Source organism: Eriocheir sinensis, chromosome 29 (genome assembly GCF_024679095.1).
Source record: "Eriocheir sinensis breed Jianghai 21 chromosome 29, ASM2467909v1, whole genome shotgun sequence".
In the NCBI taxonomy this organism is placed as follows: domain Eukaryota; kingdom Metazoa; phylum Arthropoda; class Malacostraca; order Decapoda; family Varunidae; genus Eriocheir; species Eriocheir sinensis.
Genome location: NC_066537.1, coordinates 939,606 through 995,233, shown reverse-complemented (window position 1 = coordinate 995,233; position 55,628 = coordinate 939,606). Strand labels below are relative to the sequence as shown.

General features: G+C 45.3%; 2 protein-coding genes and 1 long non-coding RNA gene across 11 annotated transcripts; 1 reads left to right on the top strand and 2 right to left on the bottom strand.

Annotated features, from left to right (window-relative positions):
* Positions 1-11,773: 11,773 nt before the first annotated feature.
* On the bottom strand, positions 11,774-20,807 carry LOC127004761 (NADH dehydrogenase [ubiquinone] 1 alpha subcomplex subunit 12-like). Its single transcript, XM_050872870.1, has 4 exons — positions 20,643-20,807; positions 16,769-16,851; positions 15,597-15,712; positions 11,774-12,929 (listed from the first exon to the last, which is right to left on the bottom strand). The coding sequence occupies exons 1-4, from the start codon at positions 20,735-20,737 to the stop codon at positions 12,801-12,803; spliced, it is 423 nt and encodes a 140-aa protein (XP_050728827.1). The 5' UTR covers positions 20,738-20,807; the 3' UTR covers positions 11,774-12,800.
* On the top strand, positions 20,234-53,435 carry LOC127004760 (major facilitator superfamily domain-containing protein 10-like). 4 transcript variants are annotated; one of them, XR_007757973.1, is made up of 13 exons: positions 20,814-21,292; positions 26,047-26,161; positions 27,001-27,208; positions 32,843-32,946; positions 33,788-33,946; positions 34,745-34,918; positions 35,398-35,503; positions 35,899-36,119; positions 36,867-36,957; positions 37,669-37,794; positions 49,874-50,082; positions 51,482-51,680; positions 51,821-53,435. XR_007757973.1 is itself a non-coding variant. In XM_050872869.1 (11 exons), the coding sequence occupies exons 2-11, from the start codon at positions 26,051-26,053 to the stop codon at positions 49,957-49,959; spliced, it is 1,386 nt and encodes a 461-aa protein (XP_050728826.1). In that variant the 5' UTR covers positions 20,814-21,292; positions 26,047-26,050; the 3' UTR covers positions 49,960-50,610. The 4 variants fall into 4 exon arrangements, 1 of the variants encoding a protein (XP_050728826.1); XR_007757972.1 differs by lacking the exon at positions 20,814-21,292 and adding an exon at positions 20,234-20,582 and having other exon boundaries at positions 51,482-53,435; XR_007757970.1 differs by having other exon boundaries at positions 51,482-53,435.
* Positions 50,389-51,488, bottom strand: LOC127004762 (uncharacterized). 6 transcript variants are annotated; one of them, XR_007757979.1, is made up of 3 exons: positions 50,795-51,488; positions 50,614-50,712; positions 50,389-50,531 (listed from the first exon to the last, which is right to left on the bottom strand). It is a non-coding gene; the product is annotated as an uncharacterized LOC127004762 (long non-coding RNA). The 6 variants fall into 6 exon arrangements; XR_007757978.1 differs by having other exon boundaries at positions 50,696-50,712; XR_007757977.1 differs by having other exon boundaries at positions 50,614-50,630.
* Positions 53,436-55,628: the final 2,193 nt, after the last annotated feature.

Here is a 55,628-nt window from a genome sequence, read left to right as displayed (position 1 = left end):
TAAAATCTGCGGCTAATCTTTTTTTACTGTATTAGGCTATACCTTTTTTTTGATTCATATAATGCAACCTACAGACGTGTTAAATCAATGAACTCTATACTATGGAACGGACACTTGCCCCAGCCTTGTCATTAAGCCGCGAATTTTGGAAAATCAACCGCTTTGGTGCGAATCGCCATAACTCCCTTATGTTTTTGGTATCAATCGACGGCAAAATGAAAGGGCTATATTTTTTAATTAACGACCGGGCTCGAAAACCGACTCGAAAGGGTAAAGAATCCAATAAATTCGCAAAAAACGACTCAGGAACCTATTTTTTTAGTTCCCAACCATGAAATCCGCTCATTTATTTTTAGAATTTCAAAAAACGTATTATCAAATGATTTAGCCCTGCCAATGTGCTTTCCAATATGGTGCATAACATTTCCCTACTCCCAAGTAGTCTCGTCGATAGAGCTCAAAACGTAAATCCTGTCGAGAGTGATTTTGACGAACTCCAGACACTTTGCCGTTTTCGTCTAGTGTGGCCTTGCTATTGCCTCTAGAAGGCTGTAATTTGGCATGTAGCCCCTCTTGGCAATGTAGTTTGACTAAATAACTCGAAGAATTTTTTGATAGCTCGATTCCAAGTTCGTCGTCGAGCCGTCACAAAATAGCCTGTTTTACGGCCTTTTCGGACTAAGGGCCGCTTTCACAGTCACTTCGTTTGTTTTGATCAAGGAGACTATAGCGTATATAGTCTCTTTGGTTTTGATCGTTACCAATGGCGGTGATCGCCGCTTAGTATTTCACGTGAAACTGGCCGATGGGGTAGTGGCGGCGATAACCCCGCAGCCGCCACTACCCGATCAGCCAGTTTCACGTGGAAATACTAGAGCGGCGATCGCCGCTATTGGTAATGATCAAAACAAACAAAATGACTGTGAATTACTGTTGGACTCTGTGGAGTGACATCCCTACCACTGAGCGTTCTAGGAGTTCAAAGAAACTTAAGTTCATGCCCTGAATTTTGAACAATAATAACCTAATATCTAATTTACATGTAGCAATGTCTACTATTCAATATACACTTTCAATTTTTGTAACATTTAATTAATGGTTCGTGTTAGAAAATGATTTTTTTTCTATCACTACGTGATAATGGTGGTGGTGGTGGTGATGGTACGTGATAGTGGTGGTGGTGATGGTGGTACGTGATAGTGGTGGTGGTGGTGGTGATGGTGGTGATGGTACGTGATAGTGGTGGTGGTGGTGGTGATGGTACGTGATAGTGGTGGTGATGGTACGTGATAGTGGTGGTGGTGGTCTAGGTGATGGTGGTTTTCAGTTTTCATAAACAGAGAGAGAGAGAGAGAGAGAGAGAGAGAGAGAGAGAGAATGTATAAAACGTACCTGAGTTATGACACGTCACGTCCGTCCGTCTTTCTCTCTCTCTCTCTCTCTCTCGACCTCTGCTCATTCACACCCGACCTCTGCTTCCCCTTCATTCACACCCGACCTCTGCTGAGAGAAGGACGTGACCTCACCCCGCTGCGCTCCACAACATCGCTTGCCCTGTGTTTTCGTCGTGCTCTTGGGATTGCGTTTGTGTGTTCTCGCTTGTGGACCTTGTGTGTTGCCTGTGATTTCCCGACACGTGTTTGGTGTGTGTTCGCTTGTGGTTTCTGCCTGTGGTTGCCTCTGTGATTTGTGTTTCCGGTGTTTTTGCTTGTGATCTGGCTGTTTCCGGGTGTTCTGCGTGTGTTTCAGAGTGATTCAAGTGTGTTGTGTTTCCGGTGTTTTTGCGTGTGATTTGGCTGCTTCTAAGTGTACTGCGTGGGTTTCAGAGTGTTTTGAGTGTGCTGTTTTGTTTCCTGGGAGAATGGGAGGTTACCTGCAGGAGAGCGGAGAAGGAAGACGACAAATACAACTACGCCAGGGTAGGGCCGCTGGCTGAAGACACCACGATGGAAGAAATCCAGGCCGGATTCAAGACCCTAGATGGAGGTGAGTGTCTGGAACTCGCCTGGATTCCACCGCACCTTCTCCCAAGGACCACCACAGGGAAATGGCTACGCCTCAAGGTGAGAGGGATAATCTATAAGAGGGTCGCCATTTCTGGTCTCACGTTCTGGCCGAGGCCCTTCCTCCTCCCACTCTTACGCTGTCCGGTGTGCCTAAAGATCGGACACAGCGCCATTACCTGCCGGCTACCAGTGCGCTGTGCTAGGTGCAGCGGACCCCACCCCTCCAAGCAGGGGGACTCCACCTGCTCCCGGCCTTACCACTGTTTCCAGTGTGGGGGCCCACATGGACCCAGGTCCATTAAATGCCCCTTTACCTCAGAGGCCCAGCAGCTCTACACCAGACTGATGGACGAAGGAAAGTCGCTCCATGAGGCCAACAACCAACTCCGGGACCTTAGGCCGGTCTGGCCCCGGCCTACCCCTAGGCCAACAACGCAGCCCACACGACTCCCAGCGAGACCAGTCCAGGAGGGGGTCTCCTTCGCCTGCATCACCGGCAACAGGTATGCCTCCCTGGAGACCTTGGAGGACGAGCACCTGGAGGGCCCCTGGCCCAGCGTCCACAACCCAGCACCATTCACCCCACTGCGCCCCAACCAACGACGGCACCAACATCGACACCCCACAGTCACCCCACGCCACCACACCGGAATCACCCACACCACCGCCGAAGTAGAAGTTCACCACCCTCCTCCCACCCCCCACCACCACACGGAGCCTCCACACTCATCGCCTGAGGCTTCGGCAGACGCCAGTGCTCACACTCTGAGCCCACAAGCAATCACAAGCCCCCCTCACAATACAACCCATCCACCCTCACACTCTGCCAGACCCCCCAGGCCTGTACACCCACTGCAGGATCCGCCTCAACCTACCTACTACTCCTCCTCCCCTCCCAACAGGGACGATTTTATCCCAGGTTTATTTACCCTCCTCACGAGGGGCTACCATCTTTTCCAGCAGGGCCTGTCTTTCATAGGGTGTCAGGTCAGGACGGCCCCAGACCACGACGGCCCCCCCTGACGGCCTCAAACCATGACGGCCCCATTTTGATCTCCATTTTCCACGGTTCACACTTGGCAATTTTTTGGCCTTAGCTCCAATTGCATTTATGTGCTAATTACCGTCAACTACCGTCAACTGCCGTCAACTACCATCAACTAGCTACTGTCACCTCCCTCATGATTTAACAATTCAACACTTGTCACCAACTGTCGTCAATAGTGAGGATATCAATCTTCATTGATAACTAGAAATACATGTAAAAATCCCTACTTGTTATACATCCACCAATATTTTAATGAAACTTGTTTCAGTGTGTGTGTGTGTGTGTGTGTGTGTGTGTGTGTCATGGGGGGAGTTGGAGTAAAGGAAAGAGGGAGAGAGCCGGGAGTAGGGAAGGACTGGGAGGGAGAGTCTGGGAGGAAGGGAGGGAGGAGGGATGGGATGGGAGATAAGGCGACAAGCATGTGTGCATGTGTGTCTGGGTGTGGGTGTGTGTAATAACAATAACAATAATAATAATAATAGTAATATTATTGTTATAATAATAATAATATTATTATTATTATTATTATTATTATTATTATTATCACACAAAAAAAAAAGATAATAATAAGCAGTGAAGGGCTGAAATAGGAAGGGAGGGTTGACACCAGTTGACGGCAGTTGACGGTAGGGAGGGAGGGGATAGGGATGGTTGGAGGGAGGAGGTAGAAGATAAGGAGGGTGTGTACACGTGTGTGTGTGTGTGTGTATTTACCTAGTTGTATATTACAGGGTTCGAGCGGGGCTCATAGTGACCTGTCTCCATATCTATATTTGTCCAATTTTTCCTTGAATTTGTGCACATTTTCTGCTGTAACAGTCACGCTTACCATACATAAGTATGATAAACGACTAGGAATACCACCCACAGTGTTTCCGAACACACTGAATCTGCTTCACACCTAATTGAAAGTGTTGCCAGTAGTATGATAAACACAAGGCTTCCAGGTATAAATTGACAGGAGTTGAATCCATCTAATCAGATCGATCCACTACTGCTCAGACAGCATTGATCAGCATGCCTCCAGTAAGACCTTCACAAAGTAAGGACACCCCTGCCTACTGTGTCTGCTGTGACAGAGTGGTTACAAACCGACAGCATGCCTTGTGTTGTGATAACTGCTCCCAGTGGCAACACAGATTGTGTAACAGTGGAGTTAGTTATGCTCAATACCAACTGATGAAGAAGGGTGACCTCAACATACAGTGGCATTGTTGCAAGTGTAAGTGTCCTGCAGATTCTTTGGCTCAGCTGGAAGACTTTACCTTGCCAGTTGGTGAAAGCACACACATCGACCTTCACAAGCGAAAACAGCCTGATAACTCAAGACGACACAAGTGACCATCAGCTGCCCGACCTGCAACCTGCACAGAACACTGCCATGGAGTCTGCTTCACATGCTGCCATTCATCTAAGCAACACCAGCAACAGTGATGACGGCACTTTCCACATAACACACAGTTTTCAAATTCCTCAAGATATTGTAGAGGATGCATTACCAGATCTTCCTATTGCAGACATCTCGGCCAGCGATGAGCCACACGTCACAACTTACCAGATCATACCAGCCGGCACACTCAAAGGAAAACCTCTCTTGGTTGACAGCAATGGTTATTCGTACAACATCAAAGCTAACAAGAATGGACATCCTGGCAAAACTACTTGGCGTTGCAGCATCCGGAATCGCACCTTTACGTGCAAGGCCACTGTCTTACAAAAGGGCAACACTTTTACTCCAGGGCTCCATGACCACGCTCATCAGGCAGAACCAGGGAAGCAGAAGAACTACGAGATTGTGGCTGATGTCAAGCGTAAGGCGTCTGAAGATGTGTTCCGTTCTGCCAGTGCCATTGTTGAAGAAGTGATGACCAGCCAGTTACAACCTACTGATCCAGAGCCAAGTCGTCCTGCACCGGGCCTCCTTATGAGACGGGCCAACAGACTACGCCAAGCATTGCGGCCTACAGATCCACAAGATCTGCACTTCGAAGTAGCTGTTAACTTCATACCACAAGATTATCTCCGCAATGATATCGCAATGGATGGGGCAAGACATTTGATTTTTGCAACACAAGCACAACTTGACATCCTGGAACGTGCCAAGACGTGGTATGTTGATGCCACCTTCAAGATCGTCGCCGCCCCATTCCACCAGCTATTCTCCATTCATGCTTTCATCAAAGGAGATGACAGTGACATGAAGCAAGTCCCACTTATATTTGTGCTGATGTCACGCCGTAGGAAAAGGGATTACAAGGCTGTCTTGGAATCTATCCTTAACATGGTTCCAAACAATCACGTCAAGAAGGTTGTTGCTGATTTCGAGCAAGCCATTTGGAGAGCCTTCCGTTACATCTTGCCAAACACCACCATCCAGGGATGCCTATTTCATTGGGCACAGTGTATCTTTAGGAAGGTTCAAGACCTTGGTTTGGCGGTTGCATACCGTGAAAACGGTCCAATGCAGAAGTTTGTCAGGAAACTCTTCGCTCTCCCATGTCTTCCTGTTGAACACATTCGTGCAGCCTTCAACCAGCTCAGCAATGAACCATCGACACCAGCCGTAGCTCCACTTCTAGACTACATCCGAGACACGTGGATTGAAGGAGACCTGTGGCCGCCAACTTCATGGTGCATCTTCAACCAATCAACAAGAACAAATAATGATGCAGAGGGTTACCACCGTCGCATCAATGAGAAAACCGCAATCAAGCTTCCACCAGCTCTACAAACTGATCCCCTCCTTCATGCAGAGAGCTGCCTTGTTCCTCTTCAGGTCCAGCTTGTGAAGGAGAAGAAACTGAAAAAGTATCACCGCAAACGTGCTCAGACCACCCAAGGACGAATTTTCAGCTACTGGAGGCAGTACGAAGAGGGAACCCTGACAACATCATCCTTACTCAAGAAGTGTTCCAGGTTAACTGCTCCCAGTTTGTGATTAGGCCTATGTATGAAATTGAGAGAATTATATAAATCATATGTGAGCCTACTTTTGATGTAAAAAGAATATTTTAGTTTTAGGCTACTGCTTTCATTGGATATTTAAATTTAACTTTTTTAAATCCTATGTTTATACAAATAAATGGAACCTTGCATCGACTGTTTAATACCCTGTTTTGGAGTATCGAAGGCGAAAAAGGAATAAGAAACGCGTATGGACTTTTTACTTATTTCACTACTTAGAAACCACTACCTTAGAAAGCTCCCCATTGTTTGTCTAACAAAGGGCCGTCCTGGGAGGCCGTCGTAGAGGGCCGTCCTGACTAGAATTTGGGGCCGTCCTGGGGGGCCGTCGCGGAGGGCCGTCGTGGTTTTGGGCCGTCCTGACTAGAATTCCTTTCATAGACATACTCAAGTCTCTGTGGCCCACTGTCTCCATGTTAATGTCTACCCTCCTCCAGTGATGGCTCTTTCCTTCATGCTCTGGAATGCCCGGTCTCTCCTTCGGAAATCACAGGAGCTCCACATCTTCCTCAAGGACACACTGCCCTCGGTAGCTGGGTTATGTGAGACCTGGCTCCCCCCCCATCTCAATCTCACCTTACCCGGGTACACCATCATCAGGAAAGATCGCCAGCAGGGACGAGGCGGTGGAATCCTCCTTGCTCTCCGGGAGGAACTGGTGCACTCAGAGCTCAGGCTTCCTAGGTGGCCGGATGGTTGCCTGGAGATAGCTGCCGCCAGGATAGGGCTCCATGGGGGCTGGCTCACAGTGGCAGTGTGCTACAATCCAGGTGGAGCAGCAACTTATCAAGAGCTAGCTCACTACCTTTCTACCCTCCCACTCCCATTGCTAGTCATGGGGGACTTTAATGCCCACCACCACTGCTGGGACCCTAACCTGCCTCCACACCACAGGCACACCCCAGGCAACAACTTATTCCGGGTCCTCCAGGGTTCGCCGCACCTGAGCCTCCTCAGCCCTCCAGGATTGGCAACTAGGTACCACCCCCACACCGGGGCAGCATCAATGTTGGACCTGTTCCTCGGTGACCCGGCGCTCAACACTTTAGAGTTTTCCACGGGCCCTTACATGGGGAGCGACCACTTTCCCATCTTAGCCTCTCTCCCCAGGCCTCACCCGGGATGCCTGCCACGGTGGAAAATAACAGCGACTGGGTGGCCAAAATTCCAGCAGGCCCTACACTGCTCCCCTGAACTCTCCACCCGCCCACTGGGGGAGGCAACAAGTGGCCTAAACCAAACACTGGAGGGAGCTGGGCGAGCGGCGTTCCACCTCATTACCCGCCGCACCCCCCGCCATCCGGGGAAGGCATGGTGGGATGACATAATTATGTCAGCAGGCAGTAAGAGCCCGTCGCCGGGCCTGGAACCAGTGGCGCAAGACACCGACCGTTCTGGCAGGCCAGGAATACCGACGACTCGACACCATCTGTGGGAGGACCATCCTCCAGGCCAAGAGGAAGGCATGGGGAACCCACTGCTCCTCCCTCTCATTCTCCACTTCCACTAAAAGGACATGGGACTTCCTGCATGCCATGGAAGGCAGGAAGGTGCGCCAGTCCTCTCCCATCACCAATTACACCCATGCCCAGCTAGACGACCAACAGAAGGCAGAAGTCCTGGCCAACTTTTACCACACAAGGATAGGCGCCACACCCACCATCCATCCGTCCCAGAACACTCACAACACCATAGTCAACGCTGTCAACTCCCTGGGCATCCCAGAGCTCATCCAGCCCTTCACCCCAACTGAAGCAACCCAAGCAATGGCCTCCCTAAGGCCGGGGAAAGCTGCGGGCCATGATATCATCCCGTATGACTTCCTCACTCACCTCACCCCCGACATCCATGACCACCTCCTGCAGATCCTCAACATCAGCTGGCAGACAGGAGAGTTCCCTTCTTGCTGGAAGATGTCCACCATCATTCCCATACTCAAACCAGGCAAGGACCCATCGCTGCCATCAGCTTATAGGGCAATTGCCCTCCTCTCATGCATTGGAAAGCTGTTGGAGCGCCTGGTGGCGACCTGCTTATCCTGGTGGGTGGAGGAGAAGCAACTGCTGAGGAGGGAGCAGTGCGGCTTCCGACCACACCGGAGCACCCTGGATGTCTTGGCGCAGATGGACTTCCACATCTGCGACACTTACCGCCAGCGACAAGTCATGTCGGCCCTCTTTGTGGACCTGGAGGGGGCCTTCGACACATCGCCACACGAGGGAGTCGTGTACAAGCTGGCCAGCATGGGGATCATTGGCACCACCCTTGCCTGGGTTAGAGACTTCCTCTCCGGCCGCTCCTTCCAGGTGGCGGTGGGAGCCTCCAAGTCATCACCACACCCCATCCGAAGAGGGGTGCCACAGGGTTCTGCCCTCAGCCCCTTGCTATTCAACATACTCATGTCTGACCTCCAGGTACCTCCCCACTCACACCTCCTCATGTTTGCAGATGACATAACCATCCTAAGCAGGGCACCGACACTGGTGGAGTCACAACAACACCTCCAGGAGGCTGCCACAGCCATCGCAGCCTGGGTGACCACCTGGGGCCTCACCATCAGTCCACACAAAAGCGCCCTTATGTGTTTCACCCTCAAAAGACTGCCAACACCACCTACAGTGTCCCTAAATGGAACACCCATCCCCTATGTCAGGACACACAACCTCCTGGGGCTGTGGCTGGATGGGCCTCGCCTCACCTGGGCCAGCCACATTGAATACCTACACACCTCCTGCAACAAGCACCTGGACATCATGAAGAGGCTTGCAGGTGTCCGCTGGGGGGCAGGCCGAGACATGCTCCTTCAATACTACTGCACCACCATCAGAGCGCGCCTATCATATGGCAGCAGCATCTATGGGGCAGCGGCCCCCTCCAGCCTAGCCAAGCTAGACACCACCCAAAACGCTGCCCTGAGGATCGCAATGGGGGCCATGAGGTCCTCCCCAGTTGTCTCCCTCCATGCAGAAAGCGGCATCGCCCCGCTCGCCACCCACAGAAGAGAAGTGCTGTGCCACCACTACCACCGCATCTTGAGCCTGCCACCTTCCCACCCACTCTGAGCTCTACAGCACCTCAGGAGTCGACCAGCACGCTCCAGTCTGGCTCCCCGCGGCCCACCAACCCCTGATTGTGAGGGCATTACTGGTCCACCTACTACTCCATCTCACTCCACCACCACCACAACCCATCAGCCCACACTCCCCTATCCCACCCTGGCTAGACATCTCCCACACGATGTCCCTGTACATCCACGACCTCCCACACAAACCAACCTCCAGCATCGTGGCGGCCACACACTTCCTCAAGATGGACAGGTCCCTCTACCACCACCACTTGAAAATCTTCACCGATGGCTCCCACTCACCGTCTCCACCCTCCACTGCCTCAGCCACATATGACCCCAGCACCAGCACCTGCAGGACGTGGAGACTACCCGCAGAGACAGACGTCCTGACGGCTGAGCTCTACGCCCTGCACTAGGCCATCGCATACCTTCACACTACCCATACCAAGGGCAAGGCTGTCATTTACACTGACTCCCTCTCCTCACTCCACCTCTTCCGCTCCCGCCACCCAACATCATCGACGGCCCTAGCCCACACCATCCAGCGAGCCCTCCTCCTCCTGACATCCGAGGGGTGGGAGGTCACCCTGCAGTGGGTGCCCTCGCACTCCGGCATACGAGGCAACAGTATAGCAGACGCCGCCGCCAAGATGGCCCTTGCGGAGGTAAACATCACGCCGCTCCCCCTACCACTCTCCACGGCCAAATGCCTTATCTCCCGCACCTGCCGCGCCTCCTGGGATGACACGCTCGCCAACACCCTCCGCACTACATCCATGGGCCAATACCGCACCAACTCCTCCCCACAGCCGTGGGTGAGAAAAAAGTCCCGTGTCCTAGACGTGGCCTTAACGCGCCTCCGCCTGGGCCACACACGTCTCGGCGCTCACCTCCACCGCCTGCGCCTCGTCCCCGACCCTCACTGCCCCTGGTGCCGGACCGTCGAGGACACCATTGAGCACCTGCTGCTGCACTGCCCCCGCCACCACTCCCAGCGAGTGTTGCTCCGACACCAACTCCGTGCCCTGGACGTGCCCACCTTTGACCTGCCCACGCTGCTGGCGGCGGCAGGCGTCCACCCATCACGACAGGAAGCTGTCACCCGCCTCACCTGCGCCTTCCTTAGGAAGACGGGGCAGCTGATGCGCCTGTGAAGCCCTCACAGGCTGAAAAGTGATGGGGCAAGGGTGCAGCCCTCCCTCACAGGGAAGAAGCGTGGCACCCCCACACACACCTCACAGCTCTTTCTCCCAGAATACAGGCCAGGCAATAGATCAACAGTCCTCGCAGAATCCTGCAGAGTTACAGGACATCCCAGAGTGCCTTGCGATGAAGAGTCAAATGCCATTTTGAGATTGACATAGGCTGCAAGCATTCCCTGTCGAAACTCACGTCAGCTTTTCATCAGCATGTAAAGCGCTAGGATATGGTCATTTGTCGACTAACCAGGTGTGGACTCAGACTGCTCAGGTCTCTGCAGTTTCAGCAGCTGGCTGCAAATCTGTATGAGGAATAGGTGGGCAAGCATTGTGCCTGGCACACTGAGCAGTGTAACGAAAAGTTGGAAAGTTTTGTTTAGTCAGCGCAACATCTGTGGTCATATGCCGGAGAGAGACAGGAGGGGGAAGGAGTTATAGGAGAAGGGAACAGATCCCAGGAGACGGGACACAGCCCCCGATTAATACCTGGTACCCATTCACTGCTGGGTGGACAGGAACGTTGGGTATCGGAAAAGCCGCCCAAATTTTTCCACTCCGCCCGGGAATCGAACCCGGGCTCTCTCGGTTGTGAGCTGAGTGTGCTAACCACTGCACCACGTAGCCCCCGAGCAGTGTAATACCATGGTAGTTGTTGTAATCCTGGCAGTCCCCTTTCCTTTTCCAGATAGGGACAACCACCCCCTCTTCCAGTCAGGAGGAATAGTACCAGAATGTCATACGGCAGTCAAGACTGCATGCAACCCATGAATCATGGCCAATGTCACTACACAGCCACACACACACACATATGCATACACAAACAGGCTTTAAGTCATCCTCATCATCATTTCGTTTAATGTCTGTTTTCACTCTTCCTGAGTGGTTGGATGCTTTATGGCTCTCCTCCATTCTACTGTCTTCTGCCCAATGCTCATCCAATCCCGTCGATGCCAAGTCTTCCTGTATACACCTCAACGTTTTCCTAAGTCTACCAACTGGTCACCTTCCTTCTACCTCCAATCTCTCTACAACTCCCAGCACTGTATCCTCCCCTGCTCTCTTTAAATGATCAAACCATCAGAGTCCTTTCCTTCTCGGCACTCTTTCCAGGTCCTCTATTCCACACTGTTAGCTACATCTGCACTGGACATCCTGTCTTGCCACCTGATCCCTGCAATATACCTCAACATTCTGCAATCACTTGCTCTCAATACTTCCATCAATTTTCTAGTTAGAGCCAATGTTTCTGCTCCTTACAACATCACTGATCTAATGCACGCTTGGTACACCCCTACTCTGCTCTTTAGAGAGATGCTACGATTCACAAGTAAACTAGCCACCTCCCTCCACTTTAACCACGCTGCCGCCACTCTCACTCTCACTGTCCTTTCCACTGCCACCCCACAGTCCAGAACATCTCCCAAATAACAGAAATATTCTACCTCATCCAGCTTTCCTCCATTCAAACAGGCTTTAAGTGATAACACAATTGTACTTTCAATGTACATATTTACATTTATTTTCCTCTTGTGATAACCTGGCTTCCTTCAGACCCCAGTGCATCAGAAGCTATCAATACAAAAAGTGAAACATAAACCATGGAAAAATAAATAACAAGCCACAGTCACCTTTCCCTTCCTTGCTGGAGTGAAAAAGAGAGGGGAGGTGGGCACATTACTGCAGGGAAGGGACTCCCACACACCAGGGATTGCTTGGCTCATCATTGTCTTCTTAGTAACCTTGAACACAATAAACACTCATACAGGTCATATTTCTGCATGGCTGCTGGACGACACATTGTTTTCTGAGGCATTAACTTCAACACCCACACCCACACACAAACAAGTATGGTAATTTTATAGGAGTCAGATGGTTCACCAGTCCTTTTCTCTGCACCTTCAAAACCTTAAAGTGTAACACAAGTGATGTGCCTGCATGGTATTTGTGCACCACCTCACCAGGATCTGAGCTGTTAACTTCTTCCTGAACTCAAAACAGTTGGCTGCTCTTCAGCAACAAGGTTCAACTCCATTCTCTCATTTTATGGGAATAGCTCTCCATCATGGTCTCTCTTCCTGCTGCTGTTAGGCCGGGCATCCACTTGTCCGTGACCTGTGACACATGTCCACACCTGCCTCCACAGCTGTGTCTGCGGCACAGTGTTGGCCGTGTGCCACACAAGTTTTATGATCCATTTGCTGAACTATCAGGCACACTATTTAGTGTTCATTAAGCAAGTTTAAGCTCAGCTTATTGAACTTTTGAGGAAGGATGATTTCAAAGGGAAGACAAGTGTTGATATTCCTGCCACAGCCAGAGCTGTGTAGGTTCAATGGATGCTTTTTAGCCTTCCTCCACACACCCTACTTTTGGCTGACGGTCGTGGATCATGGACCAGTGGATGGCCAGCCTCATGCACTGGGGCAAGGAGGAAGCCTGGAGGATTCACCTCAGAGGGATACAGAAAACCAGCCCTAGCCACTATGTCTACGGGGAGGGAGAGATGGAGAGAGGTCTCACGCCCTCCTGGGCGGGGTCCATGCCTCCACCTTGGGCCTGGTGGTGCTGTAGGGGGTGAAGGCGTCTGCGGTCCCCGTCACGTTCTCCTGGTGGCCACTCTGCCAGGTGTAGGCCGTTGGGGGCACCTGCAATGCAAACAACAACAATATTATTATCATTATTAACCATTACTATCCAGTGAAGGGCATCAAGGGAACAAAAAATCTGGTATAAACCTAAGCAGAGTCCCCTCGATGAACAGACATGGATATGAAAAATAAGACAGGGACAGGCACATATCTTACAGTAAGCAGAATGGGAAGAAAAGGAGGGGGACAAAAACAACATCTAATGAACATCAACTATCTACCACCATCAAGGAGATAGGAGGAGGGCCAGACACTCAGAAAAGCTGCAGAGGTAGAGGCAGAAGGAAGGAGACCAGCTGGGCGGCCAAAGAAACCTGGAAACAGTGTGAACATGGGAAGGACAAACATAGGGAGGGGAGGAGACCAAATGTGATCGTCAAGGGTGGGAGTTATGAGTTACAAAATATTAGTAATGTCGCAAATAGCTGTTTTGTTAATTTACAATATCGCTGACTATGATTATTAAACAGCCTTGAAGCTGTCCACCCCTGAGAAAATTAGCAGGCTTTATATTAATAAAACAGCTATTTACAACATTACTAATATTTTTTTAAACTCATAATCGACTATAACTGACGGTATTTGTTATTGCTGCCTGGACATTGTTGACACTGACGACTGTTTATCAAGTGAGTAGGTTTTACAACATCACCAATCCAGACAGCGCTTGACAGCAGGTTGCCAGCCCAGCACAATCAGACTTGGGTGAACCAACTATAGTGGATGTTTGCAACTTTCACAGATGGAGTGGACAGAGTGTGAAGAATAGGCGCACCTCACGTCACCGTAGCCGATCCAGGATTCAGTATGTTTCCTAAGTAGTAGGCGGTAATGTTATAATTGTATTTCGTAAAGAATCCTTATAACAAAAAACTAACTAAAATTGAGTAGTCTTCTTCTTGAACAAAACAATGAATAAACAACAGAACTATAATATGAAAATACGTTCATATTTTCTTCGATAACTGTGGCCCAAGGCAGCAGCGCACGCCATTTTGTGGGTATCAGATTCCTTTGATAAGCATATTTTTTTCTGCGCAAAGCAGGTGATGTCACTTAGTAAGACTTTGTGAGCTTTCATATTCACCTATTTGTGTATATTTCATGGAGGCATAACTTACATTACTGCTTTCAATTTTACAAGTGACACGAATTTGTGACTTTATCACAATAGCATTTCACTCAATTAAGTGAATCAGACACTACAGAAATATTACCAGTGTGTGTATGAATGAATACAAAGATAAGCATATACTCTGATTTAACTCTAGGATGTCTCATGGATCATTTATAAATAAAAACAAAAAATCTGGACAGGCTACCCTTTAGCCCACTACTGTCACTCAAAGCACAAAACCAGTCCCTCCACCAAGTTTGTACCCCACATTTGGTGATGTTTGGGGTGCCTATTGACTGCCTGGTGCCAACATGTGTCCTTGTGTGTATTCCAATTCTTTCTTTTCCTTAACTAACTATAAAGAGGATCACCCTTGTGTTATTCCCTGCATCATTAATTCTCTTTTCTTCCTCTTCTTCCTTAACTCACCTCACCTAACCAGTCTCCTTATGTGTTCTTATGTGTATTTCAATTCCTCCTTCCTCTTCCCTACTTAGTAAAGATGATCCTTCTTGTATTATTCCCTCCATCAGCAATTCTTTTTTCTTCCTCTTCTTCACAAACTCACCTAACCTAACCTAACCAGTCTCCTTATGTTCTTATTTATTCCAGTTCTTTCTTCCTCTTCCTCTCTATCCTCTACTCCTCCCCTTCCCATCTCCTCCTTCTCCCTCATCTTCCTTCTCTGACTTCATATTATTCCTCTCATCATCAATTCTTTCTTTCCTTTCCTTCCTCTTCCCTATTTCACTCCAGATAATCCCACTTTTTTATTCCCCCCATCATCAGTTCTTTTTTCTATCTCTTGTATTCATCATTCTTTATTCTTTTTGTCTTTTTCTGTTTCCTAGTATCATCCATATATACTTTTTACCCCTGGTTTGCTACTTCAAAATTATCTTTTATATGCTTGGTCTTCCTTCATTCCCTTAACCCGGTAGCAGCGACGGGCCAAATTTTTGCCATGATATAAACCCCCAAAATAGATGATGCATAAACTGACAACAAATGCATTGATATATATTATGAAATGGTTTATGTGAGTGATGATTTTTCCTCATTTTTCTCGCTTAGAGGGGTCTTTAAGGAACATGATCCCTGCAGCTACCGGGTTAACCTCTTGGCTGTGGATTTCCTACCAGAAGACATCACCAAGCTACAGGAGTGGGGCAAAAAGTGGCCGCAACAATTCAGTGAAGAAAAATGTAAAATCCTGCACCTTGGGAGGGGATATCCAGCATACCAATACCACATGGGAAACACTCCACTATCCACCACAGAGGCAGAGAAAGATAGGGGACTATATGTTACCACGCTACCAGTGAAGGCCAAATCCGTGCCAATTCTGTACTCTCTCTCTCTCTCTCTCTCTCTCTCTCTCTCTCTCTCCCTCTCTCCACTACTGGCACTTTTCCCTTTCAATTCTTTCTTTCTTTCCTTTTCCCTCCCCTGCTCTGCCCCCCCCCCTCTCTCTCTAAGCTTAATGTAGTACATGACATATGAATATTTATTTTAATGAAGTGGACTCTCTCTCTCTCTCTCCGTACCACAGTTGGCGGCTGGTCAGTCTTGTGGTGCAGCCAACCGAACCACTCCGCCGGCACCATGGAGGCGTCGTAGTCGGTGCCAACACTCGGGTTGTAGATGACCCAGCGGTTACGGCCTGCGGGGGAGAGTGGTGGTAATGGTGGTGGTGGTGGTTTGTTCTTTGGCAACATGATGCTCTCCAAGGCATTCCATCACCATGAGGTTATAATATTCTCCACAAGTGTATCAAGGCAATATAAAAAAAATTAATATTAGTAGGCGCAATAATAAGTCAACAATTACAGCTTTTACTATAGCTGGTCATAGCTCCTTTAAGCTTACAGATCTTGCCTATACTACTACTTGTGAAAACTGTTATTGTTATTACTAATACTATTATTACTATTACTATTATTATCATTAAGGTCCATGAAAGGGCATCAATGGAAAATAAAATGCTGGTGTAGACCCAAGCAGTCCCCTTAACCCCTTCACTTTGGTGACGCCGACGTCGGCATCACCGGTAGTCCTCTTCTAAACAAAAAATGGAAGAGGATTAAGAGGTATAAAAGAGGATTAATCCTCTTCCATTTCCTCTTGACCCTTTCCATACTGTGACGCTGACGTCTGCGTCATGGATGGAAAGGGTTAACCTGGTAGCAGCGATGGGCCAAATTTTTGCCATGATATAAACCCCCTAAAATAGATGATGCATAAACTGATCACAAATGTGTTGATATATATTATGAAATGGTTTGCGTGAGTGATGATTTTTTCTAATTTTTCTCGCTTAGAGGGGCCTTTAAGAAACATGATCCAAGCAGCTACCGGGATATTGAGCAGAAATGGATATGAAAAATTAGAGTGATGGTTGGGAAAGGAAAAAAAAAAAAAAAGGGGGGGGGGCAAAAACAACACCTAATGAGTTCACGGCTGGGTGTTGACTTATGCTGTAAACTCATCAAAGTCAACAGGATAGACACTCATCTCAAGTACACATTCCAGATGAGGATAAATGAACGGGACTCTTGGCTAGTAGTGCAAAAAATTGGTTGAGGACGCACTCACTGAACTGTAAACTGTGGCACGTACTGTCAATAGGCTGAAACTGAGCAAAAATAAAGTAAGAAAATATAATAAAACAATTATTTAAAAACATGAACATAATTATTGTTTAGTTAAGCCAACTCACCGAGGGTCAGCTGCTTGTTCTCATAGTACTTGTTGCCGAGAGCGTCCTCGCCCACCAACGTGCCGTCCTTGAGGTCGTCCACCCTGCAGGGAGGCAAGGATGGGCAACAATGAGCTGGGTTCCATGATAATAGTGATAACAATGGTAATGTTAAAAATAATAATAGTAGTAGTAATAATAATAATAATAATAATAAAATCAACAAATTAAGTACTATCTCAGCCACAGTAAGTTCTTCCCAAGTTGTTAGTTCAGCATTCCCTCATATCTTCCCGGTGAGGTGGCCTCCTCCCCTCCCAGCAGCCCCTCACCTTCCTGGCCTCCAGCCCCCCTTGCCTCCAGGAGACCAGTGAGATGTTTTCTCACTAAAACAAACACACGTGCCTCACCTCACCCCACCCAGGGAGGTGACAGGCTGGGGCTTGGCCTCCAGCCACTCCCCATTTTCACATTTCCACAGGAAATATCTACAAGGATGAATAGAACAATAAAATTATCAGAAAAGAATGGTGTCAACCTCTGGAGTGTGACGGGTGTTTTAGTGTAAGCACCCTCATCGCTGCTGAAACCGTAACCTAGCTTCACTTTCTTACAAATTTTATGAACAATATTTATTAAGTTTTACACCTGTTGCACTGATTTTGACACCAATTTTCTGAAATCTTGTTGAACTTGTCATCTTTCTGAGTGGGGTGTTAGGGGTGGGCAACCAGTAAATTTTTACATTGTTCCCTGTCTCACAATTCACGAAGAGAATATTTTCTTCTGGTAGATTTAGGTGAGTTTTGAACGAATTTGCTAACCATTTTTGTCACCAATCAGTAGTTTTCCCAATAAATAACTAATAAAATGAGACTTTTCAATGCCTGTTGTGCACCCATCGCCACAGCTGCAAAATATCTGGCAGAGAGGTTCAACTTGTTTACTGTTTCTATATTTCACTCACTGCTCACAGAGATCACAAGTGGACAAAATAGAACAAAACCAGGCAAATTAATGTTTTTCCTGCTGTGTATTTCCCCAGCGCGCACGCGTGGTGGACAGCACAGTGACTTATTTCTGCGAGGAGATATTTCTTGCAACACTGGCCTGCGCTGCCGTCATGTCCTGTACTCCGCTGCATATTTCTGGTGCCCTGCACTGCGTGTCAAATAAATTTAAACTACCCCAACTTAACTTGACATAACCTAGGTAACGGAGAGGCTTTGCCCCCCCTGGGTGTTACGCTCTCCCTCCCAGCCCCCCATTGCACTCCAAGTTGGCCGCAAGAAACCCACTAAATTTTCAAAAATCACTAGCGGCGTTTCTAGCAGCTTGCGACGCACATATATGGGGTTCAAAATGCATACACTAATGAGATCTAACCGATGCGAAGTGTGAGAAGTACCGCTGTGAGACTGGGAACAATGTAAAATAATACTGGCAACCCCCCACCCCCCTAAGCTGCTACTGGTTTAAGAGTCACGGTATTATTCTAGTGTTTGCCCATACTCACCCTTCGCAACCAAAATTGACTAGGGGGCCATTGAGACTGCGGGGAATGCGGTGGTATGCATGAAATGCGTCACAAATGCATAGTTTTTGAGTTATTGGGGGTTGAAAAATACCCTAGATGTAGGGAAATTCCTTACAATTACTTAGATGTAGGGAAATTTCGTACATTCCGGGATTTTTTTACAACGTACGGGAAACCACACAATTTCACTCACTCTCCATACCAAAGAGGGGTCCGAGGTGGGCGAAGCCCCGGGTCACAGTATTAAGGTCATAATGAAGCATCTAAACGGTAAGTAATTTACGTCATAAGAATCTTGCAACCATCATATATGACTATGTATTCACTTACTGGTAGCACGTACGAACGCGTGAAGCAGGTTAGTGACGAAGCTTCTTCGGAGGAGGACGGGTTTGGTGAAGCCGGCGGACCATCTTGTCGTCGTCAGTAATGTAATAGCTAATGTTGAAGAAGGGGACATAAGCACTTCTTTCAATGCCCCTCAGTTAGCTGTTAGGTCGTAAAGTTTGGTTGGGTATGTTAAGAGGGGGGGGGGTCCAGGGGTTAGCAGGGGGGTCGAGGGGGGCAAAGCCCCCCCATTAGCAGGTCGTAAAGTTCGGTTGGAGTAGTTTAAATATGCTCCCCCACCTAAATACCCCGACTTTCCGCGGGTCCCCCAAGATCGTTGGGGGAAGGGACTGGATCTGGATCTGCTACTGGCGCCGCCTTCATATTATGGTTGAGGGACATGTATTTTGTTTTTTAACTATGATAAATGGAGGCGTATTATCGTATGCTGGAGGCGCTGAGTCAATAGCCACAATCACCTTGTATACTGGGAACACAAACCCGTGAAGCAGATTCAGAATACGGTCAGTCAGGATCCACGTGTTCGAACAGCTCGGGCAGGAGGTTCGAGAGCCTGCACTTGGTGTAGAACCCGCAGTACTGTCTAAGGCGCTGCGTTGAACGGTTCACAGTTAGCCGGTGGTTTTGCTTGTCAGTGATAAACAATGCAGATACACCGTGTTTGGTGCCACGGACTCTGCTATCAGGACAGAAACCTTGCGATGAGATGACAACCTACTGGCACTGGTGCTAGAGAGGGCATGAGTGTGATGTAGGCGGTTTATGTGGGCGCAGATGGCCTCTGGCGCCACGCCAGACGGTGAAGTGAGCATCGTTTGGTGGGTTCACTATGCTTCTCTCCCAAAACAAGCTTGGAGATCCAGTGAGAATGCGTGGTTTCTGTATGGGGAACACTAAATTCGTCGCAAACTCATTTAAGTGGCGGTGGGGCGAAAAAAATCCCTAAATGGAGGGAATTTCCCTAGATCTAGGGATTTTTGCCCCCCGCAGAAAAAAAATACGCAATTGCGACGGATTTCGTGTCCCCCACCCGAAACCCAGCATTCCCACAGGGGTAAATATTCGTATTAGGTCCGTGCCAGTATCTCATAATCTACTTTATGAAACATCAGTATCTCTTCATATATCTTTTCTACAAACCTTCAACAGTCCTGGAAACGCTTTGAAAATCCAATTCAAGGAATTTTTTTTTACTCTTGAAAATAGGGGATAATGTTTACGGAAGCACGGCGCCTCCTCTGGCGGCGGCCGCGACGACGCTGCAGATGCCGCAGCCGTAAAATAGCTCGCAGAGGGTTTAGGGTCGGGGAGCATATTTAAACTACTCCAACCAAACTTTACGACCTACTAACGGGGGGGCTGTGCCCCCCTCGACCCCCCCACATGTATATGTGACTTATTTCAGCAAGGAGGTATTTCTCGCAACACCGGCTGCACCGTCGCCAGAGGAGGCGACGCGCTTTCGTAAACATTATCCCCTATTTTCAAGAGTAAAAAAAAAAATCCTTGAATTGGATTTTCAAAGCGTTTCCAGGACTGTTGAAGGTTTGTAGAAAAGATATATGAAGAGATACTGATGTTTCATAAGGTAGGTAATGAGATACTGGCACGGACCTAATACGAATCTTAACCCCCACAGGTCCCCAAGCTTGTTTGGGGAGGGAGGGGGAAGTATGGGCAAACACTAGAATTTTACCAGAGTCACTCAGAAATCCTCTTTTGCCTCTGTGTGCCTCGGGGCGAGATTAAGCCATCACTACCACCATCACCGCTGCCCCCTGGCACACGCCGCCGGCCACCAGGACTGCTCAAGCTGTGATCCCGGTATTCCTCTCAGTTGTTTTCCTCGCCTGCCAGGCCAATGAGGGGCCAATGGTGTCTGCGGCGCCTGGAGCCTTAAACAGCTGCTGGAAATGTGAAATTGCAGGCCGTGCAGGACGAGGCATCTAGGTAAGGCTACCGTCATGGCTGGCGGCTTGCCTTCCTCTCCTCCCCCTCGCCTGGCCTCACCTGTACAGCTGGTAGAGGGACGCCCTGATGCCGCCGTGGTCCCTGATGATGCGCAGGGCCTTGAAGATCTTGTCAATGCCGAAATACGAGGCCATGGCAGCGGCGGCGGCGGCGACGACGAGCAGCTGATTCTGATCTTGATCTTGATGTCACGGCTGACTCGGGACTCCCCGGTGTGCGACAGCGTATTACACTGAGGAAAGTTACGTGCAAAGGAGAGTGTGTGGATAAGAAGAAGTGAGGACCGAGAGGAGGAGGACGTAAGAAGCGATACAAAGCGTTATAGGACAAAAAAAAGAAGAAAAGAAGGTCAGAGCTTTGTAACGGCACCTCCGGGGAAAATAAACAACAACAAACAACTCTCACTGCTTCCACCTCTCGTCCATTCGTGCCTCCACTCAGCCCAGCAGCAGCAGCATCCACTCTCCTCCAGTCCTCTCCCAACAATGCTGTCCACGCCCTCAACACTCAATAGTGCACAGTATTTCACGGGTGGACTATTGCACGTGACACCGGTCAGCTGGGCAGGATCTACCCTACTCCCTGCCCCGGGGACACACATCTCGACAACAACGGCAGTAGCAAGCAGCCTGTGGTGGTCCCACGGCCTAACCAGCAGCAGCTAATACACTGCTGGAGAATAACAAACGGTATTATTCTAGTGTTTGCCCATACTCACCCCTCTCAACCAAAATTGGCTAGGGGGCTGCGGGGAAAACTCTCAAACATCTTCCTTGAGGCTGGCTCCGGGTGGGCGTGTGTCAGGGCGGGGCTTGTGTTTGTTTCACTTGTATGCGTGTCAGGGTGTTGTGCTGGCTTGTGTTGTGTGTGTCCCAGTGTTGCCAAATAAGTCGGGTGTAATAGCGCTAGACTGAGGTGTAAAATGCGCTAGAAATGCACTAGGAAAATTTTTGTCTCCTCCCCTCCATTGAAGATAGTAATAGCAGCTAAATAATGGTAAATCTTAAGAATCACCACTCCACCCCCTCCACCACCCCAGCCCCCCCAATCCCCCAAGACAAGCCTGGGGAACTGTGGGGAACTGGGGTATTGGGGGGGGGGGAACCCATATCACTGAAAAATGGCCTTCCAAAATTTCCTTAGAAAAATCCCTAAATCAGGAAAAATTCCCTAGTCTCGAAAGTAAGGAAAATCCCTACCGTATACTCACATGCGTGGGCTAATCGCTAACCAAGCATACCATTGCTAACCACCCCAAAACAGCCCTGAGCCATGACTCAAGGTCATCCGGGACTCGGGCTGAACAGGCCCGGGCTATACCCGGCCCTCAGCACGGCAGCCGTTGGGCTGCGTGTTCTAAAAAAAAAAAATAACCACGTGTGGTGGACCTGGTCTCACATGCGTGGGCTAGTCGCTAACCAAGCATACCATCGCTAACCAAGCATACCATCGCTAACCAAGCGTACCATCGCTAACCAAGCGTACCATCGCTAACCGAGCGTACCATCGCTAACCAAGCATACCATCACTAACCGAGCATACCATCGTTAACCAAGCATACCGACGCTAACCAAGCGTACCGTTGCTAACCAAGCGTACCGTCGCTAACCGAGCGTACCATCGCTAACCAAGCGTACCATCGCTAACCGAGCGTACCATCGCTAACCAAGCATACCAACGCTAACCAAGTGTACCGTTGCTAACCAAGCGTACCGTTGCTAACCAAACGTTTGTAGAAAAAAATATATGAAGACCTAGTGATGCTTCATACGGCAGGTAATGAATGCGAGCTATTTTGCGGCGGCGGCGTTAGCTCGATTAATCCCTGTAGGGAACAGTGGTTTTGGTGGTGGACGGCCAAATCACTGAAAAATGGGCTTTCAAAATGTCCCTTCAAAAATCCCCAAAATCGGGAAAAATCCCCAGTCTCTAAAGAAAGGGAATTCCCTAACGTACACTCTTGTAATCTATTCCTATATAACGTAGTAGCCGCTGCAGCGGGTCTGTTGACGAGTGTAGGGCGTGTAATTGGATGGTCAGCGTAGTTGAACCCCCACCCCACCACCCCAATCGTAGTCGAGCAACTCTTGGGAAATGTCATGTTTCATAATTACATATGGTACAATACTGACGGTTAACCCGTCCACTTCTTGTAAGTTGATGCTAGATAATTTTTACCGAGTAGTTTAAGGTACAAAATAAAACAGATTTGTGACAGCTGTCATCCAGATCGAACTGACGCTCCTGCTGTTAACTGATGCGGGAGTGACCTACCGACTGCTATGTATGACCCTGGCCTCCATTTTACTCAAACTCCACTATAAGTATCGTGCATTGAACAATATCCGTTTGTTTTCTGACATGTGCTTCTCACACCATATGTGACACTTGACACGCCCGTGTCTTTGTTGGACCCGGTACTGGGATAGTAATCGGTCCTTTTGTCAACCTACATGCACACCAATAAAGAGGTTAAATATTCAGTTATTACTTACCGAAAGGTAAAGTAGACTGATATTTTGAGTGAGTGAGTGTCGGGCCTTCCATCCATTATGGTGGCTTGAAAACAACTGACTTCAGGAACCCACCGTTAGGTGCCGCCACTGATACCCTCGCGTAGTAACATTTTACGAATGTATTAGAAAATAGAAATAGCTGCGGCATTAGTTGCTTTAATATAGAGAAAAAAATAACGTAAAACTCTTAAAAGACCGTTTTTTTGTCCGAAATCGTTATAATCCATGCGCATTTTGGATATTACTGACTTAGGAACTAGTTTGTAGGGTGCACTGCAAGGCAGGTATGAGGCTCAGTCTGTGTATAGAGGCGCTTGTGAAACAATAACAATGGACTTAGAAAATCCAAGCCACCTAACTCTATAATTAAAGAGGCTTGCCCCCCTGGCCTCTCCCCAAGGTAAAACGTATACAAAAATGCATTATAATACTAATTCTTTCACGTGCTAAATTACTACGAATATTGGTTTGGAGTGGTTATTCTCAAGTTTTGCCTTAATAATAACAATAATAATAATAATAACAATAATAATGAGAATACTATAAATATCTACTCAACTATCAACCTACAGTATATTCTACAAAATAATAACCTAACAAACTCAGTATAATGTTATTGGAGCTAAAGAGACCGAACATTTTAATTACCAACGAAAGTTCACGAGTCAGGTTCAGCACTGTGCTGCTCCCAGCGTTAACATTACATAACCAAGGCTGATTCAGCCTCTCTGGCTTAGACAGCCACGTATGTGTAATTTGACCCCCCCTGCGTATGTATAATTTGACCCGTTTTAGTCAACTGTGTTGTCTCGTCTGATTAGTTTCTCCGTGTATAATCAGATGTCGGACAAGCACTTGTTTGAAATGACTAAGAATATACTTACAGAGAAGGCACACGTATGAAAAAACTCATGTAAAAACCTCCCTTGGGGTATATCCCCAACGAAATACACCCCCCCAAAAAAAAGTCATCAAATCCAGCTGACACTAGAGCTGAGTCATGACTGCCTTCACCTATATATAGGCCTATCAACGTTCAAAGACTTTTTTTTAGTTATTGTATTTTATTTCCCATCTTTATTTATTTATTTACTATTTATTGATTAATTTTCTAATGATCGGGAGCCCCCTGAATGCCCGGGGCCTAGAGAGGCTGCAGCCTCATAATCCTCAATGTAAATCCACAACTGCCTTTCCGGAATTTTTAATGAATCCTTGGCAGTGAATGTGTGTGTGTGTGTGGAGGGGACTGTTTCTATGGGCCGGGAAGATAGGTAAGGAGGGTGTGACGGTATGCACCGCTCCATTTACCTTGCTCACTAATCCTTACTATAGTAGGCCTCGGAGACTGGACGTGCGACCTGCTGTCCTGATCGACCTCCACACTCACACACACACACACACACACACACACACGTATACATTACCTATAACCATGGATTCCCAGAAATGCGCTAGAACATGCAGCAAATTGAACAAAATGCACTAAAAAATGCGCTCTGCACAAAATACGAAATTTACGCGCTGTTTTTGATGTCAATGCGCTAGAACTAGCGCATTTTGCGCTTGTTTGGCAACACTGGTGTATCCTGTGTGTGTTGCTGGCTTGTGTTGTGTGTGTCCTGTGAGTGTTGCTGGCTTGTGTTGTGTGTGTCCTGTGAGTGTTGCTGGCTTGTGTTGTGTGTCCTGTGAGTGTTGCTGGCTTGTGTTGTGTGTGTCCTATGAGTGTTGCTGGCTTGTGATGTGTGTTCCCTGGGCGGGTGGCAGTGTGCCGAGTGTGTAATACCCAAGTGCCAGCTGTAAGGTGCCCTTCTGGGCTGTATATATTTAGTCTTACACCCGCCACACTGCAGAGTTAGCTACTATTTTTCTTGCTGTAGTAAGTATTTATCTTTGTAACTACTTCCCATGGAAATGGGCTACAGGGAAATAGGGAATAGGAGGAAATATTAATTCTGGTTACATTAAAATAAGGAGGGTTGAGTATGGGCCAAGCCCCTCCCCCATCAGGAGGTCATGTTAGGCGTGCTTAGAATTGTCAAGTTAATTATTTATGAGAAATACGTGTGATGTATTACACGGTGATTTATGCACAGGGGAAAGTTGGAATTGAAATCACATCAAAATTTACCATAACTAAACTCCTGCTGGGAGGTAAAGTCAATCTGCACATGGCCCCAGTGCTCATCTCCATCACATATACTATATAGTAGGGATGTACCGATACCAAAATTTTGACCGATACCGATACCTGTGCACTATTTTTTTTTATACAACAATTCCAGCAGGTAAAGGGCAAAATCAAATGTTAAGAAAAAAAAAGACCCACTACTCGTTGTTCCACCATAGAAGGGAAGAAAAAAAAAGAGTATTCAGTGCTGGCCTGAAAAAGCTACTAGTTGTAAACCTGTATTGTACGTGTCCGCAGTACCATAGGCTATACTGCATACTAAGTATTATATACTTGTATTCAAAGCAATATGAATCTTATCGTTTAAAGTGATGAAAATTAAATCGCGGGAAATTCCAAACTCTGTAGTATCATGATACTGGATAATTACACTTTTCTAATATTTTTTCAACAATTTAGAAAATCCAATTTCTGTTGAACAAAATTATTTGTAACGAGTGACATGCGATGTACAGAACTCCTTCAAGTATCGGTAGTATCAGCAGAAAATCAACTGATACTCTTAAAATGTGCCGATATCGCCGATACCGATACCTTGGTACATCCCTACTATATAGCAGTGGATTGATGTGACAGTGTGAAGAGGTAGAAGTGTTAGATTAATTGTCTTATAGCCTAACATGAGGCAGTAATCATTATTAAAACCTTAACTATATATGGCTGCTACCAATAAATAAACCAAATTAACCTAAAGTTCTATAAATGCCTTGGTCTCATCCCCCCCTCCCTCCCCCAGAGCCATGGCAACGCTGCAGTCTGGCACTGCTGGCGCCGGTGGTGACGGCAGCAACAATGAGACAGAGGCAAGCCAGAGTGGAGGAGAAGGCCAGCCCAGTGACCCTAAGCAAAAGGTCAGCTATGGGGGTGTTATTTTTTTTTTCTCACAATAGGTAATGTTATCAAGGTAATCTTTGGGAAAAATAAATAGAAATAGGAAAAAAATGTTAAACCACCAAGAAATTAGAAAAAAAAGTATTAATAGTTTGATAAATGAGCAAATATCTAGAGAAATAAATGGAAGTGTTAATAGATAAATGAATGAGATAAATAAAGATGGCTCAATAAATGAGCAGATAAATGAAGATGTTAAGTAAATAAATCCGTAAATGAAAAATAGTGAAAAACAGCGTAATATAGAGAGAAATAAATACAGACAGAAAGAGATGAAAAGAGAAATAAATAAATTGGTTTAATAAATTAGTAAAAATGTAGAGAAATAGATGAAAACAGAAGCAGATCAATTGATAAATGATAAAATAGGTTAGGTTAGTGAAGTTTTTATTTATTTTTTATTTTTTTTTACAACAAAGGAGACGGCTCAAGGGCAACAAAAAGAGTGTAGAAAAAAAGCCCGTTACTCACCGCTCCCACAACAGACAAAAGTAAAGAGTGGCCAAAAGAGAGGTCAATTTCGGGTGGAGAGGCGGAATGGCGAGTGGTGGAATTTGTAGGCTGGGGAAGGGGATGAGTTGATGGGCATTGAGGTGGGTTTGGGAGAGGTTAATGGTGTGTGGTGGTGGTAATGGTGGCTGTTTGCTGGTGTAGGTGGTGGTGGTATTGTTGAGGGTAAATTCACAAATACACAGAAAAGATATATTAAAGAAAACCAGAAGCAGATAAACCAACAAACGGAAAAATCACATAAGTAAAAATTCAGTCTCCCCTTTTCCCCCCTTCCCTCGTACCCCAGGCCCCCCTTCGGACAATCACGGTCGTGTTCGGCGGCGTCATCCTGGACCTGCTGGGGTTCACCACTATGCTGCCGTTGCTCCCCGCGCTGCTCGACTACTACCAGCACAACGACTCCAGCGGCCTCTACGCATCGCTCCTCACCTCCGTCACCCCATTCCAGCACCTCATCGGAGTGCCCTCAAAGTTCAACTCAGTCTTGCTGGGAGGTGTGTATAGCTGTGGGGTTTTAGGGGGGACTCATGGGAAGGGAAGGTGAAGGAAGGAAATGGAAAAGGAATGCCAGGGAAAGTGAGGGAAGGAAATGGAAAAGGAATGCCAGGGAAGGGAAGGAAATGGAAAAGGAATGCCTGGGAAAGTGAGGGAAGGAAATGGAAAAGGAATGCCAGGGAAGGAAAGACAAGGAAATGGAAAAGGAATGCCAGGGAAGGTAAGGAAGGAAATGGAAAAGGAATGCCAGGGAAGGAAATGGAAAAGGAATGAAAGGTGAGGGAAAGGAAGGGAAGGTAAGGTGAGGGAAGGAAAAGGAAAAGGAATGCCAGGAAGGAAGGAAGGAAGGAAGGAAATGGAAAAGGAATGCCAGGGAAGGAGGAAGGTGAGGGAAGGAACTGGAAAAGGAATGCCAGGGAAGGAAAGGAAGGGAAGGGAAGGAAATGGAAAAGGAATGCCAGGGAAGGAAGGGAAGGGAAGGGAAGGTGAGGGAAGGAAATGGAAAAGGAATGCCAGGGAAGGAAATGGAAAAGGAATGCCAGGGAAGGAAGGGAAGGAAATGGAAAAGGAATGCCAGGGAAGGAAAGGAAAAGGAATGCCAGGGAAGGAAAGGAAGGAAATGGAAAAGGAATGCCAGGGAAGGAAAGGAAAAGGAATGCCAGGGAAGGAAAGGAAGGAAATGGAAAAGGAATGCCAGGGAAGGAAATGGAAAAGGAATGCCAGGGAAGGAAAGGAAAAGGAATGCCAGGGAAGGAAAGGAAGGAAATGGAAATGGAATGCCAGGGAAGGAAAGGAAAAGGAATGCCAGGGTAGGAAAGGAAGGAAATGGAAAAGGAATGCTAGGGAAGGAAAGGAAGGAAATGGAAAAGGAATGCCAGGGAAGGAAAGGAAAAGGAATGGCAGGGAAGGAAAGGAAGGAAATGGAAAAGGAATGCCAGGGAAGGAAATGGAAAAGGAATGCCAGGGAAGGAAGGGAAAGAAATGGAAAAGGAATGCCAGGGAAGGAAAGGAAAAGGAATGCCAGGGAAGGAAAGGAAGGAAATGGAAAAGGAATGCCAGGGAAGGAAAGGAAGGAAATGGAAAAGGAATGCCAGGGAAGAAAGGGAAGGAAGTGAAAAAGGAATGCCAGGGAAGGAAGGGAAGGTGAGGGAATGCCAGGGAAGGAAATCGAAAAGGAATGCCAGGGAAGGGAAGGGAAGGTGAGGGAAGGAAATGGAAAAGGAGTGCCAGGGAAGGAAATGGAAAAGGAATGCCAGGGAAGGAAATGGAAAAGGAATGCCAGGGAAGGAAAGGAAGGAAATGGAAAAGGAATGCCAGGGAAGGAAATGGAAAAGGAATGCCAGGGAAGGAAAGGAAGGAAATGGAAAAGGAATGCCAGGGAAGGAAAGGAAGGAAATGGAAAAGGAATGCCAGGGAAGGAAATGGTAAAGGAATGCCAGGGAAGGAAAGGAAGGAAATGGAAAAGGAAGGCCAGTGAAGGAAATGAAGAAGGAATGCCAGGGAAGGAAGGGAAGGAAATGGAAAAGGAATGCCAGGGAAGGAAGGAAATGGAAAAGGAATGCCAGGGAAGGAAAGGAAGGAAATGGAAAAGGAATGCCAGGGAAGGAAAGGAAGGAAATGGAAAAGGAATGCCAGGGAAGGAAAGGAAGGAAATGGAAAAGGAATGCCAGGGAAGAAAGGGAAGGAAGTGAAAAAGGAATGCCAGGGAAGGAAAGGAAGGGAAGGGAAGGTGAGGGAATGCCAGGGAAGGAAATCAAAAAGGAATGCCAGGGAAGGAAAGGGAAGGTGAGGGAAGGAAATGGAAAAGGAATGCCAGGGAAGGAAATGGAAAAGGAATGCCAGGGAAGAAAGGGAAGGAAATGAAAAAGGAATGCCAGGGAAGGAAAGGAAGGGAAGGGAAGGTGAGGGAATGCCAGGGAAGGAAATCGAAAAGGAATGCCAGGGAAGGGAAGGGAAGGTGAGGGAAAAGGAGTGCCAGGGAAGGAAATGGAAAAGGAATGCCAGGGAAGGAAATGGAAAAGGAATGCCAGGGAAGGAAGGGAAGGAAATGGAAAAGGAATGCCAGGGAAGGAAAGGAAGGAAATGGAAAAGGAATGCCAGGAAGGAAGGAAATGGAAAAGGAATGCTAGGAAGGATATGGTAAAGGAATGCCAGGGAAGGAAATGGAAAAGGAATGCCAGGGAAGGAAAGGAAGGAAATGGAAAAGGAATGCCAGGGAAGGAAAGGAAGGAAATGGAAAAGGAATGCCAGGGAAGGAAAGGAAGGAAATGGAAAAGGAATGCCAGGGAAGGAAATGGAAAAGGAATGCCAGGGAAGGAAATGGAAAAGGAATGCCAGGGAAGGAAATGGAAAAGGAATGCCAGGGAAGGAAATGGAAAAGGAATGCCAGGGAAGGAAGGGAAGGAAATGGAAAAGGAATGCCAGGGAAGGAAGGGAAGGAAATGGAAAAGGAATGCCAGGGAAGGAAATGGAAAAGGAATGCCAGGGAAGGGAAGGAAATGGAAAAGGATTGCCAGGGAAGGAAATGAAAAAGGAATGCCAGGGAAGGAAGGGAAGGAAATGGAAAAGGAATGCCAGGGAAGGAAATGGAAAAGGAATGCCAGGGAAGGAAATGGAAAAGGAATGCCAGGGAAGGAAATGGAAAAGGAATGCCAGGGAAGGAAGGGAAGGAAATGGAAAAGGAATGCCAGGGAAGGAAATGGAAAAGGAATGCCAGGGAAGGAAGGGAAGGAAATGGAAAAGGAATGCCAGGGAAGGAAATGGAAAAGGAATGCCAGGGAAGGGAAGGTTAAGGAATGCCAGGGAAGGAAATGAAAAAGGAATGCCAGGGAAGGAAGGGAAGGAAATGGAAAAGGAATGCCAGGGAAGGAAATGAAAAAGGAATGCCAGGGAAGGAAGGGAAGGAAATGGAAAAGGAATGCCAGGGAAGGGAAGGTTAAGGAATGCCAAGGAAGGAAGGGAAGGTTAAGGAACGCCAGGGAAGGAAGGGAAGGTGAGAGAAGAGGATGAAGGGTTGATTGTTTTATGTACATTTTGTTATTTCTTGTCCTTTGTTTTATTGTTTTATTTTTTTGCCATAGAATTGGGTGACTGGTGAGTGTGCGTGTGCGTTTGTGGGTTGTTACTTGTCAGAAATTCTTGTTGAAAGTCCACCGCCTTCACATTTTTTTTTTCTTTCTTCATATACTTCAGTCGGTCAGTGATTTTTTTTTTTTTTTTTTACAGCTAAGGAGACAGCTCAAGGGCGCAAAGAAAAAAAAAGAAAAAATGGCCCGCTACTCACTACTCCCGAACAGAGGTTAAAGGAGTGTCCAAAATCAGAGGTTAATTTCGGGAGGAGAGGTGTCCTGATACCCTCCTCTTGAAAGTTTGGTACAGAATAGGAGGCTCATCCGGTATGGTTCTCAGTTTATTTTCATTGTATTATGCAGGAAGCCGGGCAGGCCAGGGGTTAAGAAGAGTCATGGGGTTGCCTGTGCGTGTATTTACCTAGTTTACCTAGTTGTAGTTTTACTGGGCCTGGGCTTACGCTCGTGTGGTCCTGTCTCCATATCTGTGTTTGTCCAGCTTTTCTTTAACCTGGTAGCAGCGATGGGCCAAATTTGTGGCTTTACCGTGTAGCAGTGATGGGCCAGATTTGTGGCTTTACCGTGTAGCAGTGATGGGCCAAATTTGTGGCTTTACCGTGTAGCAGTGATGGGCCAAATTTGTGGCTTTACATTGTAGCAGTGATGGGCCAAATTTGTGGCTTTACCATGTAGCAGCGATGGGCCAAATTTGTGGCTTTACCGTGTAGCAGTGATGGGCCAAATTTGTGGCTTTACCATGTAGCAGTGATGGGCCAAATTTGTGGCTTTACTGTGTAGCAGTGATGGGCCAAATTTGTGGCTTTACCGTGTAGCAGTGATGGGCCAAATTTGTGGCTTTACCGTGTAGCAGTGATGGGCCAAATTTGTGGCTTTACCATGTAGCAGTGATGGGCCAAATTTGTGGCTTTACCATGTAGCAGTGATGGGCCAAATTTGTGGCTTTACCGTGTAGCAGTGATGGGCCAAATTTGTGGCTTTACCTTGTAGCAGTGATGGGCCAAATTTGTGGTTTTACCGTGTAGCAGTGATGGGCCAAATTTGTGGCTTTACCATGTAGCAGTGATGGGCCAAATTTGTGGCTTTACCATAGCAGTGATGGGCCAAATTTGTGGCTTTACCGTGTAGCAGTGATGGGCCAAATTTGTGCCATGATTTAAACCCCCCAAAATAGATGATAATAAATTGATCACAAATGCTTTGATATATATTATGAAATGGTTTGTGTGAGGGGTGATTTTTTCTCATTATTCTCGCTTAGAGGGACCATTAAGAAACATGATCCCCGCTGCTACCGGGGTAAAGTTGTGAACACTCTTCACCAATACTACATCCTCACTTAGTCTGTGTGTGTGTGTGTGTGTGTACCTAGTTTACCTAATTGTGATCTATACAGAAATTGAATTATGTTTGTAGGATCTCTTCTTCAAGTCTGAACTTTGTCTTTGAATTCATTTAAGTCTCTGTGTCTGTGTGAAAAACTGTATTTCTTTTTATCTTTCAATCATCTCGTCTTTCTGTCGTTTGTTCCATATCCGCTCATCAGTCCTCCCTCCCACATGAACAAATCTCCGCTATCACTTCTCTCTCTCCCCTTCTTCACTCAGACGCCTCTCCAGCCACTCTGCTCCTTGTCGTCCTGCATTCACAGTCTCAGTCGCTCCCTTGCCGTCTCACCTTTTTTTTTTTACAGCGAAGGAGACAGATCAAGGGCTTAAAAAAGAAAAAGACAACAATAATGAAAAAAAAGCCTGCTACTTACTGCCCCTAAAAAGATTGGAAAGGAGTGGCCGAAAGAGAAGTCAATTTCGGGAGGAGAGTCAGTTTCTTTGTTTGTCTTCATCCACATTCTCAGTCACTCCCTTTCCTTCTCTCCACTCTTCCTGTTCCTTGTTGTCCTTCATCCACATTCTCAGTCACTCCCTTTCCTTCTCTCCACTCTTCCTGTTCCTTGTTGTCCTTCATCCACATTCTCAGTCACTCCCTTTCCTTCTCTCCACTCTTCTTGTTCCTTGTTTTCCTTCATCCACATTCTCAGTCATTCCCTTTCCTTCTCTCACCCCCTCTTGTACCATGTTTTCCTTCATCCACATTCTCAGTCACTCCCTTTCCTTCTCTCACCCCCTCTTGTACCATGTTTTCCTTCATCCACATTCTCAGTCATTCCCTTTCCTTCTTTCAGCTCTTCCTCTACAACACACATCCACACCCATCCGGCAGTACTCAGCGCCTTAACCTGGTCTTCATATCCTCAGGCTTGTTGGGCTCCCTCTTCTGGCTGGTGCAGTTCCTCTTCTCTCCCCTCACCACATTCTCAATCATTCCCTTTCCTTCTTTCAGCTCTTCCTCTACAACACACATCCACACCCTGAGGAGAGCTGGCAGTACTCAGCGCCATAACCTGGTCTTTGTTTGTGTATCTTAGGAAGTCCATATAAGATAGCAGGGGACGAACCAGTAGGTTTTAGGGAATTAGCCTGTGAAGTGGTGATAACATTGAGAAATACTAATTTGTTTATAAATCTAACTACTTCTTCATTCCCTCAGGCTTGTTGGGCTCCCTGTTCTGGCTGGTGCAGTTCCTCTCCTCTCCCCTCACCCATGCTCTCTCGGATGTCTACGGCAGGAAGCCCATGTTCCTCGTCATCTTGGTTAGTGTTCTGTGTGTTTTTATAATGTTTCTACCATGTTGTTTTTTTGTGTGTGTGTGTTTTGGATGCTCATTTGAATCAGTGATGAATTCTTGTGTTAATGGCTGGAGTGTGTTGTGTTTTCTTCATGGTGATTCTGGTATGTTTTTATTTTTTAGATCTTCATTTGAAATGGGGCGTGTTCATCCTCTCTGTTGTTCCTCTTCTTTTTCTTCTTCTTCAGCTCCTTCTCATTTATGTAATTTATTATTTTTGTAGTTCTTCATTGTTGTTCTTCATTTACTTCTTCAATTTGTCATTTTTTTTCTTTCTCTTTTTCTTCTTCAGCTCCTTCTTATTTATGTAATTTATTATTTTTGTAGTTCTTCATTGTTGTTTTTCATTTACTTCTTCAACTTGTTATATTTTTTTCTTTCTCTTTTTCTTCTTCTTCAGCTCTTTCTCATTTATGTAATTTATTATTTTTGTAGTTCTTCATTGTTGTTTTTCATTTACTTCTTCAACTCGTCATTTTGTTTCCTTCTCTTTTTCTTTTTCAGCTTCCTTGTATTTTGATTTCCCTGTCAGTCTTCTTGCTACTCTCCTTTATCCTATGAAGAGCACACACAGGCTGGCATCATAAGACACTTCTCTGTTCACATCAACTATTTCTAAAGGTCAAAGAGGGCATCAGTCGGGTTATAATCAGTGTTTCTTTAGGTTCACGGTACAGAAGGAGGGTCAAACTACCTCCAGGGTCATAAAGCTACTCCTGGCAATGCCCCAAACTCCTACGAAAGCCTTGGTGAACTTGGGCGACAAAATGTTTAGTAATACGATCCACCCCCTGTCGTCCCTGTAGGTGGGTAAGGCTGTCTCCTATGGGCTCTGGGCGGCTGCTAGCACCTTCAGCCTGTTTGTTGTGGCGTGCATCATCGGCAGCGCGGCGAAGGGGAGCATGAGTCTGGGCTACTCCATCGTGGGCGACACGACGGACACGCATGCCAGGGCCAGGGGCAGGGTGAGCCGCATCTGTGTGTTCGTTTGTTGCTGTTTGGGGTTGGGGCATTGTGATTCTTGGCCTGTTTTTAATTTTTGTCTTTTTATGTTTGAGTGTTTTTGTTATTGCATAAATTAAAGGTTTTCCACATTATTCTCTCTCTCTCTCTCTCTCTCTCTGTAGCCCTTATCACTTCTGCCTTTTCTTCTTCCTCCTTCCCTCCCTCCTATTCCTCTCCTCTCTCCCTCCTCCTCCTCTTCCTCTCTTTTCCAGCCTCCTCCTCATCAACTCTTTTCCCTCTCTCTCTCTCTCTCTCTCTCTCTCTCTCTCTCTCTCTCTCTCACCCTTATCCCATCTCCCTTCCCTCCTTCCCTTCTTCCAATTCCTCTCCTCTCTCCCTCCTCCTCTTCCTCTCTTTTCCTTCTCTCTCCAGCCCTTATCGCCTCTCCCTTCCCTTCCCTTCCCTTCTCTCTCCCTCTTTTCCTCACTCACCTCTCCTTTTCCTCCCTCTCCCCTCCCTTCTCTTTCCTTGTAGCCTTCAACAACTCCCTCCTTACCTCTCCCTCTTCCTCCCTTCCCTCTCTCCTTGTACCTCTTTCTTTCCCTCTCCCTTTTCTTCTCTCCTCACTATCTTTCCCTGCTTCCCTCCCTACTTCTCCCTTTTATCTCTCCCTTCCCCTCCCTCTCTGCCTTACCTCTCCCCTCTTTCTCACGACCTCTCCCTCCCCATCTCTCTTCTGTTCCCCTCCCTTCTACCTCCCTTTTCCTCCCCCTCCCTTTCCTTCTTCCTTCTCACGCCCTCTCCCTCCCCCCTCCCAGGCCGTGGTGGGTGTGGCGTACAACATTGGGTTCACCCTTGGCCCCGTGGTGGGTGCTGCGTTCTCCAGGTGGGGCGACTTGGGCTGGTTTCCCGCCTCCGCCCTCTACGCGCTCGCCCTGACCGTCACCAACATCACCTTCTTCACTGCCTTCTTCAGGGAGACGCTGCCGCAGGTGGGCGTTGTTGTTGTCATTGTTGTTTCTGTGTTTTGCTGCTGTTTTTCATTCTGTCTTCTTCTTCTTCTTCGTCCTTTTCCTTGTGTGTGTGTGTGTGTGTGTGTGTGTGTGTGCTTATTCCTCTTTATCTTGCTTTCTCATTTCCTTGTTTGTTTTGTTTCCGTCATCCCGTTCTTCCTTCCCTATATTTTCCTTTTAAACTTTCTTAATTTCTTTTTTAAGTGTTATATTGCTTTCCTTCGGGTCCGTTTATTTTTCGTTCCGTGGATGAATTCCTTTATTTTCATTTTAAACTTTCCTCCCTCTGCATTTCTATTGTTATCAGATTTCTCTATGCCTCTGTTTATCTTGTTCCTTGTCCTGTGCACCCTTCCTCCCTTTGTACACATCATCTAGTGTTATTATTATTATTATTTTTGTGAGTTCCACCTGTGTTTGTGTGCCGTCATATCCCGTTCCCTGCTGCTGCATCCCAGAACAAGCGTCGACCCAGCCTTGCCGCCGGTGTGTGCGAGGCGTGGAAGTTTATCAATCCCAGGGCTGTCTTCTCCTTCAGCTCTCTCGAGGGGTTCAGCAAGGAAGGTGTGTGTCTTGCTCTGATGTGTGTGTGTGTGTGTGTGTGTGTGTGTGTGTGTGTGTCTCTTGCAGGTGTGTGTGATGCAAGGCCTTTTTTTTCTTTCTTTGCTGTAATAATAAAATAAATGTATGTATGTGTATTTGTGTGTGTGTGAGTGTGTGTGTGTGAGTGTGTGTGTGTGTGTGTGTGTGTGTCCCTTCTCTTTCTCCTTTCTATGACATTTTAAACAACTACTTAATTATTCAAACAGTTCGTGTCTCGTAGATGTGTGATGCTGTGTGTTTGTGCGAGTGTCCATATCCTTAAAAAACAAAAGAAAACAAAAGAAAGAAATCTATACGAAGCTAATTAGTATATGAACCTTACTTACACCGTTCAATCTCTCTCCTTTACGCAACAGAGAGGAATAGATTGCTGCAATTCGTGTGGTTCTTCTTCCTGTTCGCGTCCCTTCAGTCGGGCCTTGAGTTCACGCTGCCCTTCATGACGCACCACAAGCACGGCTACGACTCCTTGGCGCAGGGATACATGCTGTCTCTCCTCTACCTGGTCAAGTCCCTCACGCCGGACCGCCTCCTGCTCTTCCGTCTTGCAGACTCGAAGAAGGCCCTGGCTCATGTGGTACGCTGACGAGGAAGGGGATGTCGTTAGCTTTTTGGGTTCTATGGTTGATTGGTTGGGGGTAGAGGGATGGGGTATCTGGTTGACTGGTTGGTGGTAGAGGGATGGGTTTTCTGGTTGAGTGGTTGGTGTTAGAGGGATGGGTTTTCTGGTTGAGTGGTTGGTGTTAGAGGGATGGGTTGAGTGGTTGGTGTTAGAGGGATGGGATAGTGTGGTGTGGTAGGGAATGGTTGTAGTTTGTGTAGTATTTGTTTGTTCATTCTCCGTTCCTTTCTTTTGTTTATATTTTCTGATGATGAGTTTTTTTCTTTGGGGGGGGCGGGGGGAGTGTATCATTAATTATCCTGGCTATTTTTTCCCCTTGTATCCTTCATTCATTCTTTCATTCTTTTCTTTTATAATATTTTCTGCTGACAAGTTGTTTTTTTCATTTTCATTTTTTTTGGGAGAAGTGTATCATTAATTATCCTGCCTATTTTTTTCCCTGGTTGTATCCTTCATTTATTCGCTGTTCTTTTCTTTTATAACATTTTCTGCCGATGAGTTGTTTTTTGTTTTATTTTATTTTATTTATTATTTTTTGTTTGTTTGTTTGAGGTGAGTGTATTATTATTGAGCTGCCTATTTTTTTCCCTCTTGTATCCTTCATTCATTCTTTTCTTTCATTATAATTTCTGCTGACGAGGTGTTTTTTTTCTCTTTTTTTTCCTTCTGCTTCTTTTTATCCTTGTCTCGTCTCCTCTGCAGGCGCTGGTGATGATGGTTCCGGCCTTCATCCTCATAGGGGTCGGCAAGACCAGCGTCGACCTGTACTTTGGCCTCACACTCTACGCCATTGGTGAGTGACAGCTGTGTGAGTTCAGAATGAGTTAATGAGAAGAAAATTGCAATGTGCTGATGTCAAGGGTGATATGGTTTTATAAATGTAAAGTTTAGGGCGTATAGTATTGTATGAATTCCTTTATTTTCTTTTTAAACTATCTTCCCTCTGCATTTTTTTTTATTGTTATCAGTTTTCTTAATGTCCCTGTTTATCTTGTTCCTTATCCTGTTTACCCTTCCTCCCTTTGTGTAGACCTTCAAGTGGTATTATTATTTATTTGTGTGTTCCATTTGTGCTTGTGTCATGTCCCGTTCCCTCGTGTGTCCCAGAGCACATAGTATAGCTGTGTACAGCCTCAGTGCTCATCTCTGTTACACTGGCGTGGGAAATAACCCATCACCCCGGGACACAGGGCCAGTGTGACATCTGGGTTACCACAGTGTAGCTTCTCCAGGTGTCCCCAAGTACACATTTATCCACCAGCCACAAAGGGAGGATCGACAACTGGCTGGACCGATATTTGAACCCAGGCCCACAGATTCATAGCCAGGCACACTAACCACTGCACCACACACACACGCACACACACACACACACACACACACACACACACACACACACACACACACATATCAATATTGCCCAACCCCATAAGGGAAAAATAAGGATGTTAAACAAGAAGTTGACACACACCACACAGCCATCTCACTCCTCCTCACCCCCCAGGCTCCTCCCTCATGGAGACGTGCCTCCAGGAGTTGTCCCCCCTCAACTTGTCACTTGTGGACGTGCAGAAGATCTCCTCACTCACGTTGCTGGGCAGGGCATGCGGGACCTTCGTGATGGCTGCAGGTGGGTGACGGATGCTTTGAGAGTTCTTTTATTTATTTATTTTATTTTTTTACAACAAAGGAGGCAGCTCAAGGGCATAAAAAAAGAAAACAATAATAAAAAAAAAGCCCGCTTCTCGCTGCTCCCAAAAAAGAATTAAAAGAGGTGGCCGAAAGAAAGATCAATTTCGGGAGGAGAGGTGTCCTGATACCCTCCTCTTGAAAGAGTTCAAGTCGTAGGCAGGAGGAAATACAGATGAAGGAAGATTGTTCCAGAGTTTACCAGCGTGAGGGATGAAAGAGTGAAGATGCTGGTTAACTCTTGCATAAGGGGTTTGGACAGTGTAGGGATGAGCATGAGTAGAAAGTCGTGTACAGCGGGGCCGCGGGAGGGGGGGAGGCATGCAGTTAGCAAGTTCAGAAGAGCAGTCAGTGTGGAAATATCGATAGAAGATAGAAAGAGAGGCAACATCGCGGCGGAATTTAAGAGGTAGAAGGCTATCAGTAGGAGGAAGAGAGCTGATGAGACGAAGAGCCTTAGCCTCCACTCTGTCCAGAAGAGCTGTGTGAGTGGAGCCTCCCCACACATGAGGAAGATTGTATCGAGTTGATAGGTGGAGAAATTGAGTTTTTGAGGCATTGAAGGACACAAGGTTCCTTCTGCCCCAATCGGAAATGATAGCAAGGTCTGAGGTTAAGCGTTCTGAGGCCTCCAGTCTGGAGTCATGTACTTCCTGTTGTGATGGTCTTCTATTGAAAGAAGTTCAATAAAATGGTGGAACTTTATTTATTTATTTATTCATGTCCCAGAGCTGTTTTGGTAGAGGATGTACAGTTGAGTTGCGTATGACAGGGTTAATTGGTTCTCAGTAACAGCCGCGTCACAGGAATAACTAAAGCTGTGGAGAAAATGCAATTTGGTTCTGGCCATTTTGCCTCACCCACAATTTTTTTTTTTTTTTTTTTTTTTTTTTTTTCGTTATAGCTCGAGTACACCGGTAGGCATTATCTGCCTTTTGATGTTGTTCAGTCCGACCCCACGCTCACCACCTTGTTCACTCGGCCACCGCCAACACCCAATTTTTGTATGTATGGAGAAAATACAATTTGGTACTGGGTAGTTGCCATTTTATCCCACCTGCGTTCACATACAGGGAAAATTCATTGTTTCCCGCCTATCACTCTCTCAATCCTTCTGACGACGTCCAGTGTCTGCTTGTACGTCAGCGGGTGAATCTTGCCCGTGGGTTTCCCAGCAGGCTTGCAAGCCATTGTGCAGCACGTGCATGGTAAGCGAGCCGACTCCTTGCTGTGCGAGGGCCGGGGGGTTAACTAGATGTGTACTCGTCAGGTCGGGACCCGCCGTGCCGCCGCCACATTCCACTCAAAAACCGCCCAATCCCGCCGAACAATTTACTTTCCCTGCCAACCTGAAATCGACAAAAATATTATTTGGCACGCATATTAATGCAATAATTAGTGATGACCAACCACTTTCAAAGATCTCTCTCTCTCTCTCTCTCTCTCTCTCTCTCTCTCTCTCTCTCTCTCTCGTTAGTTTCTTTATACGTACACAGCGTCTCTGATTTCTTCCCTTTTGGACTGGGCAGCGAGAAAGACAAGAAAAGGATTGAAAGGCTCTGGGAGCACTGGCCAATTTAGACTTTTAAAAGCCAGTTTGCCAGCAGGCTGATGTGCAGAAGCGGCGCCTGCTGTAGATTTTAGTTGGCTAGTTAGCCAGATCACTTTCGTTTTTGCCTGCCAGAATAGACAGTTGGGCCAGGTCCACTTTACATGAAAAAATGAGCAAAGGAGGGGGAAAAGATTGATGGGAAGATTTACAGAGCGGTCGGGGAGCACGCCATGACTGTGACTCGGAATTTGAGTGAGGGCCACGGCAGCCAACTGCGAACGTTCTTGTCTACATCTATATATTTTGACCCTATGATCATTCTGATTGTGAGGATAATTAATTTTGTAACTTACAGAATACAGAAATGTGCGGAGAGAGAGAGAGAGAGAGAGAGAGAGAGAGAGATTTATAGATTTAGAAAATCAGACCACACAGACCCCATGGTCCAGACTTGGTGGTCTGTCCTTAAACCTAAGTGATTTTACATTAATCAGAAGACTCCAAAACGTTGCATTTCTACTCTAGTTGATATTAAGTTGAAGGAAGTGACGGTCGAGCTTATTTTTGAAGGAGTCAATCGTGTTACACTGGACCACTGATGGTGGAAGCTTATTCCATTCTCAGACTTTTCTAACGTTGGTGAAGAAAATTTGGTGCAATCTGAATTTACTTGTCTACATCTGAGTTTTACGCCATTGTTCCTCGTCGCAGTCTGTCATCGATCATAAACAATGTTGATCTGTCTACATTCGTGAAACCATTAAGTATTTTAAAACATTCGATCAATTTTCCTCGGAGGCGACGTTTCTCAAGAGAGAACATGTTAAGGATAGAAAGCCTTTCTTCGTAGGATTTGTTGCGCAAGGAAGGGATCATTTTTTCTTGCCCGACGCTGAACACCTTCTAATTTAGCAATATCCTTAGCATGGTGGGGGACCAAAACTGTACCGCATATTCCAAGTGGGGTCTGACTAAACTGTTGTAGAGCGAGTATTACATCTTTATTCTTGAATACAAAGTTTCTTTTAATGAAGCCCAACATTCTGTTCGCTTTATTTGCTGCATCGATGCATTGCTGTGAGAATTTGAGGTTTGACGCGATTTTGACCCCAAGTCTTTGGCGCATTGAGCGCTTTGAGTTTAACGCCGCGCATTTCAGATTCGAACTTCTTATTCCTCGTTCCAACTTGAAGGACCTGGCACTTGTCTACGTTAAAGGGCATCTCCCATCTATCCGACCAAGCTGAAATTTTGTGCAAATCCTCTTGGAGGCTTTGCCTGTCTTCGTCAGTGAGAACCGAGTTACCAATCTTTGTGTCGTCTGCAAATTTACTAATGCGGTTATTGAGTCCAACATCCACGTCGTTGATGTAAATAATGAAGAGCACTGGGCCAAGGACCGAGCCCTGAGGGACGCCACTAGTGACAGGCGCCCACTCTGAGTTAAATCCGTCAATCACTACTCTTTGTTGTCTGTTGCTCAACCAATTAGCGATCCATTGGTTTACTTGACCGTCAATACCTATTTGCTTTAATTTGTAAAGTAATTTATGATGGGGAACTTATCAAACGCTTTCTGGAAATCAAGATAGACTACGTCCAGTGATTTGGTTACGTCATAAACAGTGAAGAGGTCGTTATAAAAGGTTAATAGGTTTGATAGGCAGGATCTTTTGTTTCGGAAGCCATGTTGTGAGTCCCCAATCAATGAGTGGCTTTCAAGGTAACTCACAATTTTGTCTCTAATTATGCCCTCAAGTAGCTTACCTACAACCGAAGTTAGACTAATGGGCCTGTAATTACCTGGTACTTTTTTGTCTCCTTTCTTGAAAATCGGTGTCACGTTAGCCTTTTTCCAATCTGAAGGGACGATGCCTTGTCGCAAGGACATATTGAATACGGTTGTGAGGGAGGAGAGTATTTCGCTCTTCGTTTCTTTCAGCAGAGTTGGATATACTTTGTCAGGTCCAGGACTTTTATTTGTTTTAAGTGAATGGAGAGCTTTAAGGACTTCATCGGTTGTTATTTCAAAATTAGGCAATGCATGCTCGAGAGAGAGAGAGAGAGAGAGAGAGAGAGAGAGAGAGAGAGAGAAACGGGATAGAAATCCTCCCAAAACCAACCCAACCGCCACCATGAGATTTTCCCCCTTGGTAAAAAATCCAACCTGGCAACTCTGCGCTTGTTTGGCCAGGGGAGACCACGAACCGCGTCATAGATGGTTTTAGCCGCGTGATCTGAAGATACGGTTCTGAAATCATACCACGTCATAGGAAACCGCGCCTCATAAATCCGTGTCATACGCGACTTGACTGTAATTTTAATTTTTAATTTTTTCATGCAACTCACCCCCCCAAAAAACAATTACCACTCTATTTCCTTTTTTTTTTTAATTTTTTTATTTTTTTAAATATCTTATGAAAGTATCACTGATACAGACCAATCATCATTGTTGTTTAACATCCATATTTTCCCATTCAAGGTGGGGTTGGACGGGCGATGACTCCTCCACATCTGTTGATCTTGTGCCGTATATTCCTCTATTCCTTATATATTCATATCCTCCATCACACATCTGCTCCACTTTTTCTTAGGCCTTCCCACTGGCCGTCGTCCCTCAACTCTCAACTCCTCCACCTCATTTAACACGCCCCCCTCTGTCCTCTTCACATGTCCAAACCATCTCAATCTTCTCTGCCTCAATTTAACACAAAGGTCCTCAACCCCACACATCTCCGCCACTTCACTGCTTGACCTTCCATCCTGCCACCTCACTCCTGCCATGTATCTCAGCATCCTGCAATCACAACTGCACAGAACATCCATCAGTCTGCTCGTCAGTGCCCATGTTTCTGCTCCATACAAAAGAACACTTCTCACACAGACCTCGTAAACCCTTCCTCTGCTCCTCAATCCTATGTTGCGGTCACTAATAGACTGGCTATTTCTCGCCATCTATCCCATGCAGCTGCTACCCTCGCTCTCACTGCTCTCTCCACTCCTGCTTCACAGTCCAACACATCTCCCAGGCAGCAGAACTGCTGTACTTCCTCCAACACTCCTCCGTCCACCACCAGCCCGGCATCCTCGTCATCATCACTTCCATCACCATCACCCCCCTCCCTCACACATCCTGGACGTACAAATTTCTGTACCCCTTGCAGATTTCTCAGACCTGAGCATCATTGATGACACTGTTGTGGCCCGCTGATGGGCTCTCAAAGAGATTTAACACAAATTTGTACTTGCGACAAATGACTTAATATTCTGGTACTTCAAGAGTATTTGAAGGAGCTCGTAGTTGGGGTGATGAAACGTTGTCGCTTTTTTTTAATTATTCTAATCTATCTTAATACTACAAGAAACAAGAATGTTATAAAAACAAGTCAGTAAGACTCAATGAGTCTTCAGGCTTCGCTCACTGCCGTTAAGGGACGCGTATTGTCCTGCTTCAATACTGGTTACAATTCTGAACATTTCCTATTATAAATACACTGGATATATATATTCTTATATACTAGATAGGGCCACTATACACAATGGACTAGTGCGCTTTCCTTTCTGGTACAACACTTCACTTTCTACTCACGACAGCATAGATGAACACACGACACATGTGTCAAGAAAAGAGAGGGACACGTGAGTGTCGGTCAGAATTATTTCTAGTTCTGCCTCGAGTATGCCGAGGGAAACCCTTATATGGGTGATTGTCTATGTCACTATACGTCATTACTACGTCATAACTGTTGTTTTTACACATAAGGCTTTTGCACCGAGGGTGCACCCCTAACCCTATGATAGGTTACATCCTTTATGGTTATAGTACATAAGAGTGAATATTCATGAGTAGTGTTATTCTACATGGCTTCCGTTTACATGATTATCGTCCTTATAACTGTGGCGTGGTGCTGTCGTTGGGTGAAGTGGATGGTTTCAGGAAGCCGGCAGAGCGCCGGCTGTATGGTGGCTTGGGACGCCCCTTTTTACTTAATGTGTTTTTCGATAATGATTTGTTCTTCACACTGTTGCCTCGCTGTGCTGTGTTCTTCAAATTGTTCTTATTATTAAATGAATTCTAACATTCTACGTCGCTTTCTTCCTCTTTATTTATTTGTGATGCTCGTACTGGGTCAGGTGATGTTACTGTGTCTGTGTTGGTAGATGCATTGCCCTGCAGGGCACCACAACACCATTTATTACACTCAGTACACAACACAGAGTTTGCTCCCACTCCTCCTCCACAGCATCCACATGGCCATTTTCCTGACGGAATCCTTTCTCTTGCCTTATTTCCAGTCACCATCAATTTTGTCTTCTACATGTTTATTTTTAATCCCCTCTGCTCCATTTCTTCCTTCCATCTGTTAAACATGTCAGTCACTCCTTCCTTTGATTCTGCTGTCAACACCAGATCACCAGTGTACAGCAGCTCCCATGGGCCGTCTCCTCTTGTCAATTTAGTAGCCTCTTCCATCACTGTGATAAAGAGTAGTGGACAAAGAGTGCACTCCTACTCTTATGTCAAAAGCCTCTGATGTTCCTGCTACTGTTTTCACCTTTGACCTCGATTCCACACACAGAGACATAACTGCGGCCACGAGCCTGTCTGGCACTTTTTGCCTCCTCAGTGCCCACTCAATCGCTCTCCTCAGCACTCGGTTGAAAGCCTTCTCCAGGTCCACAAAGACATGATATAGTTTTTGCTTCTTTTCACTAAACTTTTCCTGTATTTGCCTCATAATAAAGATTGCATCTGTTGTCGACCTTCCTGGACTAAAGCCAAACTGCTGACCATCCACTTTTATAGTTTCCTTAAGCTCTCCTCCAACACCTTTTCAAACAACTTCATTCCATGCTCCAATAGTCTAATTCCTCTATACTTTTCACACTCCAAAGCATCTCCCTTCCCTTTGTAAATTGGCACAGTCACACTGTTTTTCCAATCTTCGGGAATCTCTCCCTCGTCGACAGTGCTTCTAAATACTCGCGTCAGCTCTCCTGTAATACTTGCTCTTTTTAGCAAGTCACTTGTCACTCCTGTTGGACCTAGCGCTTTTCTACTTTTCATTCCTTTTATTGCTCTCTTCACTTCTTTCTCTGAGATCTCTTCTATCAGCCCTTCCACTACACCCATCTCTTCCAGATTGTGCTCATTTTCCTCATTTAACAGATCTTCAAAGTAACCTCTCCACCTCTCTAGTGTCTCCTCTTTCTGTATCTTGATAACTCCTCTTTTGTCCTTTATATACTTTGCTCCAATTACATCTTTTCTCTCTTTCTTCGTTTGTTTTGCAATTCTAAACATTTCTTTCTGCTTCTCACTACTGTTCAGTTCTTCACTCCAGCTTTCCCTCCTCACTCTGGCTACTTCCCTTTTTGCTTGTTTTCCTTTATCTTTATATTCCCTCTTATCTTCTTCATTCCGTGTTCTCTGCCATCTCTTATAAGCTCTTTACCTTTCCCACACCGTCCTCTGCACTGCTTCATTCCACCACCATGTTTCTCTTTGTATTCTTTTATGTCCAGTGGTTTCACCACAAACTTCCTTTGCAGCCTCCAGAATATTTTCACTCGGTTGTTTCCGGCCTCCTCTGTTTATATTATTTTTCTGCCGCACCTTTACTTTAAATTGTCTTCTCGTTTCCTCGTCCTTCAGTTTCCACTCTTTTATTTTCTTGTTGGCTCTGTCTTTTCTTTCTCTTCATGTTCCTCACTTTAATCTGAACACAGCAGTCGGTGCTGCGTTAAACATGCCTCTCCTGGGATGACCTTACAATCTCTTGCATGTATCCCTATCCTTCCTCAGCAATATGTAATCAATTTGTGTTTCTGCTCCTCCACTCTTGTATGTGATTTTCTTCTCCCTGTCCTTCTTAAACATGGTGTTTATCACTCTCAGCTCCTAACTCTGACAAAATTCCAGTATCTTTTCTCCTTCCTGATTTCTCCCTCCAAATCCATGCGCTCCCACGACTTCTACGAAACCTCTTCTGTCCTCTCCAGTGTGTCCATTTAGATCTCCAGCAACAAGTAGCACCTCTGAGTCTGGCACTGCTGCCACCTCACCATCTAATACACCCCAGAAAGCTTCCTTTTCTTCTTCCGTCCTTCCAGCTTGTGGTGCATATACTGAAAATATATGCCCAACTTTTTTTCCCATCATAATTTGTATCTTTATTTATTTTTGTTTTTAGTTTATCATGCAAGTAATGTAAATGAAAACTAGTTTATATCTTTTCTTTTGTATTTTGTGTTTTTGTATTAGTTTATGATGCAAAAAATACTCCTACAGACCAGTTCCTTTACACCTTTTTTCTGCACTAGTGTAGTGGCTGACCTGCCTGACTGGCCCCCAACTCACTCCACCAGGGGGCACCTCTTTGGCTGGCCAGTTAACCCGGTGGTAGCTGCTTGGATCATGTTTCTTAAAGGCCCCTCTAAGTGAAAAAAATGAGAAAAATCATCACTCACGCAAACCATTTCATAATATATATCAACACATTTGTGATCAGTTTATGCATCATCTATTTTTGGGGTTTATATCATGGCAAAAATTTGGCCCATCGCTGCTACACAGTAAAGCCACAAATTTGGCCCATTGCTGCTACACAGTAAAGCCACAAATTTGGCCCATTGCTGCTACACAGTAAAGCCACAAATTTGGCCCATTGCTGCTACACAGTAAAGCCACAAATTTGGCCCATTGCTGCTACACAGTAAAGCCACAAATTTGGCCCATTGCTGCTACACAGTAAAGCCACAAATTTGGCCCGTCGCTGCTATCGGGTTAAGGAGTGTCTTTCCCATCCAGCCAGTCATGGGTTTGATCCCTGGCACCAGTAAAACCCTTTCTAGGTCTGGATTAATTTCTTGTGTGTTTTGTATTGCACAGAGGTTGTGTGTTGAGCCATATTAATTAAACAGCCTCTGCAACAAGATCTTCACATAATTCTCTTCACTAACCTCACGTACAGAGCTACATTACACATTCCCTCATTCACTCTGCCCAAATCTTTTCATGACTTTGACCACACATAAAAACGCGCCACATCTCATCTTGTAGCATTCCACTAGGATTGCACTGATTGGTCGGTAAGTAATTGGTAATCGGCCTAATCGGCTACTTTGCTGATCAATTGGTAATCGGCCTTTTGAACGATTAATCGGGGCAGATTAGTAAATTTTTTCTCTTTTAAAATACAATGTGCATACACAATATTAATAATGTTAATGTAAGGATGGTGATGTTACCAAAACTCTGATACCTTTCCACAGCATTTATTTCCAACAAGTCATTATGCAGATGTATATTAGGTAATTCAAATTGATATATAAAATTATGATATGAACTGAAGTACTGGTATTTGCTTCAACATTGAAACTAGAAAAAAAATCAACATATTGCTTCATATTACAACCAAGAAAAATTATATACCTATTTCAACTTGCTCAGGACAGTAATTGGGTCCTTCAGTGAACACACCTGCCATCTGGCGGCCCTGCTGGAACTACCGAAAATAAATATGCATGCAGCATACGTTCAAAGAATTTTTCTTACTTCTATTTTTTTTCTATTATTTAGAAATCACATATTTTTCTCATAACTACGGTATAGAGACACCTGATTTACTGGTAGTAGTGTTTGAGAAACGAGGGAATGCAAGACATAGGAAATTTAAACATATATTTTTACCTTATAAACAATCGTCACATGCTCTATGGTGTTCCTTTAAAGTCCCATATAGTGAATGTAATATTATAAGATGCTAAAGATGTATGTATTATGATTTAAATTATGAATATTAAATAATTATAATACTCGCTGCCGGCAACACGTACGATATGTTTAGCAGAAGCTTGAAGGAAGAATACATGGAGTGGCCCTCAGCCGGTGCCGCTCTTCACTGTGAGGTGAAGCATGGGGAGAGAACGAGAATGAAAGAAAATGAGGGAGACTCGTTATGAGAGAGAGGCAATGAGAATGTGAGAATGTTCTACCGTTCTATACAGTTGATGAGGTTTCAGGCCCTGCTCTGCTGCTGTGTGAGACAAAGAATGAGAAAGGAAGAATTTGAGGAAGAGAGAGAGAGAGAGAGAGAGAGATTGAAAATGAGGGGGAATAACAATGAGAATGAGAGAGAGGTAATGAGAATAATAATGAGAGAGAGGGAATGAGAATGAGAAAGAGATAATGAGAATTAAAGAATAAGAATAAGAGAGAATGAGAATGAGAGAATGAGAACAGGCCAATGGGTGCCCGTGGGTTGAATCGACTCAGTAACTTGCCCAGGTTTACACTCTTATTTTACATGTTTTGCAAAATAACTGTGTTCATTGTACTTCTGACAGTTCCCAAAGACCTCTACACTCCAGTAATGTGACCTGTTTGTGTGTTAAAGCCAAGAAAGATGAATTACAGATGATTTCCTTGAAGTTTCCACCAAGGAATCATTCGCATTCTTTTGTGTCACTCTTTTTCAAGCTCAGTTTTCTCGCCTCCCATATAATGCTTCACCACAAATATCATTTTGTCTTACCGATGAAACGCCTCTGTGGGCGCAACCAAAGGCAGAGCAAGCCGGCATGAAGGCAAAATGTTGAGGTGTGTGGGTGTCACGCATCCAGCCAGCTGGGCAATGTTATGGGCCAAGACTGCTTCACTCCTGTGACGTCATGCCCTCTCCTTGTATTCTTCCTCCAAGAGCAGCAGTGTAAACACCCTCCTGCGCTCTGATTCGAGGGACATTGGAATGCATCGTGTGGAGGCAGTGGCCTGCCAGCCATAGGAATGTTGAGTGGCAAAATTTTCAACACTACCTTCCACTGCTGATTGTGTGATATTGACAGCATGACACCATGCCAGACTTGTTTGCCTTCTCCCTCATTGCATGAAGGAAATATCTGACAAGAGGCCGCACTGATGCATTCCTATTAACCACGGGATTGAGTGTTAGAGGATATGTCGATGAATGCTCTTAGTTTGCCAACAATAATCATTATAATGACATGAATAATGTACAGCACTCAGATTTTTTCATGTAAACATGATAGTGGGCATTACAACTCTGATAATTTGCTAGTTTGGTACAGAAAAATGTCAATTAAGCCTCGCTGGACCCCAGCACGCCGCAGCGCTTGGCTCTGGCAGCGACTCCAGCAGAGCCACCAGGTGGCAGGTCAGTTTCGTGAAGGACCCAATTGAGCAATATCATTTACCATGCTTGCCATGCATAAGAAAACAAGTTATTGTAATATAATGAAAAGTATAGAACTAGACAAGTGAGTTTTCTCAGTACTTTAAATTAAACACTCTTAAATTGTAATGTAAAAACATTAATTGAGTAATATCCTTCACCATGCCTGCCGTGCATGAGAGTTTTTCCGTTTACCCATCCTGCAAGTGTTAAGTCCGTATTGCATTGTTATGTCTCTACTCAGTACTCACTAGATCGTCCTCACAAAACTTACGTGAAGTCACTGTGATTTAGCCTTTCTGTCTTCCACTTCTCGCTGGAACACCTTCCACCGCTGTAAGAGTTTTTCCGTTTACCCATCCTGCAAGTGTTAAGTCCGTATCGCATTGTTATGTCACTACTTGAGCACTAGATCGTCCCCACAAAACTTATATGAATTTTTAGAAACAATAAGTAGATCACCAGCTTACATAACAAAGGCAACATGCTCACTGAGACACACTGACTGACTGACAGGCAAATGATAGCCTGTGGCGTGGGTCTCACAGACTCTCACCGAGTCTCACCGTACTGGTACTGGACACATTCAGATACAGACTTCGTACGGTAGGCTTATACCATTTTCAGTTTTATCTAATTGAGGGACAACATTCAACTTTTTCATCACTGTAGCTACATAAAGTTATTATTTCATATTAATATGCAGTACTAATCATACTGTGTATTTTGTACTAATAAAAAAAATCAAAACATGCATGTTTTTAGTTTAGAAGTAAGCAAACACAGTGTAATGGACAGTAAATTAGTTGAAGACTTGAGAGATTGATTAACTTTCTGTACACTACCATTTCTAGTAGCATCTAGGATCGAGGAAACTGGCAAATTCTAACATATTAAAACCAGGATGTTTCCACAAAGCAATAAAGGCTAAGTTATAAGTAACAAATTACCAGAAGTATTTGCTCTCCACACAGGAGATGACAGTTGGGCAGTAAACAAAGTTGTAAGCATGAGGGTTACGGTATGTCTTTAACTTTGTGCTACCAGTGTCCAGTAACTAATGAAGATTAATCACATTTACAATTCCTAAATAATCAGCCGATTATTGGTTACCAATTAATCGGTAATCGGTAATCGGCCAAATTGCTTATCGGTGCAACTCAACGTTCCACATTCCTTCACTCGACACAAACCTTTCCACATCTCCATTGCACTAGTCTACCCTGCAAATACCACTAGCACAGCCCCATTGTCACCCCCTCTTCCCTCTGCAGGTTTCTGGTGTCTGGGCGCTGAGGTCTGCTACATGGTCGGGGGGCTGTCCCTGCTGGTGCCTCTCATCATGCTGCGATGTTGCTGAGGCAGCCTGGCGCTCCTCACACACAGAAACACACCACTGCCATGGGAGAAGGCTGGCCAGTCAGCCGTCCACTCATACAGTCACTCGGGCAGTCAGTTATGCATTACTTGAATTCTGTAAAAGGTTGTCTTATTTTTAGTTTTTCACTTTTTATCACCTTTCCTTTTTTTCTCATAATTGTTTTCATCATTAATATTTTCCTCTTCCACATCATCGCTCCGTCCATTCACTTCACATTTCTTGAGTATACTTTCTGCACAAGATTATTCTGTCTTGTCTTATTGTATCATATTATATCTTGTCATAGAGGCTTAACATTCTTTATTGCACAAATTTTTCAACACCTGACCTTACATAAAAAGCTGCATTGTCTCGTCTTTGAAGCTTAATTTTCTTCTCTGCATATATCATTTCACACTCTGGCCCTACATAAGAAAGTGGCATATCTTGTCTTTAGGAATTTCACATTCATTTACATTTCACAAATCCTTCCACAGATCTTGATTTATATAAAAAAAACTTGCATTGTACCGCCTCACAAAGATTTTCACGTTCCTGCACTCCACACAAACCTTTCCATAGTTGTAACCTCCCATACAGAATGTGGACTTTATCTCGTCTTCCAGAGCTCAGTTTCCTTCACTCCACACAAACCTTTCCATTGTTGTAACCTCCCATACAGAACTTGTACTATATCTCGTCTTCCAGAGCTCAGTTTCCTTCACTCCACACAAACCTTTCCATTGTTGTAACCTCCCATACAGAACTTGTACTATATCTCGTCTTCCAGAGCTCAGTTTCCTTCACTCCACACAAACCTTTTCATAGTTGTAACCTCCCATACAGAACTTGTACTTTATCTCGTCTTCCAGAGCTCAGTTTCCTTCACTCCACACAAACCTTTCCATAGTTGTGACCTTCCATAAAGAACTTGTACTATATCTCATCTTTAAGAGCTCAGTTTCCTTCACTCCACACAAACCTTTCCATAGTTGTGACCTTCCATAAAGAACTTGTACTATATCTCATCTTTAAGAGCTCAGTTTCCTTCACTCCACACAAACCTTTCCATAGTTGTGACCTTCCATAAAAAACTTGTACTATATCTCGTCTTCCAGAGCTCAGTTTCCTTCACTCCACACAAACCTTTCCATAGTTGTAACCTCCCATAAAGAACTTGTACTATATCTCATCTTTAAGAGCTCAGTTTCCTTCACTCCACACAAACCTTTCCATAGTTGTGACCTTCCATAAAGAACTTGTACTATATCTCGTCTTCCAGAGCTCAGTTTCCTTCACTCCACTCGAACCTTTTCACTAACCGCTGTCTTCCTCACATGAAGCTCAGCAACCCGACACTATCAGAACCATATTAAACAGCCTCTGCAGCAAGGTCTTCACATAATTCTCTTCACTAACCTTACATACAGATCTTACATTATACATTCCCCCATTCACTCTGCCCAAATCTTTCCACATCTTCAACCACACATAACAACTTGTGCCATATCTCGTCTTGCAGCGTTCCACTTTCCTGCACTCGACACAGATCTCTCCACGTCTCCAACATAAACTTCTGCATCATCTGTGTCTCTGTGGGAGGAAGAAGAGCAGTGGCGTGGTGTTCATATGTGTCTAGGATGGTGCCGGAGACTGTGCTAGGACCAGAGCCATAGGGTAGGAGAGTTTGCCCAGCTTCATCACAGGTGCCATGCTGTTAGGTACCAATAGATCCATGTGAAATGCATGTTGATGGTGACTGTAATGTTTTGTTGTGCTTTGGGTATCATCAGAATCTCAAAGAAGTACCCAGAGAGCCCCCAAAACTATCATATCAGTATCATATTGGCCATGCTGTTAGGTGCCAAAAGATCCATGTGAAATGCATATTGATGGTGACTGTAATGTTTTGTTGTGCTTTGGGTATCATTAGAATCTCAAAGAAGTGCCCAGAGAGCCCCCAAAACTATCATATCAGCATCATATTGGCCATGCTGTAACCAAAAAATCCATGTGAAATTGAAACTGATGGTGGTTGTAATGTTTTCTTTATGGGTTGGGTATTGTCAGGATCAGGAAGCAACACCCAGACAGCCCCCAAAACTATCATATCAGTATCATATTGGCCATGCTGTAACCAAAAAATCCATGTGAAATTGAAATTGATGGTGGTTGTAATGTTTTCTTTATGGGTTGGGTATTGTCAGGATCAGGAAGAAACACCCAGACAGCCCCCAAAACTATCATATCAGTATCATGTTGAGTTTCACGTGGCTCTCTTGGTTACAACATTCAAGAGTTTAAGGTAGATATTCTCAGGCACTGCATATATCGTCACCTTCATAAGCAAACCGCCTAAGTCATTATTTTCTACTTTACAGGAAATAGAAAAAGAACTGTCATCATCTCATTTGGCTTAATATTTAGGCAGAAATGAAAAGGCCAATTCTAGAACACTCAAACCCTGAATGACGAAGGCAACTATACAAAAACGGGCGTCACGTGTTAAGAAAATTGATGTAGACAAAAACCTGGAAATCGCTGAAAAATGACTTAGGCGATTACTTTATGAGGGTGACGATATGTTTTACTTTCATATATATACTTCTCTTTATCTTGTATTTTCACGACTTTTTTGTTCTGCTTCATTTTTCATTTTTGTCTGTGATGAGGATGGCAACTGTCTCCCATTCTGTGGCTCTGGTTAGGAAGGCTAGTGTGTGTATCTCTTGGTCCAGTGTGCCTCTTATGTCCTGGGTTGTGGGAGGGGAGACTGTCATAGATGTAAGTGATGTGGCTGAGAGTTCCTGTGTCTTAGGTCCATATAAATCCGTCCATAAATATATCTGTCTCCCATTAACACTGTTTCCCAAGGCCACAGAGAAGACTGACTGGGTTTTCATGGGTGTTTTTTCCGTCCAAGATGCGGAAGCCGTGTCAAACTATCACCAGCATCATGAAACAGTCCATGAAAACCCAGCAACTTCTTTCAAAGAGGCTTTTCAACAGGCGAACTGAGGCGCCGATGTGTTAAAAAGTCCGGACTTCTGTGTTATATTGGAGATGAATGTGGAGCGTGTAATGAGTGGTTTGTATAATTAGTGACCAATTTATACTGCTGTTTGTTATAGTAGTAATAGACACATGGAAAGAGTGCTAATTTTTCACAGTAAAGAAAGTGTTTATGCTACCTACTGTTGTTACTCCACATGGAGAGAGAAACAGAACAATAGGAAAAGCAATGCAAAGAAAGAAAGACTGTGTTTCAGTGTTGTTATTGCTGTGTAGGGAAGGAATGTATGCAAGAAAACAACTTAGAGAAAAAAGTATTATTGTTATTGTTATTTCACATGGAGAGAAAACAAATCCAAGAAAACAATGCAAAGAAAGTGTCAATGTTCTGCTGCTAAGAAAGTGCTGTTGTTCCGCTGATGTTACTGTACGAAGAACAAAATATTTTGTCACCATAAACAAAAGGGAGTGTTATTGTTCCACTGTTGTCATTATGTAGAGAGAGAACATAATACTGATTTGCAGGGCTGTACCCAGGGGGGGGGGAGGTCGGATGGTCCCCCATCTGCTTTCTGAGATCCACTTTCCGAGAGTCAAAATGAAAAACTGGAACTTTTCTGTTGCACACCTGGAGAACTTATGATTTCCTTTTTATATTTATATGTGTACCACTGAATAACATAATTAATTGTCCTTATATAGTTGATTAACCGCAGAAAAATTCACCCAGAAATGTCAACTTTTCAAAACCCCGAAACCCCCAGACGATTTGGCTCACTGTGCTCCCCACTCCCTGCTGCTCTTCACTTAGTGGAAAAAGGCTCACCCCCCCTTTTACAACTCTGGGTACAGCCCTGGCTTGTCACCTTTATAGACAAACTGCCAGGCCAAATATATATATATATATATATATATATATATATATATATATATATATATATATATATATATATATATATATATATATATATATATATATATATATATATCACACACACACACACACACATATATATTAATATATATTTATATATGTGTGTGTGTGTGTGTGTGTGTGTGTGTGTGTGTAATTCACCCACCCACGACCTGATCACGAGTTGGACTTGAAATCGTTAGCAAGCACCCTCCCGACAAAAGCAAGCTCATTATAGTCGATCTCTGGGTACTGCCGGGACCTTCACACACCACACACCCCATCACCCTTGCTCAAGGGGGCACAATGACCACTCCTTGTCAGCGGAAAAAATCCTGGCCTGAGTGGGGCCCGAACCTCCGCCTGCCAGGCCACAAAGTCTGGTAGTGCAGAGCTTTTAACCACTGAACTATGGAGGAGTGTGTGTGTGTGTGTGTGTGTGTGTGTGTGTGTGTGTGTGTGTGTGTGTGTGTGTGTGTGTATTTACCTAGTTGTAGTTTTACCGGGCCTGGGCTTTACGCTCGTGTGGTCCCGTCTCTGTATCTGCATTTATCCAACTTTTCCTTAAAGCTTTGCACACTCCTCGCCAATACTACATCCTCACTTAGTCTGTTCCAAACCTCTAAGTTTCTTTGCGGGAAGCTATATTTCTTTATGTCTCTCAAGCATCTTCCCTTCCTCAGTTTTGTACCATGTCCTCTTGTGTTCCTGGTGGTAATTTCTTGTTTTGGCAGTAACTCCTCATTGTCTACTTCTTCCATTTTGCTCAATAATTTATAGATTTGTATTAGGTCTCCCCTTTCTCTTCTTTGTTCTAGTGTTGGTAAGTCCATTTCCTTAAGTCTTTCCTTGTATGTCAATCCCTCCAGCTCTGGAACCATTTTTGTTGCCATCCTTTGTATTCTTTCTAGTTTCTGTATGTGTTTCCTCTTATGGGTAGACCACACTGCCTCCGCATATTCCAACTTTGGTCTGATCATAGTGGTAATTAATTTTTTCATCATATCCTTAACCATGTAGTGGAATGCTGTTCCTATATTTCTCACCATGTTGTACGCATCACCGAATATCTGATTAACATGACTCTCTGGCTGTTTGTTATCCTGCATTGTTACTCCCAGGTCTCTCTCCTCATGTACTTTCTTTAATGTTTCACCATCTCCCATTTTATGTGTCCATTTTGGTCTTCCTTCACTTTTTCCCATTTCCATAACATGACATTTCTTCACATTGAATTTCATCTCCCATTCCATACTCCACTTCCAAATCTTGTTTAGGTCTTCTTGCAGAATTTTGCAGTCCTTACTGTTTCTTATATGTCTTAGCAGCTTTGCATCATCTGCAAACAGGCTCATACAACTATTTACTCCCTCTGGCATGTCATTAATATATACTAGGAAAAGTATTGGTGCCAATACCGATCCCTGAGGCACTCCACTCTACAGTTCTCCATTCAGATTTCATGTCCTCAACCACTGTTCTCATCTCTCTTCCCCTTAGGAAGCTTTCCATCCAGTTCTTCATTTTCCCTTTCAATCCTCCTTTATTTTCTAGTTTCCATACATTCTTGTATGTGGAACTTTGTCGAACGCCTTCTTCAGGTAGACGCAATCAACCCATCCGTCCCTTTCCTGTGTTTCATCTGTCACTCTTGAGTAAAAGCTCAGTAAGTTTGTCACACATGAGCGCCCTTTTCTAAAGCCATACTGTTTACTTGTGATTAAATTTTGCTCCTTTAGAAATT

What these genes read in the sequence shown, in the direction of transcription:
- LOC127004761 (XM_050872870.1), bottom strand. Translation starts at nt 20,737, where the DNA reads ATGGCCTCGTATTTCGGCATTGACAAGATCTTCAAGGCCCTGCGCATC. An exon ending in GAACAAGCAGCTGACCCTCG is followed by an intron (nt 15,713 to 16,768) that starts GTGAGTTGGCTT and finishes TCTCCCCCGCAG; the next exon opens with GCCGTAACCGCTGGGTCATC. An exon ending in CTGACCAGCCGCCAACTGTG is followed by an intron (nt 12,930 to 15,596) that starts GTACGGAGAGAG and finishes TTTGCATTGCAG; the next exon opens with GTGCCCCCAACGGCCTACAC.
- LOC127004760 (XM_050872869.1), top strand. Translation starts at nt 26,051, where the DNA reads ATGGCAACGCTGCAGTCTGGCACTGCTGGCGCCGGTGGTGACGGCAGC. An exon ending in CAACTCAGTCTTGCTGGGAG is followed by an intron (nt 27,209 to 32,842) that starts GTGTGTATAGCT and finishes TCATTCCCTCAG; the next exon opens with GCTTGTTGGGCTCCCTGTTC. An exon ending in CCATGTTCCTCGTCATCTTG is followed by an intron (nt 32,947 to 33,787) that starts GTTAGTGTTCTG and finishes TCGTCCCTGTAG; the next exon opens with GTGGGTAAGGCTGTCTCCTA.